General features: G+C 39.6%; 2 protein-coding genes across 2 annotated transcripts; both read right to left on the bottom strand.

Annotated features, from left to right (window-relative positions):
* Positions 1 to 10180: 10180 nt before the first annotated feature.
* Positions 10181 to 39206, bottom strand: LOC118215529. Its single transcript, XM_035396419.1, has 3 exons — positions 39077 to 39206; positions 30660 to 36091; positions 10181 to 10543 (listed from the first exon to the last, which is right to left on the bottom strand). The coding sequence occupies exons 1-2, from the start codon at positions 39204 to 39206 to the stop codon at positions 30669 to 30671; spliced, it is 5553 nt and encodes a 1850-aa protein (XP_035252310.1). The 3' UTR covers positions 10181 to 10543; positions 30660 to 30668.
* On the bottom strand, positions 36162 to 46636 carry LOC118215108. Its single transcript, XM_035395552.1, has 7 exons — positions 46565 to 46636; positions 40832 to 40944; positions 40345 to 40623; positions 40062 to 40204; positions 39712 to 39953; positions 39339 to 39576; positions 36162 to 39227 (listed from the first exon to the last, which is right to left on the bottom strand). The coding sequence occupies exons 2-6, from the start codon at positions 40940 to 40942 to the stop codon at positions 39419 to 39421; spliced, it is 933 nt and encodes a 310-aa protein (XP_035251443.1). The 5' UTR covers positions 40943 to 40944; positions 46565 to 46636; the 3' UTR covers positions 36162 to 39227; positions 39339 to 39418.
* Between the last annotated feature and the right edge of the window lie 25453 nt (positions 46637 to 72089).

Genomic DNA, 72089 nt, shown 5'->3' on the forward strand with positions numbered 1-72089 from the left:
AATCCACACACTGCATTCCCAGATTGGGATCACAACAAAAAAATAAAGGTTGATACTTCCCACAAGAACAGTACAGAATTTAACAACCTGCAAATACACCTCTGAGACAAGTGCAAATCTGACATATTAGAAATCATTAATTAATTAATTAATTAATTCAATCAATCATTCAAAAATCTGGAGCACACATATGTATGTATACCTGCACCTATATATATACTGTGGCAACCGCCCGGAGACAGACAGGGGAGTGGTGATTGAGGGGAGGTACGTGGTGGCGCGCTGGCTCCACCCCAGAGCCTTACTGGGAAGTTCAGGGGCTAACCAGGTGCACCTGCATCCCATTCGACCGGCAGCAATGCAAGCTTTATAAGGAGAACAGTCCTGGCATTCGGGGTGAAGTACCGAGAGGGAAAAACGCTGGAGAGAGTGAGCAGAGATAAAGAATTGTTTTGGACATACAGATTTTACTGGAACGAATGGACAACCCTGCACGTGGAACGACCCCCCTGTTAATTTCCTCCATTTAAAAAAAAACCCAGCCGAAATATTGAAAAAACCTATGTTTTACCTTGTATTTCAGTCAATATTCATCCGTTTAAGATGTGACATGCTGTATGTATCAGTCATAGGTCTTGGCTATAATTAACATGAAATCAATTCATGGTAACAGTTGCTACCAAGGGAAAATATGAGGACATCGGATGGTTTGCAGTCTATCCAAACTTAGTTCAGTAGGGAATAAAATAAAATAAAATAAAAATAAAACAGGCAAAAAAAAAAAAAGTTAATGTAGGCTATTACCGTTATGTAATTAATGTTGTAAAGTAGTAATTCACGTTTCCCTAGCGAACTGCAGTAACGTTAACACAAGAAACACGAACGGAGCATCATTGGAATTTAAGATTATTCCCTTCAACTAAAGGATATGTTTCTATATATCTTTACTGTAAATAGTTTCTATTTCCAATGCAAAACAGATTTATAAAACATTTTTTTCTATTTCTGATTGTTCAATGTACCCCAGTTAAAGGGGTGGGGGGGAGGTGGTGGTGAGGTTCAGACAGTTCATAAAACTTAGTTTAGTTAAAAATAAAAGAGAGAGAGAGAGATGAAAGGTACAGTATGAGGATGTGGAAATATGTTATAATTAATTATATGCCAATATTATATCAATTTGATGCTTTGAAGGCACAACAATTGCATTGCCAATGAATATTAGGTTAGAAAATACAGCATTTGCCTCATTTAATGTGACTTCCGGTATAAACCACGCCCACTTCCTGTCTTCTATCCGAATACAGATACAGATACAGATAATTTTGTTGGTTGAACAGATACAGATACAGATAATGACGTCTCTGCACACCCCTAGTAGCCACCATCGCCTGGTGTTTTACCAGCAGAGAGGGATTTGATAGCCGATTTAATTTCGTTTTCCAGGATAGGTGCCTCCAATGATTCCCATTCTTCTTGACAGAGGGTTGGTGAATGTATATCTCTGAAAAAAATCTTCCATTTTCTTTTCCCTCGTACAATATTCTGATTTATACAATGTGCTATAAAACTTTGTAAACGCATGATTAATTTGAATTTGATCACAAACCAAGGACCCATCTTCATCATTTATGCTCGAAATTGACTGGCAATTTTCTTGTTGTTTCAGCCTTAGGGCAAGCATTTTACTAGCCTTATCGCCAGATTCAAAAAATTTTCTGCATAGCTGAAAAAGAGCAAACACATTTTCCTCATGTAGGATTGTTTGTAATTCTTTTTTATAACCAATACTGAGTTTTTTAGCTGTAGATTATCAGGGTCCAACATATGCCTTGATTCTAGGGTCTTAAGTTCAGTGATCAAGCTGTTTCCTTGACATTTTTTCTTTTTTCTTGGCTGTTCAGTAGTTTATAATCCAGCCCCTACAAGTTGCTTCAAAGGCTTCCCATACAGTCTGCACTGACTGGACTGATTTGAGATTAATGTTGATGTACTCCTGTGTTTTTTCCCCTACCATAGACACAAATTCTTTATCTTTCAATAGAGAATTATTAAATCTCCATTGTTTAGTTGTATTGTTAATTACAGTAGGAGTGAAGAGTACTGACAAGGGAGCATGATCTGAAATAATGATGTTATGAATTTTGCAGTCAATTACATTACCAACCAAGGACTGTGAGAGAAGTAAATAATCGATCCTGGAATATGAATTGTGAGCGTGGGAATAAAAAGTGTATTCACGTATGTCAGGATTAACAACACACCATATATCAGATAATGCAAGTGAATTTTGTATTTCTTTAAGAGTGTTTGACAATGCTCCATCTGATGGGAGGGGGCGTCCAGACCTATCAACTGAGGAATTACTAACCAGCTTTAGGTCCCCACCCATCAGAATGGGGTAATCTGCAAATTCTGCCAGCAACAAGTTCAGTTTTAATAGAAAAGTATTCTGTCTAATGTTAGGAGCATACACATTACCTAAGGTGCATTTTTCATTTTGTAGGAAACCTGATAAAATTATATATCTACCGTCCTTATCAACTATTTGTTTTGATAGTCTAAATGATATTCTCTTTGCCATCAAGATACTAACCCCTCTAGAGGTTCTACTGCCTGGTGCTGAGAAAACTTGACCCACCCATCTTTGTCTCAATTTAAATGATTCTATTTCATTTAGATGGGTTTCTTGGAGCATTGCCAAATCACATGATAGGGATAGGGTGTGTAATAATTTTATATCTTTTCATTTTATTTGAGATCCCTTTTACATTCCAGCTAATCAAATTAATTTTATTTGGTCTCATTAGTTTTATTATAGACCTTCACAATTTCCTCGTTGTTAACTCATGTATGGGTAGACAAGAAAAACAAAACAGAACATATAAGAACATAAAATATGTCACGAGGCAAAAGAAAAATAAACAAAACGGCGATAGACTTAGTGTCCATCCCTTGACAGCGAGCAAAACAGTTAAGGCAATGATTCCCGCACCACTCAGTCCTTAAATTTAATCAACTTGCGGGATAAGCTACAATTTGAAATCCCGCTTGCGTGCACCAGCACTAGTTAACGAGAAATTTTTTTTTAAATGTTAAATTATAGTATATTTTTGTTCAATGTAGGCTACTCGTTCATTGTGTGACATCTGAGACTCCTCCGTTTTCTAGAATCATTACAACAAGAAAAAAGTAATAGTAGCCTAATGAAGAAATAAGGAGGGAAACTTACTTTTTGACATTTACTGTGAGCTCGTCACAATACATACCACAGTCTATGCTGTCACATGACAAAAACCCGTCACAGCCTACGCCACACCCACAAAACGTTCACCACACCTGTCCGTGTGACTGTGAATTCAGTCGGCTTCGGACATCAATCCGAAGAAGGATTTCCGCAGAGAAAATAACGTAAGTTTTGCTGGTTTCTGTCTCTAAATGTCTCTTCTGTCATAGTTTTTTAAAAGAAACTCTCTTTTCACACACAGCCTGATAACTTACAACTGTCACGCTTTGCATTTGCTTTACAGACAATTCTAAGAAGTAACTATTTGCTATTTTCATTGTTTTAATATTTAACACACCTTCGCTTTTCTTAAATTCTATTTGACACAAAACTAACGCTGTCTCCTTGTCTAACTAATAAACTAATCTACTTTACGAAACAACTACCAAACTTTTCTAACATAAGTTCTACTTGTTTTAAACATTTTTAACGCATGTAACCATATTAACGCATTCATTTGCCTTTTCGTGTATTTGGTGGCGATTGGTGTTTCAAAACAATAAAATGTTTTAAGTTGCTAAAGCATTTTTACACAAAACTACCCTTTTCAAACACATTTAAAAAGCACAAAGATAATCAACACTTTCCCTCACACATTCTTTTACTTTTAAAAATGAAATTTTCCATTAAAAAATATATATAAACCAAATCAACACGTGCTACGCTAAAAACCTAAATAAAACCTAAATAATACAATATTAAAAAATGACTATAAAATAAATAAATATTGAATATCCGCAAAAGGGACGGGGGCGGGGTTGCCCTCCAAGTGCCCTCCTCAAAAACCGCAAGGGGCGGGGCAAGGGGCGAGGTAGCAATCAATCAAACTTTTTGACAGAAACCGCATGCCATATATATATCCCGTGGGTATCAATTCTTCATTCAGACGAGATAGGTGCAAGTCTGTCACGCTCCTGTCGACCCTGCCTTGTTTCCCTGTCATCAAAGCATATAATGTGGTAGAAAACATGAAATGTCTCCAGAGACATTGTGGCTGGAAAAATTGCCCTACCAGTGTCAGCATTCCAAAGGCTTGCTGTTGCTTCACCTTTTGACTTGTACACTCCTGCCAAAATAAGCAACGCAATATAGGATTGCTAGTGGGTCACATCCAGCTCTTTCCAATTGTCACCATACACACGCCTCCTCTCTAAGTTTGTCATTTTTGCATTGATAGTGTTATGAAGAGTTCAAATGCAGACTTTATGTCTGCTAGCATATCTGGTGGGGCCTGGAACCATTTTGATGACATTAGCAGCACTAAGTCTACCCTGTCTTTCAACTGGACCATAGTAGTTCTCCATTTTTGGAAGTGAACATGTCAGTTATTGGTGGTTGAGAGATGACAGGGGGGTTTCTTGGGGGTTGAGAGATGACAGGAGGGTTTATTGGTGGTTGAGAGGCGACAGGAAGGTTTCTTGGTGGTTGAGAGATGACGGGGGTTTCTTGGGGGTTGAGAGATGACAGGAGGGTTTCTTGGTGGTTGAGAGATGACAGGAGGGTCTTTTGGTGGTTGAGAGATGACAGGGCGGTTTATTGGTGGTTGAGAAACAAAAGGGTCAGAATGTGGTAAAACCCATAGGCAACGTTAAATATGCGACTAAAAGCGCTTTTGTCAGGTGAATGTCTACGTTGCAACAAGTTACATCTAGCTGAGCATTTTTGTGGTCATTGGTGCAGTATTTAGTAGGTTTAGAAATATGAATGAAGGTGTTGTCTTTTGAACTATAACGGTCAGTAACAAAATCTAATTACGTGGCCTGCGCAACCTGTGCAATATGCCACACATGTATAAATGATCTGGCCCTCCGTGAGTGCCGCACAGAACGGAAACTATGCAGACTACGCAAAGGTATAAAACAGCATTTAGATGGTCTGGCGTGTATGTAGAGCTGCAGCGCTTCCGCGCCGCAGCTAAAATAGGCGTCAGACACATATTCCAATCCATTGCTCATCTTAGCAGAGAATGCACATTTCAGAGCGCCTCAGAGACAGATAGAATAATAACACATAAATACACATTTCAAATAATAAATACGACATGGAGAAAAAACTAAACAAAAGATAAAATATCAACTCGCAACCTGCGTGCTGCGCGCAGAGTAGCCTACTATTATTTATTTAGACATTGGCAGATAAGAACATTTTCAGTTACGCTGACCTATGAAACGTTATTCCAAAAGCAAAATCAGACATGTTATACATCGTTAGAAAGCTTATACTCTCACCTACTGAATAAATGAATTGTCAATCAAGCCATATTGCACTAAAAAGGGCGACAACGCCGTAAGCAACAGGTGTGGTATTACACACAGCTATTATTGAAGATAGCAGACCCAGGCGTCACAGATGCGCGTATATTTCGCAAACGGATTGTCCAAGACAATATATGACCACTCATTCGCAAAAGGGACATCTCTACGCGTAAAACCAACGGTAAGATTGTATATTTATACAATGGTTAGTCCCAGATATTGACTGTAGAATGACATGGTATAATTTTTAAAAAAGTTTATTTCGTTATTCAGTGAGCAGCGTTTTCACTGCTGTATTGGCATATTTTATGGCTAATGTCGGGTTTATCTTGTTGCTACGGAATATTGCATTACATTACATTACAGGCATTTGGCAGACGCTCCTATCCAGAGCGACGTACAACAAAGTGTTTAACCATAAGCAAAAACAAGTGTGTCGAAAACCCTAGAGGGCAGTAGCCTACCGTTCCGAGTGCAGGGAACAACCGCATAGTTCAACTTGGACCCTGTAGATTAAACTGATTAACACTAACACAAACAAGAACAGCAACAACGCAGTCTATGCAAAAATACAAGCAATAGTTAAGACGAGTTAAGTCACCTACGAAACAACTACCTAGTTACAACCCTAAGCTTACAGTCGATTTAGAGATTAAATTGAGAATACGATTTACACCATAAATTGCGTCTTTTGTTTATATTCAATATTAGTAATTGCAGCGAGAAACTGCAGCTGTAGGTCGTTATGTTATGGTAGCAACGGAACGAAGCGGACTATATATGTATTAGGCTACCGTCATTGTTTCATTATACCAGCGTGTTTTCGCGCGTTTGCACAGAAACTCAGAACCTATCAATAAAATGGTTTAGCTATTTCTCAGCATAATGACAGATTCAAAGACTAAACGAACTCACCCGATACTGTCTTCAAATAATGTCTGGCACTGTCTTCCACTGCTTCCCTGACGTTCAGACCCTCCCCTCACTGATGAAAACTAGACCCTACGGTGTCGGATTACTTGCGTCGCCATGGATGTCGCTTGCCGTAAAAAAGTTTACTGTCATGGTTCTGTGTTTTCCTGTCTGTGTTTCCCTTGTTGGGCCGCCAGATGGCGGCACTTCTGTTATGTGTCCTGCTCCCCCCTGTTAATTGTATGATTGTTTCCAATTGTCTCGTTATTCTATCATTGTTCCCACCTGTGTCTTGTTATCCCCTCCTTTTCTGGATTGATTGTTTTTTGAGTTCACCTGTGTCTTGTTACCCCCTGTCTATTTAAGTTCTTTGTTCCCTTGACTCGGGTGCTGGTTCCTTGTGTTTGTTTGACTTACATGTATCTGCCTGCCTGTGTTGTTTCCGACTTGTGTTTCAGACCGTATGTACCTGCCTGTGTTTTTGACCTGTTTGTGTTTTTGACTTTGTTTCCGCCTGTGTGTTTCTGTGCGTTTCTGCCGTTTGTTTTCTGTACTGGTGTAATTCTGTTTTCTTGTATTTTTTTAGTTTTCGTTTTATGCCCCTCGTGGCTCTTTGTTTGTTCTGCTTTTTTTAGTAAAGTCTCAACGAGTACGAGTGTCAACTTTTTTGAGTTTCGTGTTTTTTCCCCACTCTGCGCCTGGGTCCTAGCCCCCGTACCGTGACATTTACTAGATGTCGTAACCGTTTAGATTTGGAGCCACAGCTCTTCCGCACCCCACCTAATAAAAAAGTGCAAATGGCAGGCAAACAATATGGCGGACATATGTAGTCCCAATAGCAAAGTTGTAGAGCACATTCACATGCATCGGTCGATGAAGTTTTGTGTTGATCTGACTTACAGTGTGGGAGTTATGACTTTTTAAACATGACCCTTTGTTATAGCGCCACCATCTGGCCGACATGGGTTATTTGTAGTGCTTGAGTAGTGGGGGGCCATAGGAACCCACCTGCCAAATTTGGTTGCACTAGGACTTATGGTTGCTGACCCTCAGACATTTTAGCGGAGAAAGCTTCCACGCCCCAACTAAAAAGTCAATATGGTGGGCAAACAATATGGCGGACATAGGTGGTCCCAATGGCAAAGTTGTAGAGTACGTTGAGCTGCGTAGGTCCATGAAGTTTTGTGTTGATCTAACTTATGGTGTGGGGGTTATGGCCTTTTACGCAAAACCCTTTGTTATAGCGCCCCCATCTGGCCGACATAGGTGCTTTTTAGTGCCTGAGTAGTGGGGGGCCATAGGAACCCACCTGCCAAATGTGGTTGCTCTAGGACTTATGGTTGCTGAGCCTCAGACACTTTTAGCGGAAAAAAATAAGAATAATTAAAGCCGCAAGCGGCGTTGGGAGGAGTCCAAGCATTGGGCATACATGTTTTTTGGCAGTATTGTGGCTGCTGTGGAGCAATTTGAAAATGGTTTTGTTGTCATGATCATATATGTTCATCCAACATGTGAATATCATGATGATTGTAGGAAATATTGATGACTTACGGGCAATTTTGTGGTAAGAGATGTTTCGTCGATGTTAGAGAAGTGTGTTGGTTGACAGCGGGCATAACGTGTATGTGACTGGGCCCATTTATATTGTGTTTATGTAGGTTGTTCTGCTGAGTTGTGTATGTGATTTGGTGCTGAGTGGGGCAAAATTGAAAAAGCCTTGTAGAAAAACCTGTTTTTCAAAAAAGTAAAAGTGGTGGGCAAAGAATATGGTGGACATAGGTGGATAGAATGGCATGGTTGCAGAGCATGTTGAGATGCATAGGTGAATTAAGTTTTGTGTTGATGTGGATTATGGTGTGGGATTTATGGGCTTTTTAAGCATGACCGTTTGTTATAGTGGCACCATCTGGTCGACATAGGTGATTTGTAGTGCTTGAGTAGTGGGGGCATAGGAAGCCATGTATGAAATGTGGTTGGTGTAGGACGTATGGTTGCTGAGTGTGAGAAACTTTTAGCAAAGAAAAATAAGAATAATCCTAACAGAGACAATAGGGTTTCAGCAGCTTTGCTACTTGGAGCCCTAATAAGAAGTAGATAGTATAGATGGCAGTAATATTGATTCCCTTTGCAGATGAGGTAGCATGACATGGCTGGTATCCAAGATCTGTAGTTTCATATGATCACTACTGTCAGGGTAGCTTAAAAAATGGGCCTGCTTGAGGTAGACTGTAAAATACAAATATGGCTAAGTATAAAATGAAGTCTGTACAGTGTGTTAAGAAAGTTTTCGTAAGACAATGTGAGAATGGTAAAGATGTAGTGATTTTTAGTCCAAGAAGTCCAGTTAATGTCGTTAAGGATAATTGCATATTTAAATGTATTTAATGTAACCAGTAATAGGAGAAAAGTAATTGTTTATTTGAAAGTGTTTTGGAAAATGACACAGAAAGGACTGGGAATCGCAAATAAAATGGCAAGTGATGAGAAAAACACCAAGTAAAAATGTATGCAAATAAAAATGTGAAAAGACAAATAAAAATCATGAACAAAATGGCAAGAGATCAGAAAACACCAAGTGAAAATCTATGGAAATAAAACATGTGAAAAGGAAAATCACAAAGAAAAAAGACAAGAGATCACAAAAAGATTAAGTAAATTTTTTAAATTGTAATATAAATAAAGAGAAAATACAGAGTGAAATCATAAGTAAAATGGCAAGAGCACAAAATGTAATATACAAAATAACGCACATGGGCCATCCAATTATTGGTCATCCCCTGTATGCCCCTCTCCACAGAATGAGATTGTATTTTTAGCGGTAGCTGACGAGGGGGGGGGGGGCACATGCTTTTTAAATGAGTTATGAAATAATACCATATAAGGTGGGGCACTAGAAATATTTGAATTGGAAAGTACTTTGTGAGAAAGAAATAACAGAATATATACAGTTCCATGGGTTCAAGTTGTGTCAAACAAATAAGGAAATATATACAGTGGTCTATAGCTTTAATTTGTGTGAAAGAACTGGAAAACATATACAGTGAGTGCTCAATTGGTAGAGTTTGTGAAATAACGGGAAAATATACAGTGCTCCAGTGAGTGCTGCATTGCTACACTTTAAGTGACTGCTGCACAGCCTACTTGTTGCAAAGTGTGCACTGTTTGTTTCAACATCTTAGTTTACGGGGCTTTGTGCAGAAATATTCCAATGCACTATCATATGGGAAGGCGTCAGGATGGGGTCCATTTATGGAGATGCTGAAGTAGGCAGCCAGGTGTTGTTCCTTGAAGCTGGTTTCGAAAGTCTGTTTTCACCTGAGGATAAAGGAAAGAAAAAAGGAAAACCAGAAAGTACAGTAATATAAAGAAATGCGTAATTATTTGTTGTGCTTTTCAAAGTGATGCTCTTACCCTGTTCATCGTCAATAAATCATGTTGACAGTTCATACTGGAAATGGGGATAAGTAGTGCAATGTATTTACAGAATATAGTGTTGTTTCCAAGATGGTATTTGTTGATATAATTGTGTGCATATTGTTTTCTATTTTCAAAATGTATCCCAAAATGTCTTCATGATTAGAAGAAATTTTGGATATCGCTTTCGATATTGCTTGTGTTGAAAGTGCTGTGACTGAAACAGGGATAGATGTAGTCACTTGCCACATCTGTCCAAAATGTAAACAAGTCAGGCAGTTTTCACAGGAGGGGAAAATTTTACAGCTGCTAACCTTGACAAGCCAGCTGTATTGTAATGTTAAGTTATATCTATCCTTACTAGCTAGGGTCCTTACCTGCTTGCTAATAACTTATTTGAAGAGTTGGGTCTTGGAGATTGACAGTGTTTTGTTAAGAACATAGGTAGAGGAACTTACGAGAGTTAAGTTGAATGCATCAGTTATGGAAAAATGTGTGCAGAGGTGTTAATGAGACTAACCATTTGTGAACTCTGGATTGATTGTATTCAGGAATTTGGCCAGCTGTGTTGTCTGTGGGGAAAAGCCAACAACAAATCTTCCTCCTGTGCATGATCACGTTTTGAGTGTGCACGGAGAGGAGGGCCTATTCACAGATGGGCTGGGACAAATAAATCAATGTATCGGAAAGAGTTCATTGTTTGCTTCAGTTAGCTAATGGCATTGGTCTTGTCATAGGCTGCATGAGAGGCAATAATTTGATTCAGCATTGTTTTCTGGAATTTGTATTGATTTACTGGAAAACATCAATGACAATACAGTTATGGAAACTGAAATATGTTTGCATTATTTGAATATCAATTTTATAAGATGTGTTATCTTTGACATAGATATGGTCGATTAAGGTGCCTTTTCAGTAGTTGCTTGTTTAACAAGTTGGGTGTATCCATGTTGCTGCATGAAATCTTGAACAGTTTGTGTAATGAAGAGATTTTCATTGAAGTCGCCCATTATTATTTTGGTTCCAAGAATGTGTCTAGATCAATCAAATGCAACAGTTTTGTTCTGAAAGTAACCAAACTGTAGATGGTGGTCTGTAGAGGATGGCAACGTTTGCTTGCAGTGACTTTATGTTGAATGTTAAACATTCAATGTTTAGACATGGCAAATGTGTGATGTTGCAGTCTGCATCATTTTTAAAGTAAAGTCCAACACCACCATGCTGCTGTTTCTTCAGTTCCATGAAGATATGTTCAGTGTCATCATATGCAAGGCACCTTGGATTGCTGTGAAATGAAAAGTTGTTGAGATGAGTGTCTTGGGTAGAATGTTCTTGTTTTAGCCATGTTTCTGTCACACAAATGACGTCAGCTGCAAATATCTGTGATCATATCGAATGTCTTGATATGAGCAGAAAGTCCTTGAACATTGTGCAGAAAAATTCTGTAGTTGTATTGAAGGATTGAAGTGGTGGCTCAATGAATGCAGGCATGTTTTGTATTGAAGTGTGAATTGTGTCATTAGCATATAGCAGTGGCTTTAAAATCTTCGATGATGAGTCCTTCAAGAGATGTTACACGACTCAGTGCTACATATGCTTGTCCAGAGCTAAACATTTTCTTGAGAGAGACAACAGCTTTCTCCACTGTTAACCTTGCACTTTGTGAACAGTGCAAGCCCAAGCTAACTTCAGAGCAAACTGACGTCTCACACCACCACTGTTTGTTATTCTGTCCTCTTCAGGCTCAATTGGTGTGGCTTTTTCCAGTCCAGGTTTGGAAGATGGTTTTTATTTCGAGCCATTTTTCCGACTTTTTCATATCAAAGGTGACATATATCCTTGATGGGAAAGTGTCATCATCCTTGTAACATATGTCAGAAACTGTTCCAAAGACTCCATTTGCAAGTCCATCTGAAACATCAATGTTTTTCAGTAACATGACACGTGCATGTATGCCAAGATGCAGTGTATTTACCAAACAAGTACCTTGTAAACTTTGAGATGGTGTGTCATTTTTCTTTTCAGCGACCAGTTTTAGCATCCCTGTCAAAATCTGAGCTTCAATGGAAGTGGTATGAGGGCACATTTTGTGCAACATCTGAAAATTATGAGTGTCAACTTGTTGGTTTGTTGCATAAATGTGAAGATCTTCACTGAATTCTCCTGTCTCACGACTTTTCAGCATGTTGATATCTTGTTGTTGCAGTGGTTGCTTTTTCTTGTGTGTTCTTAAGCGATTTAGCAACAGTGCAAAGTGTGTGTCTTTCTGCCTGAGTATTTCTGTGAGTTCTGTTACAGCAAAATGATTTTGCCATAAGTTAACACCACTTGGTTGTGTATACAAGGGTTTTCCTTTGACTGGTGGCAATTGATATAGGTCTCCTACTGCAATGATAGACACTTTACCAAAAGAGGAATAGTCACCTGTTTGTTTGATCTGTCTTAACTGTCCGTGGATGTAAGATAGATTTATGATCAACCATTGAAATTTCATCAATAATCAGTATTTGGCTTGTTGAGTTTGGCTCTCAAAGTATTAATTTTTTCTTCTGCAAGTGGTTGATATGGTAATGAGACATCTATTCCAATTGAAAAACAATTGTGTATTGTAGCAGCATCAATGTTGTAAGCAGCAACACCAGTTATAGCAGTGAGTAACACATGCGTGTCATCGGGGTTTTCTGATAGCTGTGACAAGATACGAGATGCTTCATAACTGATTGCTTTTATCAGGTGGGACTTGCCTGTGCCAGCTCCTCCAGTGATAAATACATAAAATGGATCTGGGTTTTCGTTGTTGAGTTTTTGTAAACACCACTGCCGAATCTTGTAAAATAATTGCAGCTGTTTTTCATTTAGTGACCGTATGAGACATATTGCAGTGTCCTTTTGCAACCCACAGAACCTAGGTTCGATAGTGAAAGTGTTGCTTTTATCTGGCTGCAGATCGGGAAGGATTTCATCAGTTTCCTCTGTGTTTGTTACATGACTGGTCATTGCTTCCAGACACTGTAACGGTACGGGTGCTGGGACCCAGGCGCAGAGTGGAAAAAAACAAACGAAACTCAAAAAGGGGAAAATTAACAAAGACTTTACTTACAGGGCAAACAAACAGGGAACAGAAAAGGACACGAAGGGCAAAAACACCAACTCAAAAAATTGAAATAAAACAGAAAACAAGAGGAACTCACAAACATGGGCAGGGCAGAACACAGGCAGGTAGAGGACAAGGGCAGGTCAAACAGAGCACAAGGACAGGTCAAACAAAACACAGGCAAGTATATTCGGTCAGAAACAAAACATGAGTCAGAACAAACACAAGCAGGTAAAAATAACGCAGGCAGGTATAAATGGTCTGACCATACATCGGAAACAAACACAAGCAGGGCAGAACACGGGAAGGCAGAGCACAAAGGAAGGTCAAACAAAACAGTCAGGAACAAAATACAGGCAGGTACATATAAGTCATGAAACAAACACAAGCAGGGCAGAACACGGGAAGGCAGAGCACAAAGGAAGGTCAAACAAAACAGTCAGGAACAAAATACAGGCAGGTACATATAAATCATGAAACAAACACAAGCAGGGCAGAACACGGGAAGGCAGAGCACAAAGGAAGGTCAAACAAAACAGTCAGGAACAAAATACAGGCAGGTACATATAAGTCATGAAACAAACACAGGCAGGTACATACGGTCTCAACAAACGCTAGTCGGGAACAAACACAAGCAGGGCAGAACACGGGAAGGCAGAGCACAAAGGAAGGTCAAACAAAACAGTCAGGAACAAAATACAGGCAGGTACATATAAATCATGAAACAAACACAAGCAGGGCAGAACACGGGAAGGCAGAGCACAAAGGAAGGTCAAACAAAACAGTCAGGAACAAAATACAGGCAGGTACATATAAGTCATGAAACAAACACAGGCAGGTACATACGGTCTCAACAAACGCTAGTCGGGAACAAACACAAGCAACCAGCACCCGAGTCAAGGGAACAGAGAACTTAAATAGACAGGGGTAACAAGACACAGGTGAACTCAAAAAACAATCAAACCAGAAGGAGGGGATAAGACAGGTGGGAACAATGATGGGATAACGAGACAATGAAACAATCATACAATTAAAGCCGCAAGCGGCATTGGAAGGGGTCCAAGCAGTGGCAGCATCGCGCCCCCTATAGAGCGATTTTAAAAAGGCTTTGTCCCACGATCATATGCCTTCACCCAACATATCTACTGAATATCATGATGATCGTATGATATATTGATGAGTTATAGCCAATTTTGAGCTAAGAGACGCTGTCGGATGACTTAGTTACGTCGCCATGGATGTGTCCTGGCCGCTTCCCGTCAAGGCCTTTACTATGTCGTAACACTTAGATGGCATGTCGTAACACTTAGATGGTCCGGTGTGCATGCACAGCTGCAGTGTTTCTGCGCCGCAACTAAAAAAGGCGTCACACTAGTGTTGTCACGATACCGAAATTTTGACTTTGATACTGGTACCAGGTTTAGTATTACGATACTCAATACTGAAATGATACTTGAAACTTAAACGGTGCTAATTCGATACTCGGTGCCTAACGATACTGAAATAACCTTAATAGATCAGAAAGGTAATGTCCACAAGGGTTGACCTCATTTTCGAATTCATGGTTTATGAACAACCTGGTTCATTAACAACCTTTAAGTTGAAGCCTCTTCAACATATTAATATGCATAGGCCTATAGTGTTACAACACTGAACAATAGAAAAATGTTAAAAATATTTCAAAAATTAAACAGTTGTAAAGTAAATAATTTTTTAAACAGGTCTTTCACCTTTAAATAGATTTAAAAACAGCATATTTTAATAACAATACAGCATCTATCTATAATAAAATATTTCCAAATTGGAAAACCCTATTGCTACTGAAGTGAAACTGAGTCAAAGCTTGCGCTGATCAGGAAGCTGAATGCACAAGCGCAGGTCACCTCACTTGGCAAACCTTAGTTGCTACTGCCATTCTAGCGAAGATTCTGACAAACTTACACTTTTCATCCTCTCAATCAGTAATGCGGGGAGCCACATTTTCCCGTGGCTTTTACATTTAACTCCAGAAACTACCGCTAACGATCGGAATATTCTAATACCGAAACCGTTTGATTTTTAATTTTTAAATTTTTTGTAAGATACCGAGGAAAGTGCTGAAGTTTTGGTATACCGTGCAACACTAGCCTTCAGACAACATATTCCAATCCATTTGCCTCAGCTTAGCCAGAGAATGCCCATTTCAGAGCGGCCAACGAGACCGCCTAGAATAATAACACATGAATGCACATTTCAAATAATAAAAATACGACATTGATAAAAACGGAAGGAAAGTAACCTGAATATGCAACTCGCGATTGCGTGCTGCTGGCAACAAGAAGCCTACCGTCTTAATATTTATTAGAACATTGGGCACGATGAGAAAATTTTCGTGTAGTAACGCTGACCTATAAACCGCTATATCCAAAAGCATAATCAGACATGTTATACATCGTTAGAAAGCTTATAATCCTCACCTACTGAATAAATGAACTGTCATCAAGCCAATGGAACTAAGAGAAAACGCACAACAGGTTGAATAAGCACACCAGTGAAATCCGACATTTCACAAACGGATTGTCCAAGACAATATGTGACCACTCAGTCGCAAAAGGGACATCTCTACGCGTAAAACCAATGGTAAGATTGTATATTTATTCAATGTTTAGTCCCAGATATTGAATATAAATGACATGGCATAATTTTGAAAAAAAACTTTGTCTCGTTTATGTCGTTATTCAGTGAGCAGCGTTTTCACTGCTGTATTGGCATGTTTTAGGGCTAACGTGGGGTTTATCTTGTTGCTACGGAACATTAAATTACATTACAGGCATTTGGCAGACGCTCTTATCCAGAGCGACGTACAACAAAATGTATAACCATAACCAGGGACAAGTATATCGAAAACCCTAGAGGGCAGCAGCCTACCGTTTTAAGTGCAGGGAACAACCGTATGGTTCAACTTGGACCCTGTAGGTTAAACTGATTAACACTAACACAAACAAGAACAGCAACAACGCAGTCTATGCAATAGTTAAGACGAGTTAAGTCCCCTACGAAACAACTACCTAGTTACAACCCTAAGCTTACAGTCAATTTAGAGATTAAATTGAGAATACGATTTCTCTCAGCATAATGACAGATTTAAAGACTAAAGGAACTCACCCGATATTGTCTTCAAATGGACCGTATTATTTATTTAGACATTGGCAGACTACAGCATTAATTGCGTCTTTTGTTTTTATTCAATATTAGTGATTGCAGCGAGAAACTGCAGCTGTAGGTCGTTATGTTATGGTAGCAACGGAACGAAGCGGACTATATATGTATTAGGCTACCGTCATTGTTTCATTATACCAGCGTGTTTTCGCGCGTTTGCACAGAAACTCAGAACCTAAAAAATTATTTTTAAAAAAATTATAAAAATTAAACGAACTCACGGTCACTCTCTTCCAATGCTTCCCGACGGTCAGACCGTCTCCTCACTGATAAAAACAAGACCCTACGGCAATAGTTAAGACGAGTTAAGTCACCTACGAAACAACTACCTAGTTACAACCCTAAACTTACAGTCGATTTAGAGATTAAATTGAGGATACGATTTACAGCATAAATTGCGTCTTTTGTTTATATTCAATATTAGTAAATGCAGCGAGAAACTGCAGCTGTAGGTCATTATGTTATGATAGCAACGGAACGAAGCGGACAATATATGTATTAGGCTACCGTCATTGTTTCATTAGACCAGCGTGTTTTCGCGCGTTTTCACAGAAACTCACAACCAATAAATAAAATGGTTTAGCTGTTTCTCAGCATAATGACAGATTCAAAGACTAAACGAACTCACCCGATACTGTCTTCAAATGGATCCATGCCAAATAAAAGTAATTATTCATCCTCTCAGAAAGCTTTTACGAAGAAACTTTGGGTAGCCGATCTTAGCATGCACGCTAGGTGGCAGTGTCAGACCGTGCTTTCACTGATAAAAACTAGCGTCGCCATGGTTGTCGCTTGCCGTAAAGAAGTTTACTCGATGTCGTAATCGTTTGGATTTGGAGCTCCAGCTTTTCCGCACCCCACCTAATGAAAAAGTCCAAATGGTGTGCAAACCATATGGCGGACATAGGTGCTCCCAATAGGAAAGTTGTAGAGCATATTCAGATGCATCAGTCGATGAAGTTTTGTGTTGATCTGACTTACGGTGTGGGAGTTATGGCCTTTTAAACTATGATCCTTTGTTATAGCGCCACCATCTGGCCGACATAGGTGATTTTTAGTGCCTGGGTAGTGGGGTGCCATAGGAACCCACCTACCAAATTTGGTTGGTCTACAACTTATGGTTGCTGAGCCTCAGACATTTTTGCAGAGAAAACTGCCACGCCCCAACTAAAAAGTCTAAATGGCAGGCAAACAATATGGCGGACAAAGGTGGTCCCAATGGCAAAAGTATAGAGCACGTTCAGAGGCATAGATCGATGAAGTTTTGTGTTCATCTAACTTATGGTGTGGGAGTTATGGCCTTTTACGCAAAACCCTTTGTTATAGCGCCACCATCTGGCCGACGTACGTGGTTTTTAGTGCCTGAGTAGTGGGGGCCCATAGGAACCCACCTGCCAAATTTGGTTGCTCCAGGACTTATGGTTGCTGAGCCTCAGACACTTTTAGCGGAGAAAAATAAGAATAATTAAAGCCGCAAGCGGCGTTGGAAGGGGTCCAAGCAGTGGCAGCATCGCGCCCCCTATGGAGCGATTTTAAAAAGGCTTTGGCCTCACGATCATATGCCTTCACCCAACATATCTACTGAATATCACGATGATCGTATGATATATTGATGAGTTATGGCCAATTTTGAGCTAAGAGACGCTGTCGGATGACTTAGTTACGTCGCCATGGATGTGTCCTGGCCGCCCTCCCGTCAAGGCCTTTACTATGTCGTAACACTTAGATGGCATGTCATAACACTTAGATGGTCCGGTGTGCATGCACAGCTGCAGTGTTTCTGCGCCGCAACTAAAAAAGGCGTCACACTAGTGTTGTCACGATACCGAAATTTTGACTTTGATACTGATATATATATGTCAAAAAGTTAACAGTTGTAAAGTAAATAATCTTTAAAACAGGTCTTTCACCTTTAAATAGATTTAAAACCAGCATATTTTAATAACAATATAGCATCTATCTATAATAAAATATTTCCAAACTGGAACACCTATTGCTACTGAAGTGAACTGAGTCAAAGCTTGCGCTGTATCAGGGAAGTGAATGTAAAAGCGCAGGTCACCTCACTTGGCAACCTTAGTTGCTACTGCCATCTAGCGAAGATTCTGACAAACTACACTTTTCATCCTCTAAATCAGTAATGCGGGAGACACATTTCCCTGGCTTTTACATTTGAGGCAGAACTACCGAACGTCGGAAAATTCAAATACGAAACCGTTTTTTTTTTTTTTTTTTTAAGTACCGAGAAAGTGCTGAAGTTTTGGTATACCGTGCAACACTACGTCAGACACATATTCCAATCCATTGCTCAGCTTAGCACAGATAATGAAACAGAATGCACATTTCAGAGCGCCACAGAGACAGATAGAATAATAACACATGAATGCACATTTCAAATAATAAATACGACATTGAGAAAAAACGGAAGAAAGACTGAATATCAACTCGCGAATTTTGTGCTGCTCGCAAAGAAGCCAACGTTTTATTTATTTATTTAGACATTGGCAGATGAGAAGAGTTTTAGTAACGCTGACCTATAAAACGCTATTCAAAAAGCAAAATCAGACATGTTATACATCGTTAGAAAGCTTATAATCTCACCTACTGAATAAATGAACTGTCAATCAAGCCAAATTGGACTAAGAAGAACGACAACGCCGTACGCAACAGGTGTGGTATTACGCACAGCTATTTTTGAAAAAATCCGACATTTCACAAACGGATTATCCAAGACAATATATGGCCACTCATTCGCAAAAGGGACATCTCTACGCGTAAAACCAATGGTAATATTGTATATCTATTCAATGTTTAGTCCCAGATATTGACTGTAGAATGACGTGGTAATTTTTTTTAAAAAGTTAGTCTCGCTTATTTCGTCATTCAGTTAGCAGCGTTTTCACTGCTGTATTGGCATATTTTAGGGCTAATGTCGGGTTCATCTTGTTGCTACGGATTATTGCATTACATTACAGGCATTTGGCAGACGCTCTTATCCAGAGCGATGTACAACAAAATGTATAACCATAACCAGGAACAAGTGTGTCGAAAACCCTAGAGGGCAGTAGCCTACCGTTCTAAGTGCAGGGAACAACCGCATTGTTCAACTTAAACCCTGTAGGTTACACTGATTAACACTAACACAGACAAGAACAGCAACAACGCAGTCTATGAAAAAATTCAAGCAATAGTTAAGACGAGTTAAAACTAAGTCACCTACGAAACAACTACCTAGTTACAACCCTAAGCTTACAGTCAATTTAGAGATTAAATTGAGAATACGATTTCTCTCAGCATAATGACGGATTTAAAGACTAAACGAACTCACTCGATATTGTCTTCAAATTGACCGTATTATTTATTTTGACATTGGCAGACTACAGCATAAATTGCGTCTTTTGTTTATATTCAATATTAGTAATTGCAGTGAGAAACTGCAGCTGTAGGTCGTTATGTTATGGTAGCAACGGAACGAAGCGGACTATATATGTATTAGGCTACCGTTATTATTTCATTATACCAGCGTGTTTTCGCGCGTTTGCACAGAAACTCAGAACCCATAAATAAAATGGTTTAGCTGTTTCTCAGCATAATGACGGATTTAAAGAGTAAACGAACTCACCTGTTATTGTCTTCAAATGGATCCATGTCAAAGAAAAGTAATGATTCATCCTCTCAAAGCTTTACCGTAGCGTATTATTTATGTAGACATTGGCAGAGTACAGTATAAATTGCGTCTTTTGTGAATATTCAATGTTAGAAATTGCAGCGAGAAACTGCAGCTGTAGACACAAGATAGTCTGTTATGTTATGGTAGCAACGAAACGAAGCGGACTGTGTATGTATTACCGTCATTGTTTTATTGTACCAGCGTGTTTTCGCGCGTTTGCACAGAAACTCAAAAACTACCATTAAAATTGTTTAGCTTTTTCTCACCATAATGACAGATTTAAAGACTTAACGAACTCACCCGATACTGTCTTCAAATGGATCCATGCCAAAGAAAAGTAATTATTCGTCCTCTCAGAAAAGTTTTACTGAAAAACTTTGGGTAGCCTATCCTAGCATGCACGCTAGGTGGCACTGTCAGACCGTCTTTTCACTGATAAAAACTAGACCTACGATGTCGGATTACTTGCGTCGCCATGGTTGTCGCTTGCCGTAAAGAAGTTTACTCGATGTCGTAACCGTTTAGATTTGGAGCTCCGGCTTTTCCGCACCCCACCTAATGAAAAAGGCCAAATGGTGTGCAAACCATACGGCGGACGTAGGTGCTCCCAATAGGAAAGTTGTAGAGCACATTCAGATGCATCAGTTGATGAAGTTTTGTGTTGATCAGACTTACGGTGTGGGAGTTATGGCCTTTTAAAGTATGATCTTTTGTTATAGCGCCACCATCTGGCCGACATAGGTGATTTTTAGTGCCTGAGTAGTGGGGGGCCATAGGAACCCACCTACCAAAGTTGGTTGGTCTACAACTTATGGTTGCTGAGCCTCAGACATTTTTGCCAAGAAAACTGCCACACCCCAACTAAAAAGTCTAAATGGCGGGCAAATAATATGGCGGACATAGGTGGGGCCAATGGCAAAGTTGTAGAGCACGTTCAGATGCATAGGTCGATGAAGTTTTGTGTTGATCTGACTTATGGTGTGACAGTTATGGCCTTTTATGCAAAACCCTTTGTTATAGCGCCACCATCTGGCCCACGTACGTGGTTTTTAGTGCCTGAGTAGTGGGGGCCCATAGGAACCCACCTGCCAAATTTGGTTGCTCCAGGACTTATGGTCGCTGAGCCTCAGACACTTTTAGCGGAGAAAAATAAGAATAATAATAATAATAATTTTAACAAATACAATAGGGTTCCACCAGCTTCGCTGCTTGGACCCCTAATTAAAGCCGCAAGCGGCGTTGGAAGGGGTCCAAGCAGTGGGAGCATCGCGCCCCCTATGGAGGGATTTTAAAATGGCTTTGTCCTCACGATCATACGCCTTCTCCCAACATATCTACTGAATATCATGATGATCGTATGATATATTGATGACTTATGGCCAATTTTGAGCTAAGAGACGCTGTCGGATGACTTAGTTACGTCGCCATGGATGTGTCCTGGCCGCTTCCCGTCAAGGCCTTTACTATGTCGTAACACTTAGATGGCATGTCATAACACTTAGATGGTCCGGTGTGCATGCACAGCTGCAGCGTTTCTGCGCCGCAACTAAAAAAGGCGTCACACTAGTGTTGTCACGATACCGAAATTTTGACTTTGATACTCGTACCAGGTTTAGTATTACGATACTCAATACTGAAATGATACTTGAAACTTAAACGGTGCTAATTCGATACTCGGTACCTAACGATACTGAAATTACCTTAATAGATCAGAAACGTAATGTCCACAAGGGTTGACCTCATTTTCTAATTCATGGTTTATTAACAACCTGGTTCATTAACAACCTGTAAGTTGAAGTCTCTTCAACATATTAATATGCATAGGCCTATAGTGTTACAACACTGAAAAATAGAAAAATATGTTAAATATATTTCAAAAATTAAACAGTTGTAAAGTAAATACTCTTTAAAACAGGTCTTTCACCTTTAAATAGATTTAAAAACAGCATATTTTAATAACAATAAAGCATCTATCTATAATAAAATATTTCCAAATTGGAACACCTATTGCTACTGAAGTGAACTGAGTCAAAGCTTGCGCTGTATCCAGGGAAGTGAATGCACAAGCGCAGGTCACCTCACTTGCCAACCTTAGTTGCTACTGTCATCTAGCGAAGATTCTGACAAACTACACTTTTCATCCTCTAAATCAGTAATGCGGGAGACACATTTCCCTGGCTTTTACATTTGAGGCAGAACTACCGAACGTTGGAAAATTCAAATACGAAACCGTTTTTTTTTTTTTTTTTTTTTTTAAGTACCGAGAAAGTGCTGAAGTTTTGGTATAGTGTGCAAAACTACGCCAGACACATATTCCAATCCATTGCTCAGTTTAGCAGAGAATGCACATTTCAGAGCGCCTCAGAGACAGATAGAATAACACATAAATACACATTTCAAATAATAAATACGACATTGAGAAAAAACGAAACAAAAGATGAGTTATCGAGTCGCGACCTATGCGCAGAGCAGCCGACCGTTTTATTTATTTATTGGCAGATGAGAAAATGTTCGGTTACGCTGACCTATAAAACGCTATCCCAAAAGCAAAATCAGACATGTTATACATCGTTAGAAAGCTTATACTCTCACCTACGAAATAAATGAGTTGTCAATGAAGCCATGTTGCCCTAAAAAGAGCGACAACGACGTAAGCAACAGGTGTGGTATTACGCACAGCTATTATTGAAGATAGCCGAGCCAGGAGTGACAGATGCGCGTATATTTCGCAAACGGATTGTCCAAGACAATATATGACCACTCAGTCGCAAAAGGGACATCTCTACGCGTGAAACCAGTGGTAAGATTGTATAATTATTCAAAGTTTAGTTCCAGATATTGAATGTAGAATGACATGGCATAGTTTTTTTTTTTAAACTTTGTCTCGTTTATTTCGTTATTCAGTGAGCAGCGTTGTCACTGCTGTATTGGCATATTTTAGGGCTAATGTCGGGTTTATCTTGTTGCTACGAAATATTACATTACATTACAATACAGGCATTTGGCAGACGCTCTTATCCAGAGCGACGTACAACAAAATGTATAACCATAACCAGGAATTAGTGTGCCGAAAACCCTAGAGAGAAATACCGTTCCAAGTGCAGGAAACATCCGCATAGTTCAACTTGGACCCAGTAGGTTAAACTGATTAACGCTAACACAAACAAGAACAGCAACAACGCAGTCTATGAGAACATTCAAGCAATAGTTAAGACGAGTTAAGACTAAGTCACCTACGGAACAACTACCTAGTTACAACCCTAGCTTACAGTCAATTTAGAAATTAAATTGAGAATACGATTTCTCAGCACAATGACGGATTTAAAGACTAAACGAACTCACCCGATGTTGTCTTCAAATGGACCGTATTATTTTAGACATTGGCAGACTACAGCGTAAAATGCGTCTTTTGTTTATATTCAATATTAGTAATTGCAGCGAGAAACTGCAGCTGTAGGTCGTTATGTTATGGTAGCAACGGAACGAAGCGGACCATATATGTATTAGGCTACCGTCATTGTTTCATTATACCAGCGTGTTTTCGCGCGTTTGCACAGAAACTCGGAACCTATCAATGAAATGGTATAGCTATTTCTCAGCATAATGACAGATTTAAAGATTTAACGAACTCACCCGATACTGTCTTCAAATGGATCCATGCCAAAGAAAAGTAATTATTCATCCTCTCAAAGCTTTACCTGAGCGTATTATTTATTTAGACATTGGCAAAGTACAGCATAAATTGCGTCTTTTGTGAATATTCAATGTTTGAAATTGCAGCGAGAAACTGCAGCTGTAGACACAAGATAGTCTGTTATGTTATGGTAGCAACGGAACGAAGCGGACTATATATGTATTAGGCTACCGTCATTGTTTCATTATACCAGCGTGTTTTCGCGCGTGTGCACTGAAACTCAGAACCTATCAATACAATGGTTTAGCTATTTCTCACCATAATGACAGATTTAAAGACTGAACGAACTCATCCGATATTGTCTTCAAATGGATCCATGCCAAAGAAAAGTAATGATTCATCCTCTCAAAGCTTTACCGTAGCGTATTATTTATTTAGACATTGGCAAAGTACAGCATAAATTGCGTCTTTTGTGAATATTCAATGTTTGAAATTGCAGCGAGAACTGCAGCTGTAGACATAAGATAGTCTGTTATGTTATGGTAGCAACGGAACGAAGCGGACTATATATGTATTACCGTCATTGTTTTATTATACCAGCGTGTTTTCGCGCGTGTGCACAGAAACTCAGAACCTATCAATAAAATGGTTTAACTATTTCTCAGCATAATGACAGATTCAAAGACTAAACGAACTCACCCGATACTGTCTTCAAATGGATCCATGCCAAAGAAAAGTAATTATTCATCCTCTCAGAAAGCTTTTACTGAAAAACTTTTGGTCGCCTATCCTAGCATGCACGCTAGGTGGCAGTGTCAGACCGTGCTTTCACTGATAAAAACTAGCGTCGCCATGGTTGTCGCTTGCCGTAAAGAAGTTTACTCGATGTCGTAACCGTTTAGATTTGGAGCTCCAGCTTTTTCCGCACCCCACCTAATGAAAAAGGCCAAATGGTGTGCAAACCATACGGCGGACATAGGTGCTCCCAATAGGAAAGTTGTAGAGCACATTCAGATGCATCAGTCGATTAAGTTTTGTGTTGATCTGACTTACGGTGTGGGAGTTATGACCTTTTAAATTATAATCCTTTGTTATAGCGCCACCATCTGGCCAACATGGGTGATTTTTAGTGCCTGAGTAGTGGGGAGCCACAGGAACGCACCTACCAAATTTGGTTGGTCTACAACATATGGTTGCTGAGCCTCAGACATTTTAGCGGAGAAAGCTGCCACGCCCCAACGATAAAGTTAAAATGGCGGGAAAACAATATGGCGGACACAGGTGGTCCCAATGGCAAAAGTGTAGAGCACGTTCAGAGGCATGGATCTATAAAGTTTTGTGTTTATCTAACTTATGGTGTGGGAGTTATGGCCTTTTACGCAAAACCCTTTGTTGTAGCGCCACCATCTGGCCGACGTACATGGTTTTTAGTGCCTGAGTAGTGGGGGCCCATAGGAACCCACCTGCTAAATTTGGTTGCTCCAGGACTTATGGTTGCTGAGCCTCAGACGCTTTTAGCGGAGAAAAATAAGAATAATAATAATAATTAAAGCCGCAAGCGGCGTTGGAAGGGGTCCAAGCAGTGGCAGCATCGCGCCCCCTATGGAGCGATTTTAAAAAGGCTCTGTCCTCATGATCATATGCCTTCACCCAACATATCTACTGAATATCGTGATGATCGTATGATATATTGATGAGTTATGGCCAATTTTGAGCTAAGAGACGCTGTCGGATGACTTAGTTACGTCGCCATGGATGTGTCCTGGCCGCTTCCCGTCAAGGCCTTGACTGTGTCGTAACATTTAGATGGCATGTCGTAACACTTAGATGGCCGAGCGTGTATGTACAGCTGCAGCGCTTCCCTGCCGCAACTAAAAAAAGCGCCACACTAGTGTTGTCACGATACCAAAATTTTGACTTTGATACCGATACCAGGTTTAGTATCACGATACTCGATACTGATAAAATACTCGGTACCTAACGATACTGAAATTACCTTAATAGATCAGGAACGTAATGTCCACAAGGGCTGACCTCATTTTCAAATTCATGGTTTATGAACAACCTGGTTCATTAACAACCTTTAAGTTGAAGCCTCTGCAACATATGAATATGCATAGGCCTATAGTGTTACAACACTGAACAATGGTGAAATATGTTAAATATATTTCTGAAATTTAACAGTTGTAAACTAAATAATCTTTAAAACAGGTCTTTCACCTTTAAATAGATTTAAAAACAGCATATTGTAATAACAATACAGCATCTATCTATAATAAAATATTTCCAAATTGGAACACCTATTGCTACTGAAGTGAACTGAGTCAAAGCTTGCGCTGTATCAGGGAAGAGAATGCACAAGCGCAGGTCACCTCACTTGGCAACCTTAGTTGCTACTGCCATCTAGCGAAGATTCTGACAAACTACACTTTTCATCCTCTGAATCAGTAATGAGGGAGACACATTTCCCTGGCTTTTACATTTGACGCAGAACTACAGAACGTCGGAAAATTCAAATACGAAACCGTTTTTTTTTTTTTTTTTTTTAAGTACCGAGAAAGTGCTGAAGTTTTGGTATACCGTGCAACACTACCTCAGACACATATTCCAATCCATTGCTCAGCTTAGCAGAGAATGCACATTTCACAGCGCCACAGAGACATAGAATAATAACACATGAATGCACATTTCAAATAATAAATACGACATAAAAAAAAACGGAAGAAAGACTGAACATCAACTCGCGAATTGCGTGCTGCTCGCAAAGAAGCCTACCGTTTAATTTATTTATTTAGACATTGGCAGATGAGATGAGTTTTAGTAACGCTGACCTATAAAACGCTATTCCAAAAGAAAAATCAGACATGTTATACATCGTTAGAAAGTTTATAATCTCACCTACTGAATAAATGAACTGTCAATCAAGCCAAATTGGACTAAGAAGAACGACAACGCCGTACGCAACAGGTGTGGTATTACGCACAGCTATTTTAGAAAAAATCCGACATTTCACAAACGGATTATCCAAGACAATATATGGCCACTCATTCACAAAAGGGACATCTCTACGCGTAAAACCAATGGTAAGATTGTATATTTATTCAATGTGTAGTCCCAGATATTGACTGTAGAATGACATGGTAATTTTTTAAAAAAAGTTAGTCTCGCTTATTTCGTCATTCAGTTAGCAGCGTTTTCACTGCTGTATTGGCATATTTTAGAGATAATGTCGGGTTCATCTTGTTGCTACGGAATATTGCATTACATTACAGGCATTTGGCAGACGCTCTTATCCAGAGCGATGTACAACAAAATGTATAACCATAACCAGGAACAAGTGTGTCGAAAACCCTAGAGGGCAGTAACCTACCGTTCTAAGTGCAGGGAACAACCGCATTGTTCAACTTAAACCCTGTAGGTTACACTGATTAACAGTAACACAGACAAGAACAGCAACAACGCAGTCCATGCACAAATACAAGCAATAGTTAAGACGAGTTAAGTCACCTACGAAACAACTACATAGTTACAACCCTAAGCTTACAGTCAATTTAGAGATTAAATTGAGAATACGATTTCACGCAGCATAATGACGGATTTAAAGACTAAACGAACTCACCCGATATTGTCTTCAAACGGACCGTATTATTTATCTAGACATTGGCAGACTACAGCATAAATTGCGTCTTTTGTTTATATTCAATATTAGTAATTGCAGCGAGAAACTGCAGCTCTAGGTCGTTATGTTATGGTAGCAACGGAACGAAGCGGACTATATATGTATTAGGCTACCGTTATTATTTCATTATACCAGCGTGTTTTCGCGCGTTTGCACAGAAACTCAGAACCCATAAATAAAATGGTTTAGCTGTTTCTCAGCATAATGACGGATTTAAAGAGTAAACGAACTCACCTGTTATTGTCTTCAAATGGATCCATGTCAAAGAAAAGTAATGATTCATCCTCTCAAAGCTTTACCGTAGCGTATTATTTATGTAGACATTGGCAGAGTACAGTATAAATTGCGTCTTTTGTGAATATTCAATGTTAGAAATTGCAGCGAGAAGCTGCAGCTGTAGACACAAGATAGTCTGTTATGTTATGGTAGCAACGGAACGAAGCGGACTATGTATGTATTACCGTCATTGTTTTATTATACCAGCATGTTTTCGCGCATTTGCACAGAAACTCAAAACCTACCAATAAAATTGTTTAGCTTTTTCTCACCATAATGACAGATTTAAAGACTTAACGAACTCACCCGATACTGTCTTCAAATGGATCCATGCCAAAGAAAAGTAATTATTCGTCCTCTCAGAAAGGTTTTACTGAAAAACTTTGGGTAGCCTATCCTAGCATGCACGCTAGGTGGCACTGTCAGACCGTCTTTTCACTGATAAAAACTAGACCTAAGATGTCGGATTACTTGCGTCGCCATGGTTGTCGCTTGCCGTAAAGAAGTTTACTCGATGTCGTAACCGTTTAGATTTGGAGCTCCGGCTTTTCCGCACCCCACCTAATGAAAAAGGCCAAATGGTGTGCAAACCATACGGCGGACGTAGGTGCTCCCAATAGGAAAGTTGTAGTGCACATTCAGATGCATCAGTTGATGAAGTTTTGTGTTGATCAGACTTACGGTGTGGGAGTTATGGCCTTTTAAAATATGATCCTTGGTTATAGCGCCACCATCTGGCCGACATAGGTGATTTTTAGTGCCTGAGTAGTGGGGGGCCATAGGAACCCACCTACCAAATTTGGTTGGTCTACAACTTATGGTTGCTGAGCCTCAGACATATTTGCCGAGAAAACTGCCACACCCCAACTAAAAAGTCTAATTGGCGGGCAAATAATATGGCGGACATAGGTGGGGCCAATGGCAAAGTTGTAGAGCACGTTCAGATGCATAGGTCGATGAAGTTTTGTGTTGATCTGACTTATGGTGTGACAGTTATGGCCTTTTATGCAAAACCCTTTGTTATAGCGCCACCATCTGGCCCACGTACGTGCTTTTTAGTGCCTGAGTAGTGGGGGCCCATAGGAACCCACCTGCCAAATTTGGTTGCTCCAGGACTTATGGTCGCTGAGCCTCAGACACTTTTAGCGGAGAAAAATAAGAATAATTAAAGCCGCAAGCGGCGTTGGAAGGGGTCCAAGCATTGGCAGCATCGCGCCCCCTATGGAGCGATTTTTAAATGGCTTTGTCCTCATGATCATACGCCTTCACCCAACATATCTACTGAATATCGTGATGATCGTATGAAATATTGATGACTCATGGCCAATTTTGAGCTAAGAGACGCTGTCGGATGACTTAGTCACGTCGCCATGGATGTGTCCTGGCCCCTTCCCGTCAAGGCCTTTACTATGTCGTAACACTTAGATGGCATGTCGTAACACTTAGATGGTCCGGCGTGCATGCACAGCTGCAGTGTTTCTGCGCCGCAACTAAAAAAGGCGTCACAGTAGTGTTGTCACGATACCGAAATTTTGACTTTGATACTGATACCAGGTTTAGTATTACGATGCTCAATACTGAAATGATACTTGAAACTTCAACGGTGCTAATTCGATACTCGGTACCTAACAATACAAAAATGACCTTAATAGATCAGAAACGTTATGTCCACAAGGGTTGATCTCATTTTCAAATTCACAATTCATAAAAAACCTAGTTTATTAACAACCTTTAACTTGAAGCCTGTTCAACATATCAATAAGCATAGGACTATAGTGTTACAACAATAAAATGCATATTTAAATGTATTATTTAATGTAACCAGTAATAGGAGAAAAGTAATTGTTTATTTGAAAGTGTTTTGGAAAATGACACAGAAAAGACTGGGAATCGCAAATAAAATGGCATGTGATGAGAAAAAGACCAAGTAAAAATGTATGCAAAAAAAATGTGAAAAGACAAATAAAAATCATGAACAAAATGGCAAGAGATTAGAAAACATCAAGTGAAAATCTATGGAAATGAAACATGTGAAAAGGAAAATCACAAAGAAAAAAGACAAGAGATCACAAAAAGATTAAGTAAATTTCTTTAATTGTAATATAAATAAAGAGAAAAATACAGAGTGAAATCATAAGTAAAATGGCAAGAGCAGAGAAACGCGAAGGGAAGTCTATATAATAGCTTTAATTTGTGTGAAAGAACTGGAAAGCGTATATACAGTGAGTGCCCAATTGGTAGTTTGTGAAATAAATGGGAAAATATACAGTGAGTGCTGCATTGCTACACTTTAAGTGACTGCTGCACAGCCTACCTGTTGCAAAGTGTGCACTGTTTGTTTCAACGTCTTATTTTATGGGGCTTTGTGGGAACATATTCCAATGCACTATCATATGGGAAGGCGTCAAGATGGGGTCCATTTATGGAGATGCTGAAGTAGGCAGCCAGGTGTTGTTCCTTGAAGCTGGTTTCGGAGGTCTGTGTTCACCTGAGGATAAAGGAAAGAAAAAAGGAAAACCAGAAAGTGCAGTAATATAAAGAGAATGCGTAATTATTCGTTGTGCTTTTCAAAGTGATGCTCTTACCCTGTTCATCGTCAAGAAATCATGTTCATACTGGAAATGGGGTCAAGTAGTGCAATGTATTTACAGAATATAGTGTTGTTTGCCCAGAGATGGTATTTGTTGATATAATTGTGGTGCATATTGGTTTTCTATTTTCAAAATGTATCCCAAAATGTCTTCATGATTAGAAGAAATTTTTGGATAGCGCTTTCGATATTGCTTGTGTTGAAAGTGCTGTAACTGAAACATGGATAGGTGTAGTCACTTGCCACATCTGTCCAAAATGTAAACAAGAGGGGAAAATTTTACAGCCTGCTAACCTTGACAAGCCAGCTGTATTGTAATGTTAAGTTATATCTATCCTTACTAGCTAGGGTCTTTACCTGCTTGCTAATAACTTATTTGAAGAGTTGGGTCTTGGAGATTGACAGTGTTTTGTTAAGAACATAGGGAGAGGAACGTATGAGAGTTAAGTTGATCAGTTAGGGAAAAATGTCTGCAGAGGTGTTAATGAGACGAACCATTTGTGAACTGTGGATTGATTGTATTCAGGAATTAGACCAGCTGTGTTGTCTGTGGGGAAAAGCCAAGAACAAATCTTCCTCCTGTGCATGATCACGTTTTGAGTGTGCACGGAGAGGAGGGCCTATTCACAGATGGGCTGGGACAAATAAATCAATGTACCGGATTTACTGGAAAACATCCATAACAATACAGTTATGGAAACTGAAATATGTTTGCATTATTTGAATATCAATTTGATAAGCTGTGTTATTTTTGACATAGATATGGTCGATTAAGGTGGCCTTTTCAGTAGTTGCTTGTTTAACAAGTTGGGTGTATCCATGTTGCTGCATGAAATCTTGAACAGTTTGTGTAATGAAGAGATTTTCATTGAAGTCGCCCATGATTATTTTGGTTCCCAAGAATGTGTCTAGATGATGAATCAAATGCAACAGTTTTGTTCTGAAAGTAACCAAACTGTAAGATGGTGGTCTGTAGAGGATGGCAACGTTTGCTTCTAGTGACTTTATGCTGAATGTTAAACATTCAATGTTTAGACATGGCAAATGGGTGATGTTGCAGTCTGCATCATTTTTAAAGTAAAGTCCAACACCACCATGCTGCTGTTTCTTTAGTTCCATGAAGATATGTTCAGTGTCATCATATGCAAGGCACCTTGGTTTGCTGTGAAATGAAAAGGTGTTGAGATGAGTGTCTTGGGTAGAATGTTGTTGTTGTAGCCATGTTTCTGTCACACAAATGACATCAGCTGCAAAATATCTGTGATCACATCGAATGTCTTCGATATGAGCAGAAAGCCCTTGAACATTGTGCAGAAAGATTCTGTAAGTTGTATTGAAGGATTGAAGTGGTGGCTCAATGAATGCAGGCATGTTTTGTATTGAAGTGTGAATTGTGTCATTAGCATATATAGCAGTGGCTTTAAAATCATCGATGATGAGTCCTTCAAGAGATGTTACACGACTCAGTGCTACATATGCTTGTCCAGAGCTAAACATTTTGTTGAGAGAGACAACAGCTTTCTCCACTGTTAAACCTTGCACTTTGTGAACAGTGCAAGCCCAAGCTAACTTCAGAGCAAACTGACGTCTCACACCACCACTGTTTGTTATTTTGTCCTCTTCAGGCTCAATTGGTGTGGCTTTTTCCAGTCCAGGTTTGGAAGATGGTTTCTTATTTCGAGCCATTTTTCCGACTTTTTCATCATCAAAGGTGACATATATCCTTGATGGGAAAGTGTCATCATCGTTGTAACATATGTAAGAAACTGTTCCAAAGACTCCATTTGCAAGTCCATCTGAAACATCAATGTTTTTCAGTAACATGACACGTGCATGTATGCCGAGATGCAGTGTATTTACCAAACAAGTATTGTAAACTTTGAGATGGTGTGTCATTTTTCTTTTCAGGCGACCAGTTTTAGCATCCCTGTCAAAATCTTGAGCTTCAATTGAAGTGGTATGAGGGCACATTTTGTGCAACATCTGAAAATTATGAGTGTCAACTTGTTGGTTTGTTGCATAAATGTGAAGATCTTCACTGAATTCTCCTTCTCCCGTCTCACGACTTTTCAGCATGTTGATATCTTGTTGTTGCAGTGGTTGCTTTTTCTTGTGTGTTCTTAAGCGATTTAGCAACTGTGCAAAGTGTGTGTCTTTCTGTCTGACTATTTCTGTGAGTTCTGTTACAGCAAAATGATTTTGCCATAAGTTAACACCACTTGGTTGTGTATACAAGGGTTTTCCTTTGACTGGTGGCAATTGATATAGGTCCCCTACTGCAATGATAGACACTTTACCAAAAGAGGAATAGTCACCTGTTTGTTTGATCTGTCTTAACCGTCCGTGGATATACGTAAGAAGTTTATGATCAACCATTGAAATTTCATCAATAATCAGTATTTGGATCTTGTTGAGTTTGGCTCTCAAAGTATTAATTTTTTCTTCTGCAAGTGGTTGATATGGTAATGAGACATCTATTCCAATTGAAAAGCAATTGTGTATTGTAGCCGCATCAATGTTGTAAGCAGCAACACCAGTTGGAGCAGTGAGTAAGACATGCGTGTCATCTGGGTTTTCTGATAGCTGTGACAAGATACGAGATGCTTCATAATTGATGGCTTTTATCAAGTGGGACTTGCCTGTGCCAGCTCCTCCAGTGATAAATACATAAAATGGATCTGGGTTTTCGTTGTTGAGTTTTTGTAAACACCAGTGCCGAATCTTGTAAAATAATTGCAGCTGTTTTTCATTTAGTGACCGTAGGAGACACATTGCAGTGTCTTTTTGCAACCCACAGAACCTAGGTTCGATAGTGAAAGTGTTGCTTTTATCTGGTTGCAGATCGGGAAGGATTTCATCAGTTTCCTCTGTGTTTGTTACATGACTGGTAATTGCTTCCAGACACTGTAGACGTTGTAATTCTGATTCTGGGCAAATTAGCGACCATGCATCTTCTGGTGGTCCATCTCTGTTTAGATGTTCTTGAGCCATGTCAATTTCATCAGCTTCTTTTTCAAAGAGTTTTTGATTGGTGTCAACCAGGAATTTCACAGCCTTAAGTTCACTGTTGATGATTTGGACAAAGCCTGTGTGATAGAAGTCCTCAAATGTGTTGAAGTTTGGTGGTTTTAACTCAGAATCATTGTAATGAGGAAGGAATAACTGTAGAATACTGTGGTAATATTTCTCAGGATTTTTTGTGCGTGAGAAGCGGGCATAACGCACAACAGCAGCGTCTGTGCGTGTCCTCTTCATCACAAATCCTAAGTCCTGATCCAGTTTTATGGAGTTAGGTGATGACTTGTCTGATTTTGACAGAATTCTGTAGTGTGATGCAAAGGTTGCCAAACACATTTCAGGAAATGCTTCTGTTTTTGGTCTTCCTTTGTATTTGTCTGTGATGCTGTTCATCCATATGCTGTTATTTTCAGTGTTGAGTCTTTTCTGAAGAAGATGAAGCGGAAGACTCATTTTGATGGGATGTTGACCAGTTGGAATGAACTGAACCTTTCTTGATCCCTCTTTGAGTCTCATGTTGGTTAGTCGGTATATACTCTCCTGTGCAGATACTTCTCGGTTATGAAGGTAAACACTGCCGAGTTTCCGCAAGGCAAGTTTAGCATCAATGTTATTTGAGGCCTCTTTTTGGGCTTGCTGTAGCAATAATCCCATTTCTCTCTCTTGCTTAGATATGTAAGATATTATATACACAATGCAAGAGTAGGCGTCAACAACATACTGAATGTCCATATTTGCATTCCAGCATCGGAGAAGTTGTGTGTTATACTGATTTACCCAAACATCAGATGGTTTTCTGTGTAAAACAACATTGGTTTTTTTGGTCATCCGTATGTATGCAGCTTCAAACAGGTCCTGGGATATACCAATAGATGAAAAGAGGGAATCTGCAGAATCAAAAGATAGGTCAGTGTTCATGACAACTTGCCGTACCCTCTCCATAATCTGTCCTGCAAGTTCCATTGAAAGCCTTGGATGATTGGTTTGTTGTTGAGGTTGTGTTTGGTTAGGCTCACTAGGCATTTCTTCTTCAGAAATTTTATTCCTTGTGATGAAAGTGTTTTTTGATGGTGGCCGCGGGAAGTTAAAGCGACAGACGGTTTTGTTTTTTCTGCAGCTCTTTGAATGCCTTTTGCTGTGCTGTTGCACAGTAGAGACAATGTCGTGCATTTCCTTATCGTCAAGAGGTGGCATTTCACATGTCACATATTGATCGATAAATGCTACAACATCAGCATCATCGGCTTTATCAACTTGCGGTGCATTTTCAACCCAGAACAGACAATGTGTATGAGGTGAACCTCGTTGTTGAAATTCCACTCTGTAGAAGTAGTCAACAATTTTTCCAATTGGTTGAGCTGGTGACATGATGACATCTTTAAGGAAACAATGAAAGCGATGATCAAACATTCTGGCAGCTGTCACGGGATTCTTTCTCAAGAGATCACATCTCTCTGACCAGTCCAGATCATCAGCATTTATATGTTTGCCTTCTAGCCGGAGGAAAATTTGCAATGTCTCTTTCCATCGCATGTCAGCTGAAGAAAAGGAACAAAACCAGGTTGGGATTCCAAGCTGTCTAACCATAGCAAAAAGATCTTTCTGAACACTTTGCCAGAAAGCAGGTGTGCCTCTGATAGGTTTCATGAATTTGTATCCCTCGTCAAAATGGAGAATTCTTTGAAGTGAATCTTCGTTGATTAGCATGTCTGATGTAATTTTTCTGCCAGAGTCATATCCTTTTCTCAGTGCAATAGATACATTTGAGACCACTTGGTTAATCTCAGATAAATATTGTGCATAAAAAATGTAGTCCAGGTTTTTTGCAAATCTTCCATCTGCATTGAGTATGCGGTTATTGAAATATCTACATACGGTTAACTTTTCTTCTCTGGTGTCGTTAAAAGTACCGGTTCCTTTGGGGAAAAGAACAGGGAAGCATTTTGCTTCATTGCCTTCATTGGTTAGTAATCTGACTGGGTTGTTGTCTTGTGCTGGGGCCAGAGACAAAATTCCATCGAAGTGCTGATCCATCACCTCTTGGACAATATCGACAGGTTGCAAACATGTATCATTGAACATTCCATGTTGCTGTGTATCATGAATTGATTCATCAATGTGTTCATCATCTGGTGTTGTTTCAGAGGATGCTTCATCATTAGTGTTTTCTGGATGAATCTCAACACAGGTTTCATTGTCAAAAGACAGAGGGTTGTTGGGTTGTTGAATTTTGTTGAGTGGATTAATCCATTCGTGGTTGAAGGTAATATCTTTGTACCATGGGTTATGTTGTTTCAAGTACGAGAAAGCTGTATGAATAGCAGCAGTGTTTACATATTGATATTCATAGTGGCCTTTGTATGTTAACTTTCTCTTTAATTTGACACGGATCATCAAATCATCATGCTCTGGTCTTGGAAGTACACTTGCAATCTGAGGGAGATTAGATGGTACACACGTGACAGGTCCATGAACACCATTTTGTCCCCCTTTCGGTAAAGCAAGCATCTTCATAAAAGGAATGTTTATTGCAATCAAATGTTGTTCGAGTGAATTTAAGTTCTTCAGATGTGGTGGAATGGGATCCAAAACCAAATTATTAGCAACACTTTCCGGAGGCATTCTTCCATCAAGAAGTTTTCTGTGACATGTGTAACAAATCCACAGTGTACTATTAGGATCTGTGCAGGTGCTTTCGCATTTGTGAAAGTATGTTTCAGTAATGCATTTACTGGCCAATGAAGCTGTAGCATTCCCTTTTTTTCCATATGTGTCTTTTTTACATTGTATGACTTGATGTTTAAACAACTGTCGATGGCATACAGAGCAGACATATTGGGGACCAGTGCTAACCTTGGCTTTGAATTGCTGAACAATGTAGTCCATTTGTTGTCTTAGTTTCTTTGATTCAATCCTTCTGGTAATATTGCACTGTTTCAGATTTTCCTTGTGTTGTTGATCTGTGGCATATTTGTCTATGCTGTACTGTTTTGTACTTGCACGGTGTTGGTCATGAGTGGCATATTTGTCTATGCTGTATTGTTTTGTAGTTGCACGGTGTTGTTGATTTGTGGCATATTTGTCTATGCTGTATTGTTTAGTACTTGCACGGTGTTGGTCGTCAGTGGCATATTTGTCTATGCTGTACTGTTTAGTACTTGCACGGTGTTGGTCATGAGTGGCATATTTGTCTATGCTGCACTTTTTCTTATTTGCACGATGTTGTTCATCAGTGGCATATTTCTGTGCACTGTATTGTTTCATATTTGCCTGGTGTTGGGCATCAATGGCATATTTCTGTGCACTGTACTGTTTCACATTTGTTTGGTGTTGGGCATCAGTGGCATATTTGTTTATGCTGCGTTCTTTGATAGTTTTCTTGTAGTTTGCATCTTCATGGTATCTTTTAATTCCTGTTTTATTTTTTGCATCTCGGAATTGTTTGTTCACTTCATATTGCTTGTTTTTTCTGTCAAGCTCACGTCGACTTGAAGAACTGCTTATCTGATGTGACTGTGGACAGTCATTGGATTTCTTGCAGAGTTTAGTGCACAGGTCAGAATTGTGTTGCTTAACGCATGTAACTACTTCATAATGAGATGCGTTGCAGTGTTTTAGGTATATGGCTGTGTCAATTGTCTTTTCATTTGTTGTGGAATACTTGAGCCACTTGTTGTGACTGTATGTGAAAACATCAACTCCGAAGAGATCTGCAGCTGCTTGTATTTCCACCTCAGTTGCCCAAGTGTGAACATATTTCATCCGTGATGCTTTTACATAGTTTTCAACAGAAAAATATCCATGTCGGAGAATAGGAGCATACTGTAGTGCGTTTGTTTCCATATGTTTAACCACAGCTAGTCGGATTTTTCTGTGATGACTTTCAGTTGCACTAATGGAAAATGACAAAGCTCTGAAAAAGCAGTTCCCATCACCTACAATAGCCTTTGTCTCACAAGGATCACTCATTGGGACATTCCTTGGAACTGGTTCTTGTGTATGAATGTATTCAGGGTTGTGGATGATGTGAATTTTTGAACAAAGTGATTTTTTTTGCTGCATAGTGAAAGGAGAGAATGTGAGACATGGGATTTCCATTTCATTGACAAGAACAACTTCATCTGCACTTGGATTAGGCATTCTTGGGTTGCTGTCAGACATGTTGTAATGTAACTGACATTGTACTGACCTGCTCAAATGTAGCATCAGCCTTTGAAATGGCTTTTGACAGCCCTTGCATACATCTAGGGAAGTCATTATTATGGTATTACTGGTATTATTGGCTTCGTGTAGATTGTGGGATTTAGGACCTATATTTTGAATCTGGAGAAGATCCGTCCTTCTTGTTCCTGTGACTTCTACAGGATTACCCTGCAACTGTCTCTTCCTTGTAACTTTCATCTTTATTGCACTGGCTTCAATTGGAGTGGCCTCTTTCGCTTTCTGACATGGTAGAGGTTGTTGTTGAACATGGTTTAGGCCTACATTGACCTCAGTTCGGTTATGTTTTTGCAGTTTTTGACGTTTGGGACCTTGCCATAGAGGTTGTTGGTCTGCGTGTTTCACAATTACTTCTTGATGCAAAGATTGGAAGTTGTAATGTAATTGACATTGTTTTGATCTGCGCAAATGTACCAGCAGCGTTTGAAATGGCTTTTGACAACTGTTGCATACATCTGGCAAAGTTATGGCTACGGTATCGCTGGTATTATTGCCTTCATCTAAATTGTGGGATTTTGGAGCATAATTTTGAATGTGCACATTACTGGTTGTAGGTGCAAGCTTTGTTCTTTTCTGGTTTTCTGTGGCCTGTGTACATATGGTTTTTTTTGTTGTGGGAGAATCTGTTTCTGTGTTGTGTAAATCATTTCCACTGAGCTGAAACATTTGTGCTAAAGACCTAGGAGTCGTATACGTGCCAGTCTTATACGCATCCACCAAAACAATTGTTTTGTTAACATCAACATGAGAAACAGGAATGAGGCTTTCAAAATGATGGCCATTGTATGCCAACACCAATGGAACATCAGTATCTCTTGCATTTGCTGGATCTATTGCATCTGCAGATATTACATATATTGGACTATGAGGTTGAGCAGTTGTTGTTTTCCAAGGTGTGTTGAAAACAAGGATGTCTTTCTTTGTAGTATGAGCACAACTAAGGATAGCCATATCACCAAAATAGTCAAGGTCATACTGGTTAGTTGTCTGCAAAGTTTGCCATGCTTCTCTCCACTGCTGTTCTGTATATATGTTTGGATAGTATGGAGATGCCTTAATTTTCTGTTCACCTACAGTATTCCAGACCTTTCTATAGTGCTCAGGCCTTTCTGGCAAATGTTCTGCAAAACATTGTCTTGCATTTATGTTATCAATAATAGATTCATACAAGCAATTACCATTGGCCTTGTTTGGATTGCCACTTCTAAGTTGGATACCATGCTGCTCTGCTATGCTAATTGCCGTCTCAAATATTGAGTTGCCTCCACCTACACCTCCTCTTATGTGGTTCTTATATGTCTTGTTATGGTCTGAATCTCCCCCACTTGTGTCATGCACAGAAGGCATCCCCCCTTTGTTGTACAGTGTATTTGATGTCTTGCTTGGCAATGATTTCACCCAATTTGGCTTACAAGTTACTGGCAATGTGTTGTCATCACACAGTTCTGCAATACTAAACTTATTGGGACATTCAAAAATGTGCTGGAAGGGAACACACAAATTACTTACCATCACCCAGCTATATACTCCATTTATGTTTTGTGTATCCTGAAGCCCTTTGCCTACTTCTGAAGGTATGTGACCCCCTTCCCCCTGACCAACAACACTTCCTTCATCTGTACCAAACTTCTGTTTCTGTACTAGCTGACTAGCCAACTCCTGTTTCAGTACTCTCTCAGTAGGCAACTCCTGCTTCTGTTCTGTCTGTGTAACACTGGTGTGTATCTTTCTCCTCCTTACTACCTTGTCCCTAACAGCTTCCTGTTCTACAACTTCTCTGACCCTGTCAACTACAACCAGAGGCCTACGACCCACATGACGTGAAGCAGCACCACTTAGCTTTTTGATGTGCAGAGATTTCTTCTCAGCCACAGACTTGGGTGCTGGGTCATGGACAGGCTTGGCGTTCTGGCGGTAGCCCGAAGGGTAACATACGACGTATGTGTCAAAGATGCGTTCCATCGTACACCCACTGAGAATTCGCTGTAAAGACAAGTTGAGGTTAGGAGTTAATTATGTTGAATAGTGACGGCCTACTTTTTAGAAAATGTCATTGAACAGTTCTACAAAGTGTATACATCAACACAAACGTACTTGCTGTATGTCAACAAACAGTCCTTTGGCAGCATGCTGACGTATACAATGCCGCCGGTCCCGAACCTGCATCCTTACATCTACAAACAAGGACATATAACATGAGTTAAATGAAATATGGGTCTCCAACTTAACAGTAACACATTGGGACACAGACACATTGGCATGCAAGAATTACCTGGAACAGTAGGCAGCAGGTGTGTCCATTGGCCATGGTCGACATACTTCATTTTAACAGCTGCACACAAGAACATACAGACGTATGGGTTTAGAAAAAAAAAAAGAAAAGAAAACAGCAGAGACAGAACATTGTTCAAATATTGGACACCACTAGCACTGGACAATTTTATGTAACACACAGAGCAGTTATTACCTGGAAAGGGCCGATAGGATGTTGCTGAGCGCTGAGATGGAGCAACACACTGTGGCTGTGATGAAGTACCATGCTTCTTCTTGTTTTTGTGGAAGCATCGTTTGAGTGTAGGATGCACTCTAAGTGGCACAGGATTGACAGGGATGTGCAGGATGCTGTATGAAGTGTTCCAAATGAAGTCCGCAAGGAGAGGCATACCTTTGTCATCACTTAGGTGTACCAAATCCTGACACCAGAGATGCCTTAAATAAAAAGTAATGACAATAATAAAGTTCCAGACAAACATGAATAAGAATGTACTATGTACTCCAAGAACAGTGATGTTGTATGCACAACTTCTTGGAACATACCTTTTGGATGGCTGGAAAACATCATTGGTTGAGAAATACCGCACCCCCATCTTTGCTGCAACTCGGTGATATTCCTGCTTTAGCAGAAGCTGGTATTCCAGTGTTGCATGTACATGCCGTATGGGGAAATCCACCACAAACACCTACAAAGAACAAATTGCTATTAGCATTAAAACAAAACCTACTTAATTTCTGTGACTATTACTAGTCCCTTTGTGAACACATAACATTTTACTGAAGGACAGTATTGCCTTTGTCTGAGTGTTTATGATTTCACACATACCTTGTTTGGCCAGTGTTGCAATGCAACACTGAGGAGAGTCCCAAAGGCCCTGGCAGCCTCCTCAATAGTGCGACTTGAGGTCATGTTGTTCCCCGGAGCAAGCAGGCACACTGCATCTGGAGTACGTGGAGTATCACCAAGATGGGAGATCTCCAAACGCAACGCTCTTGCATCTCCTCCAGGTGTGGCCATAAAACCAAAGGACAGCCGACCCTCTGGCATGTTCACAACTCCATCAGCAAAAGATCTGAGATGTGAATCGCCAACAACGAACACAAACTGCATAAAGAAAACACAAATCAAACATGTTACTACATAAGGGAAAACACAAATCAAACATGTTAATAAATACGCCAATGAATGTTGTTACAACACCAAGTGATGTAACAACCTTGCATGTATCCAATTATGTTGTATGACATGCTATACAGTACATAACATAGTATTATATGATATAGACTACATAAGGAACTTTTGTATACATCACCTCTTTCGCATTGGCGTGACAATTGTCAGGAAACACAGTCTTGTGTTGATGCCCAGTGATGTCTGACACAGGCCATCGGCGGACTTTATGACGTGAGCCACACCCTGCCATAGCTTAACAGGAAGAACTATATTAAATTGATGCCACATAAAAACATAGCATTACTGCTGCTACCTGTTGTTTGCACATCAAAGTCATGCACACATGTGTTTGCCATGAACATGAAGGCCACTTAGTCCTTACATTCATCTGATAATGTGCATTACAGCTTTTTTTTAAAATACAGAGCAAACAACAACTTTCACCATTTAGCGCACATGCCAAATCTGGCCAATGCTTGGCCATTTAGGGGGTACCCTATTTAAAGCTTTGTAACCCCAGATGTGAACATCCCAGACACTTGAAAAATGGCTTAAATGAAGGAAGACATTTGTACCATTTACAATACTAGCTTAGATTACTTTATATTCATAATTTTGAACGAAATAAAGTGCCACGAATGCAACTGTCTAGGCAAAAAAGCAAAAATGAGTTTGCTGTTTTTTTAGTCTGCAAATAAATACTGGGAGATTGCATATATGCAGCAGGTTAAAGTATACCAAAAACTTCTTGATCACAAGTTCATAAAATGTAAGGATATATGTAGAATTACTACAGGGTTGGGTCCGTTTTGGCCGTCCTGTCCAATGTACGAGCTTAAACCGGTTTGATTTTATGCAAACCGACTGAACTGGCCGAGGCCGGCAACAAGGAGATCAAGTTTCATTATACAACGGCTTGGCTGAATACTCGATTCTGATTGGTCTAAGGGTGGGCATTATTTATCAGTAAAGGGACACCTCGGCCTTTTAACAGAAAATCAATGCGATACAAAATCCAGCATTCTAAATGTTTAGAACAGCAACATCATTCTTTCGCTTTTTAATTGTAACTGATTGCAACGTTGAATCACATTTGTAGTTACTGTTGCTAGCTTTACAAATCGGAATCGTCCCTTATTTGGGCAGTAGAATAGGCATACCGCATTTAACTCATGGCTACAGATGCATTGTCATCTGTATATTTGTGAACGATTGCGTTTATAGTAACCGCTGGTTTGAATACAATTCAATAGTTGGCTAGCTAGCTAGCCGGGATAACAAGCATGCCGTGAGACCATTCTGACGTAAAACCAAGAATTTTAATATTGGCTATGTGACGCGAACCTATCATAAAGCAAGCTGGCATTCAAAGTCCATTTCAGAGGGTCTTAGAAAAACGCTATGTCCACACTGCACGACCACACCATTAAAAAAGCAAGACGGTGCTAGGGAGATTAATTTGATTGACTTGTGGTTTCATGCAGTTTTATTAAATAATGTAATTACAAAAATGACTAAAATTGGTGCTGAATGTATGGTATAAAACGAGATGGAACTATTTTTTTTTGATAGAATCATTGTTCTCAGAATTAACGACCAGAGGTTTTTGATTAACAACGGTGGAAATAGAAACCGGCCAGAGTTTTTTTATAGCAGCGGTCCAAAAAGAAATACCAACCAGAGATTTGTATCTGAACAGATTTGGCCTGACAAGAACAACAAACATGATATAACAAACCAATGTATTGTTTTATATATACTCTCAAACACATTCATTATGTTTTTATGCGAACATTCACCTTGATGTCTTGACATCCGAGACGACTGAATGCATTCACATTCCACAAATAACTGTTAACAACATTTATAGCACTTTTTGGTAATTTGTATTTGTTCTAATACTGTATCTTATTCTTCTGCCTAGTTGGCTTTACAGAGGTCAGAATAGTGTTCACTGTGTGAAATAAACTGTGTTCTTGGCTAGAAATAGCTGTATTCTATCTTATGGAACCTGTGTTTTGTAGTTGTACATGACCATGAAATGCACTTTTTTCAGCGTCCGCCAAATAAATGTAATTCAATGTAATATAGCAGAAAACATGCACACGTCATAAAGATTTTGTTGCTGAATTGATTATTTCGACTATCATCGTTATTTCCATATAATCGCAAAATGACAAAAATAAATACAATGAAAACTCGGACTCGGAATTTTTAACTAATATTGCAGTGGTACATCCACCGTTTGCTTTTATCTATTTTAGATTCCTTCAAACTTACTTCTAGCGGAGCAGCTAAATACTTGAGGCTAAATACTTGACTGCAATAAAATTAAGGCATTTTGCAAAAGCAAAAGGGACAATTGCTAGAATTAACCTGTTATTTTACCCTGACAAAAAGTGCGGAAGGCGATTTTTCCCCGTTTGATTTTACCTCACATAACTGTGTCAAACGTTTTGAGTCCGTTATAAGGGGCTAAGAAACAAAATCCGAATTAGATTCAGCAACCGAATTAAAGCGTTTGCACATTTTGCTACATAATATGCTGTCCGAGCAGGAATGCTTAATAGTTTCTAAAAACAGACTTGATACTAAAGCAAGAAAAGAACAGAAGAGCATACGTTATAATCCTCAATCTTAATTTATTATCTGTTCCAAGAAGTTGGCAGGCTATAACCAAAAGTAGGTTACTGCGCAACATAACAGTTTGAATTGAAATGTATTTATTTTATTTTTTTTAAGTACCGAGGAAGTGCTGAAGTTTTGGTATACCGTGCAACACTACGTCAGACACATATTCCAATCCATTGCTCAGTTTAGCAGAGAATGCACATTTCAGAGCGCCTCAGAGACAGATAGAATAATAACACATAAATACACATTTCAAATAATAAATACGACATTGAGAAATTTAACTAAAAAGGGCGACAAAGCAACAGGTGTGGTATTACGCACAGCTATTTTTGCCTAGTTGGCTTTGTAGAGGTTAGGTCAGAATAGTGTTCACTGTGTGAACTAAACTGTGTTCTTGGCTAGAAATAGCTGTGCAAAATAAGTATTCTATTTTATTGAGCCTGTGTTTTGTAGTTGTCCATGACCATGAAAAGCACATTTTGCAGCGTCCGCCAAATAAATGCAATGCACTGTAATATAGCAGAACACATGCACACATCATAAAAATTGTGTTGTTGAATTGATTAATTTGACTCTCATCGTCATTTCCATATAATCGCAAAATGACAAGAATAAATACAATGAAAACGCGGACTTGCGTGAAATTTTTTTTTAACGGATATTGCAGTGGTACACTCACCGTTTGCTTTCATGTATTTTAGACTCCTTCAAACATACTGCTAGCGGAGCAGCTAAGTACTTGAGGCTAAATACTTGACTGCAATAAAATTAAGGCATTTTGCAAAAGCAAAAGGGACGATTGCTAGAATTAACCTGTTATTTTACCCTGACAAAAAGTGCGGAAGGCGATTTTTCCCCGTTTGATTTTACTGTATATGCAAAGTAAATTACGCAGAACTACCACATACCTCACATAACTGTGTCAAACGTTTTGAGTCCGTTATAAGGGGCTAAGAAACAAAATCCGAATTAGATTCAGCAACCGAATTAAAGCGTTTGCATGTTTTGCTACATAATATGCTGTCCGAGCAGGAATGCTTAATAGTTTCTAAAAACAGACTTGATACTAAAGCAAGAAAAGAACAGAAGAGCATACGTTATAATCCTCAATCTTAATTTATTATCTGTTCCAAGAAGTTGGCAGGCTATAACCAAAAGTAGGTTACTGCGCAACATAACAGTTTGAATTGAAATGTATTTATTTTATTTTTTTTAAGTACCGAGGAAGTGCTGAAGTTTTGGTATACCGTGCAACACTACGTCAGACACATATTCCAATCCATTGCTCAGTTTAGCAGAGAATGCACATTTCAGAGCGCCTCAGAGACAGATAGAATAATAACACATAAATACACATTTCAAATAATAAATACGACATTGAGAAATTTAACTAAAAAGGGCGACAAAGCAACAGGTGTGGTATTACGCACAGCTATTTTTGAAAATAGCCGACATTTCACAAACGGATTATCCAAGACAAGATATGACCACTCAGTCGCAAAAGGGACATCTATACGCGTAAAACCAGTGGTATTACGCTCTTATATGAATATATATATATATATATATATATATATATCCTCCAGAACTACCGAACGTCGGAATATTCTAATACCGAACCGTTTCTTGTTATTTATTTATTTATTTTTTTTAAGTACCGAGGAAGTGCTGAAGTTTTGGTATACCGTGCAACACTACGTCAGACACATATTCCAATCCATTGCTCAGTTTAGCAGAGAATGCACATTTCAGAGCGCCTCAGAGACAGATAGAATAATAACACATAAATACACATTTCAAATAATAAATACGACATTGAGAAATTGAACTAAAAAGGGCGACAAAGCAACAGGTGTGGTATTACGCACAGCTATTTTTGCCTAGTTGGCTTTGTAGAGGTTAGGTCAGAATAGTGTTCACTGTGTGAACTAAACTGTGTTCTTGGCTAGAAATAGCTGTGCAAAATAAGTATTCTATTTTATTGAGCCTGTGTTTTGTAGTTGTCCATGACCATGAAAAGCACATTTTGCAGCGTCCGCCAAATAAATGCAATGCACTGTAATATAGCAGAACACATGCACACATCATAAAAATTGTGTTGTTGAATTGATTAATTTGACTCTCATCGTCATTTCCATATAATCGCAAAATGACAAGAATAAATACAATGAAAACGCGGACTTGCGTGAAATTTTTTTTTAACGGATATTGCAGTGGTACACTCACCGTTTGCTTTCATGTATTTTAGACTCCTTCAAACATACTGCTAGCGGAGCAGCTAAGTACTTGAGGCTAAATACTTGACTGCAATAAAATTAAGGCATTTTGCAAAAGCAAAAGGGACGATTGCTAGAATTAACCTGTTATTTTACCCTGACAAAAAGTGCGGAAGGCGATTTTTCCCCGTTTGATTTTACTGTATATGCAAAGTAAATTACGCAGAACTACCACATACCTCACATAACTGTGTCAAACGTTTTGAGTCCGTTATAAGGGGCTAAGAAACAAAATCCGAATTAGATTCAGCAACCGAATTAAAGCGTTTGCATGTTTTGCTACATAATATGCTGTCCGAGCAGGAATGCTTAATAGTTTCTAAAAACAGACTTGATACTAAAGCAAGAAAAGAACAGAAGAGCATACGTTATAATCCTCAATCTTAATTTATTATCTGTTCCAAGAAGTTGGCAGGCTATAACCAAAAGTAGGCTACTGCGCGACATAACATAAAAGTTTGAATTGAAGTAAATATTATGAAAATAATAAATCACAGGGGCAGATTTTTACTTGACCAATGAGAAATGTTCAGCGCTGCTATGCCCACTGCCAAAGTTCCTATACTTTTGGAAAGTACTACCCGCCGAGCAGGGACATTTTTGGGGGTAAAATAATTTAGACCCTGGTCCTGCGGTGGAAATGCACTGAGATCCTAAAAAGGTTCGTGGTTTCTGCGGCAGAAACGGCAGCACTTTGAACCGCGTACTGAAAGGTGGATTACACAGTTGGGCGCAGTATATTTATTCGCCTCCGGGCGGCGGTGTAATGATACGTGTGGACGGGGCCTAGCAGCCCAAGTTAACATTCACCGAGTATTTTTTATGATCTGAAAGGGTACATTAGCAAACGATGCAAAAGTAGCTGCATAAACAGTTGATTCCATGAGTTTTAGCACATTCGTTGCAAAACACGTAGCCAAGCTAGGAAGCTATTCGCCAAAGAATGAAAACGAGAAACTTACCCCAGGTCTGTTTGTCAACGCTGGTCTTCAAGTAAAACTGTGGCCGTTCGTTAACGTGTCGATTCCAATTTCCTTAATAAACAAACGTTTTAATATAAAATTGACTACCAATGGTTATTATTTGCTTGTTAATTCAACGATGAGAGATATAATGGTTTCACAAGGAAAACTACCTCAAACGAAGGCGCTTGCTAAGTAGCTACCCAAAAGTGAAATGGCCGGCAGGAAGCCTTTGGGGTTTTATCGACGCTGAGAATGATGGGATTTTTTTTCCAGACGCCACTGACTAGCAAACAAGGAAAAGGTAGAATCTGATTGTAGAAATAATCTTCTCATCTTAATCGTCACATTGTTGTTATTATAAGTGGGCGCTTTTAATGCAAAGTGGTCGTCATTGCATGTGAATGCATGAACGTGGCAGATCTCCGCTCCAGAAGACAGCCATTCACACGTCTGGCCTCTCCGGAGGCCAGGCATTCACACGTCTGGGTACTACCGCTCAGTGCGCGCTACCTATTGTATAGTCTATGCTGCTGCATACCATCTTTTCTTCAACATCATTCCGATACTTTTATCTGTAGGATTGATAGGGAAGGCATAAGTTTGTAGAAGGCAATGCACAAGCATTTATTGAGACATCCCACAGATATGAGACGCTGTTTGTGCGTCATCCAAAAACGGTTTGAGTAATACAAACGTTTGCATTGATGTTAAACTTTTTAGTGACAGTTTCTCAGAGTGACCACGCATTTGCCACGCATAGCGCACGGCGGTACTCCTGCGGGGCGCCGTGGGATATATACATATATACTACCTTTTCTTCAACATCATTTCCATACGTTTATTTGTTTCATTCATAGGGATGGCATAAGTTTGTGGAAAGCAATGCGCCCGCATTTCCGCCGATACCCGCCGTTGCCTTTCCCTTTATTTTACTTCTACCAGTATGCTTTCGCTATACTTTTCTGAGTAGCAGCTGTCTTTATCTCGGGTTTTCCCCGCATTTCATTTGCTTACAACTTAGCAGAGCATGCACATTCATAGACAGATATCATGTCCAAAATCTCTCCAGAAAGTAATATAATGCTATAATGTAAATATAATGCATTTAAAGCTCATGAAGGCTTAAGATAGGACATTGCTATCAGATTTAAAAATAATTCAAAAACATTGTCACACAATGCTCTACAGTACCTACATGTGTAATCATTCAGTCTTGTATGTATTTGTGTACTCTGTACTCTGGTATGTTTTTTGGTATGGGGATGGGACTATATGAAAACTATTTTCAACCGTCCACCACGTTTTGCCAATGTTCCAACACACTCCTCATCACTGTTGTACGCGTCACAAAAACTATTACATTACTAATAACTAACGCTTACCTTGTCTGAAATACTAACGCTTACAGTGTGAAATATCCATATTATGCAATACCACTAACCTATTTAAAGACACTCAAGTGAATGCAATGACAAGCAAATTTTCGGTTACGCTCACATATAAAACGCTAGTCCAAAAGCAAAATCAGACATGTTATACATCGTTCGATATATATATATATATATATATATATATATATATATATATATATATATATATATATATATATATATATATATATATGCTGCGTTTCGTTGTCGCAGTTTAATGTAATGTCATGTAATGTGAGGAAACCCGAGATATAGACAGCTGCTGCTCAGAAAATTATTAGGAAAGCATACTGGTAGATGTAAAATAAAGTGAAAGGTATCTGCGTAAATGCGCGTGCATTGCTTTCCACAAACTGATGCGTTCCATATAAAAGAAACGGATCTTGAAGAAAAGATAGTATGCAACAGCATAGACTATATAATAGCTTTATAGTTGCTTCACCGTTTTTGGATGACGCGCAAACAGCGTTTCATATCTGTTATCCTCAGTCAAACAGGAGAGCACAATGGCCAGCATCATTACATGGCATTATATTAAACTTTATTGTCATTGCAAAGTTAGCATGTCACCTGAAGTGCAAAAGAAGCAGTAAAGTCCAATGCAGCGTATGGACATATGTATTGTAACGGTTAGGACATCTAGTAAAGTTCTTTACGGCAAGCAGCTAGAAGACATCCATGGCGACGCAACTAAGTAATCCAACACCGTCGGGCCTAGTTTTTAGACCGTGGGGTCTAGACGGTCTGAACTTCTTAAGGGACAATATTGGGCATTCATAAAAGTATTCTTTCACCACTGAAAAATCTTTTTTCGTCATAGCAACAAGGTAAACCCGACAATAGCACTAAGATATGCCAATACGGCAGTGAAACGCTGCTGAGTGAATAACGAAATAAACGAGACAAAGTTTTTTTTTTTTTTTAAAACGCTGCTGAGTGAATAACGAAATAAACGAGACAAAGTTTTAAAAAATGATACCGTGTAATTCTACAGTTAATATGTGGTACTAAATATTGAATAAATATAAAACTTTACCGTTGGTTTTAAGTGTAGAGGTGTCCCTTTTGAAACTGAGTGTTCATATATTGTCTCGGACGTTGTGTTACTCATAAAGTGTTTTATTTAACCGTTTTTGGATGACGCACGAACAGCGTTTTATATCTGTCATCCTCAGTCAGACAGGACAGCATCATTACATTACATTAGATTCAGCTTTATTGTCATTGCAAAGAGTACAAGTTCTGGGAGAATGAAATGCAGTTAGCATGTCACCTGAAGTTCAAAAGAAGCAGTAAAGTCCAATGCAGCGTATGGACATATGTATTATATATACCCTATATAGAAAATGAAAGGTATGAAAAGAAAAGGTATATACAGTATGAAGAAAATTGAGAGGACGTACAGTATAAACAGAGTGAGTATAAGCGGTCTAACAGAATTACAGCCACTGGGTAAAGTGAAAGTCATAATTTAGAATGTGAAAGAATGGTCGCACGAATATGGAGCAAAAACATTTCTGAAAGTATGATAGATATAGCCTGGCTAATATCAGTGAGGAGATTGCCAGTGAGAGCTGTTGTAAAATGGAGTTGCTTTGTTACAACGAAATCCTGCCCAATGCCTGATTGTGATGCAGATGAAACATTTGGAGCGTCTGTTCATTGAATGCAGTAGATCTGAAAAATATGGGAACAAATTAAATCTATTGGTGTTAATATTTCAATTACACCAGAAACTGTATTTAATGGAATAATATATAACATTGATGATAAACTTAAAGATTTATACTGGTTAATAATATGCCTAGTGAACCAGCACATATGGGAAACGCGAAGTAAAATGACGATTGATCACATCTACGTGTCAAGTGAATCTGTATGCAAGAACATTTTAACAGAACTGAAACGTCGAAGGACAATTGACATCAAGCACGGCAATGCAAATCTTTGGCAAACTCTGGACTTTTAATATAGAAGATGCTTTACCTAATGTATTTAGATTTTCTTGTTTATGTAATTGTTTGTAATGATTTGTATAATTGAAACAAAGTTTATTTATAAAAATTAAAAAAGTAAAGTGAAAGGCAATGCGCGCAACTGGGCGGTAGTACCTAGACGTGTGAATGCCTGGCCTCGGGAGAGGCCAGACGTGTGAATGGCTGTCCTGTGGAGCGGAGATCTGGCGCGTTCATGCATTCACATGCAATGATGACCACTTTGCATGAAAAGCGCCTACTTATATTGACAATAGTGTGATGATGAAGATGAGGGCAATGGCTGCATTCATATGTCTTTAAAACAACAGGGCCAATATACATAGGACGCAGGATGAACAGTCCAATGCTTGTCCTCACATTATTCTCAGAGACAAGCAGCCACACTTACTACGCAACAACAAATAGGCTGAAAATGTTCAGACATCAAGAGACTGTAGTTCTCATGCGCACAATGTCGGAGGATACAAGCGTATCTAACGCTTCGGTGTTATCTGCACGAATTATATGTGGGGGGAAAACCGAGATATAGACAGCTACTACTCAGAAAAGTATAACCAAAGCATACTGGTAGATGTAAAATACTGTGAAAGGCAACGGCGGGTATCTGTGTAAATGCGCGTGCATTGCTTTCCACAAACGTATGCCTCCCCCAAGAAATAAAAGTATCGGAATTATGTTGAAGAAAAGATACTATGCAGCAGCATAGACTATATAATGGCTTCATAGTTAGGCTATAGGTTTTGCCGTCGCCTAGCGTTTTTAATTGCTAGCGCGTCTCAAAAGTAGGGGAGAAATGGGAGTAGGGGAGTAAATACATCTGGCCGGCAGTTATGTAAAGTCGATACCCTCAGAAAACGCAGCAGACATTTACACAGTTTGGAGGAGAGACCGACACGATTCAAAATAAATGTGGGACAAATGCAATTTTATTGCCATTAACACAATGTGCACAAAATTAGTGCTGTTGCTTCATCAAACGGAGCAAGGGCTGGGGGCACACATGAATAAAGTCCGTATTTGTTTTTTCTGCCCTCCCTCAGTCTGGCAGGTGGTCGTAAGTTGGCTCGCTGTCTGCGCTTGCATCAGCTCCTTCTTCCACATCTGTACGAGCTGTGGTCGCCATTCTCCGATCTAAAGGAATACATGGATCGAACAATCATTTATTGTCAGGCAATCTGTGTTTTCTTTAACATTACAAATACGTAATTTCTCCTTCAGAGTAGCAACGTACCGTCAAACTGCAAAGCCACGGTCGCTTGAAGCTTTGTGACTTCCAACTCAGAGGCCTCTAGTTTGTGCTGCGCATTGAGCAGTCGCTCGTGCAGATGGCGACTTCGCTGGTTGGCGGCGCGGTTCTGCCGCTCCAACCTGCCTATAGTGGCCAGTGCCCATGTGGCCGTCTTCAAGGCCTCTGCTGCCAGTTCGTCCCGACTGGCAGACTCGTCTCGGCAGGCATACTGTAATATGACATCAAAATATAAACCGTCACTGTACGTCCTGATTGAAGTATTGGTTCATGTTATTTGTACCGCCACATATAAGCCATTCAACAGTTGTATACTCATAATGTAGACTACTGCTGATTTTAGTATATAGGCTTGCACTTACAACAAGTAGCTGGAATTTTTCCCGCAGCTGTTTACCGTCTTCATTGTGTACCGTTGGTAACTTGGATGGCGACGCGTGTTGAGGTGTTCCTTCAGCCATTGTATTATTTGTGTGGCCGAGCTCTTCGCGCTCATTATTAAATACTCTGCGACCCTTTGCTATTCGTAACGTCATCAGGTAGTCTCGTCCCCTTAGAACCATTTCTGACATCTACACCCACTGGCGCCGGATTCTACCACATAGTTGGGGGACACGAAGGGAAAAAAAAAAACAGGCTTTTACGACGTGAAACTGTATATAATTTTTGAAACATCAAACCAAAACGTTTGTATTACTCATAAAATGTTCAGTTATTTAACCGGTTTTGGATGACGCGCAAACAGCGTTTTATATCTGCTACCTTTTCTTCAACATCATTTCCATACGTTTATTTGTTTCATTCATAGGGATGGCATAAGTTTGTGGAAAGCAATGCGCCCGCATTTCCGCCGATACCCGCCGTTGCCTTTCCCTTTATTTTACTTCTACCAGTATGCTTTCGCTATACTTTTCTGAGTAGCAGCTGTCTATATCTCGGGTTTTCCCCACATTTCATTCGCGTACAACTCAGCAGAGCATCCACATTCACAAACAGATATCATGTCCAAAATCTCTCCTGAAAGTAATATAATGCTATAATGTAAATATAATGCATTTAAATGACCCCCTCATGAAGGCTTAAGATGGAACATTGCTATCAGATTTGAAAATAATTCACAAATATTGTCACACAATGCTCTACAGAACCTAAATGTCTAATCATTCAGTCTTGTATGTATTTTTGTACTCTGTACTCTCGTATGTTTTCTTGTATTGGTATGGGACTATATGAAAACTGTTTTCAACCGTCCACCACGTTTTGGCTACAGCATAAATTGCGTCTTTTGTTTATATTCAATATTAGTAATTGCAGCGAGAAACTGCAGCTGTGGGTCGTTATGTTATGGTAGCAACGGAACGAAGCGGACTATATATATATGTATTAGGCTACCGTCATTGTTTCATTATACCAGCGTGTTTTCCCGCGTTTGCACAGAAACTCAGAACCTGTCAATAAAATGGTTTAGCTATTTCTCAGCATAATGACAAATTTAAAGACTTAACGAACTCACTCGATACTGTCTTCAAATGGATCCATGCCAAATAAAATTATTCATCCTCTCAAAGCTTTACCGTAGCGTATTATTTATTTAGACATTCGCAGAGTACAGCATAAATTGCGTTTTTTGTGAATATTCAATGTTAGAAATTGCAGCGAGAACTGCAGCTGTACACACAAGATAGTCTGTTATGTTATGGTAGCAACGGAACGAAGCGGACTGTATGTATTACCGTCATTGTTTTATTATACCAGCGTGTTTCCGAGCGTGTGCACAGAAACCTATCAATAAAATGGTTTAACTATTTCTCAACATAATGACAGATTTAAAGACTTAGCGAACTCACCCGATGCTGTCTTCAAATGGATCCATGCCAAAGAAAAGTAATTATTCATCCTCCCAGAAAGCTTTTACTTTGGGTAGCCTATCCTAGCATGCACGCTAGGTGGCACTGTCAGACCGTCTTTTCACTGATAAAAACTAGACCTACGATGTCGGATTACTTGCGTCGCCATGGTTGTCGCTTGCCGTAAAGAAGTTTACTCGATGTCGTAACCGTTTAGATTTGGAGCTCCGGCTTTTCCGCACCCCACCTAATGAAAAAGGCCAAATGGTGTGCAAACCATACGGCGGACGTAGGTGCTCCCAATAGAAAAGTTGTAGAGCACATTCAGATGCATCAGTCGATGAAGTTTTGTGTTGATCTGACTTACGGTGTGGGAGTTATGACCTTTTAAACTATGACCCTTTGTTATAGCGCCACCATCTGGCCGACATAGGTGTTTTTTAGTGCCTGGGTAGCGGGGTGCCATAGGAACCCACCTACCAAAGTTGGTTGGTCTACAACTTATGGTTGCTGAGCCTCAGACATTTTAGCGGAGAAAACTGCCACGCCCCAACTAAAAAGTCTAAATGGCGGGCAAACAATATGGCAGACATAGGTGGTGCCAATGGCAAAGTTGTACAGCACGTTCAGATGCATAGGTCCATGAAGTTTTGTGTTCATCTAACTTATGGTGTGGGAGTTATGGCCTTTTACGCGAAACCCTTTGTTATAGCGCCACCATCTGGCCGACGTACGTGATTTTTAGTGCCTGAGTAGTGGGGGCCCATAGGAACCCACCTGCCAAATTTGGTTGCTCCAGGTCTTATGGTTGCTGAGCCTCAGACACTTTTACCGGAGAAAAATAATAAGAATAATAATAATAATAATCCTAACAGATACAATAGGGTTCCACCAGCTTCGCTGCTTGGACCCCTAATAATAATAATAATCCTAACAAATACAATAGGGTTCCACCAGCTTCGCTGCTTGGACCCCTAATAATAATCCTAACAGATACAATAGGGTTCCACCAGCTTCGCTGCTTGGACCCCTAATAATCCTAACAGATACAATAGGGTTCCACCAGCTTCGCTGCTTGGACCCCTAATTAAAGCCGCAAGCGGCGTTGGGAGGGGTCCAAGCATAGGCAGCATCGCGCCCCCTATGGAGCGATTTTAAAATGGCTTTGTCCTCATGATCATATGCCTTCACCCAACTTATCTACTGAATGTCATGATGATCGTATGAAATATTGATGACTTATGGCCAATTTTGAGCTAAGAGACGCTGTTGGATGACTTAGTTACGTCGCCATGGATGTGTCCTGGCCGCTTCCCGTCAAGGCCTTTACTATGTCGTAACACTTAGATGTCATGTCATAACACTTAGATGGTCCAGTGTGCATGCACAGCTGCAGTGTTTCTGCGCCGCAACTAAAAAAGGCGTCACACTAGTGCTGTTACGATACCAAAATTTTGACTTTGATACTGATACCAGGTTTAGTATTACGATACTCAATACTGAAATGATACTTGAAACTTAAACGGTGCTAATTCGATACTCGGTACCTAACGATACTGAAATTACCTTAATAGATCAGAAACGTAATGTCCACAAGGGTTGACCTCATTTTCTAATCCATGGTTTATTTACAACCTGGTTCATTAACAACCTGTAAGTTGAAGCCTCTTCAACATATTAATGTGCATAGGCCTATAGTGTTACAACACTGAACAATAGAAAAATATGTTAAATATATTTCAAAAATTAAACAGTTGTAAAGTAAATAATCTTTAAAACTGGTCTTTCACCTTTAAATAGATTTAAAAACAGCATATTTTAATAACAATAAAGCATCTATCTATAATAAAATATTTCCAAATTGGAACACCTATTGCTACTGAAGTGAACTGAGTCAAAGCTTGCGCTGTATCCGGGAAGTGAATGCACAAGTGCAGGTCACCTCACTTGGCAACCTTAGTTGCTACTGCCATCTAGCGAAGATTCTGACAAACTACACTTTTCATCCTCTAAATCAGTAATGCGGGAGACACATTTCCCTGGCTTTTACATTTGACGCAGAACTACCGAACGTCAGAAAATTCAAATACGAAACCGTTTTTTTAATTTTTAAGTACCGAGAAAGTGCTGAAGTTTTGGTAGGCCTATACCGTGCAACACTACGTCAGACACATATTCCAATCCATTGCTCAGTTTAGCAGAGAATGCACATTTCAGAGCACCTCAGAGACAGATAGGATAATAATACATATTTCATATAGCCTAATAAATACGACATTAAAAAAAACGAAACGAAAAATCAACGGGACATTCCTGCTAACATGCGTGCTGCGCGAAGTATCACTTATTATTTATGTAGACATTGACAGACTACAGCATTTGCGTCTTTTGTTTATATTCAATAGTAATTGCAGCGAGAAACTGCAGCTGTAGACACAAGAAAGTTTGTTATATTATGGTAACAACGGAATGAGGCGGACTACATATATAGGCTATATTTACCGTCATTGTTTTATTATACCAGCGTGTTTTCGCGCGTTTGCAGAGAAACTCAATTACTATCAATAAAAATGGTTTAGCTATTTCTCAGCATAGCCTAATGACGGATGGAGATGGGACGAAAATAATTTTCAACCGTACACCACATTTTAGCAACGTTCCAACACTCTCGTCATCACTGTTCCATGGGTCACAAAAACTATTACACTAACGCTTACATTGCAGTGTGAAAATCCACATTATATAATACCACTAACCTATTTAAAGACGCCCAATTTCAAAAAGAACATATATAACGAAAAGAACGTATATAACCGAAATATTTTGAGCAGTAATACTTACATAGCAACATGACATTTTATCTGTGTTTAGTAGTCTAGTATAGAGACAGAAAATCAATGACAAAGTCCTATCCGCTTCTGTTTTGCGTCAGAAAACGATTTCAGATAGGTCTATCAGCAAAGAAATGGCTTAGCTAAGCCCTGAAGTCCTCAATAATAATAGTAGGCTACTCTACAAGAAATTATGAAAATCGTTGACAACGTTTAGTTAGGTGAATCGTCTTTTATGCTACGCCACAGTGAATCCGCAAGTGAATGCGATAAGGAAATATTCCGTTGCGCTGAACTATAAAATGCTATTCGAAATGCAAAATCATACATGTTATACATCGTTAGAAAGCTTATACTCTCACCTACTGAATAAATGAACTGTCAATGAAGCCAAATCGTACGAAAAACGGCGACAACGCCGTAAGCAACAGGAATCACAAACGGATTGTCCAAGACAATATATGACCACTCAGTCGCAAAAGGGACATCTCTACGCGTAAAACCAATGGTAAGATTGTATATTCATTCAATGTTTAGTCCCAGATATTGACTGTAGAATGACATGGTATAATTAAAAAAAATTGTCTTGTTTATTTCGTTATTGAGTCAGCAGCGTTTTCACTGCTGTATTGGCATATTTTAGGGCTAATGTCGGGTTTATCTTGTTGCTACGGAATATTGCATTACATTACATTACAGGCATTTGGCAGACGCTCTTATCCAGAGCGACGTACAACAAAATGTATAACCATAACCAGGAATTAGTGTGCCGAAAACCCTAGAGAGAAATACCGTTCCAAGTGCAGGAAACATCCGCATAGTTCAACTTGGACCCAGTTGGTTAAACTGATTAACGCTAACACAAACAAGAACAGCAACAACGCAGTCTAAGAGAACATTCAAGTAATAGTTAAGACGAGTTAAGACTAAGTCACCTACGGAACAACTACCTAGTTACAACCCTAAGCTTACAGTCAATTTAGAAATTAAATTGAGAATACGATTTCTCAGCACAATGACGGATTTAAAGACTAAACGAATTCACCCGATGTTGTCTTCAAATGGACCGTATTATTTTAGACATTGGCAGACTACAGCGTAAAATGCGTCTTTTGTTTATATTCAATATTAGTAATTGCAGCGAGAAACTGCAGCTGTAGGTCGTTATGTTATGGTAGCAACGGAACGAAGCGGACCATATATGTATTAGGCTACCGTCATTGTTTCATTATACCAGCGTGTTTTCGCGCGTTTGCACAGAAACTCAGAACCTATCAATAAAATGGTTTAACAATTTCTCAGCATAATGACAGATTCAAAGACTAAACGAACTCACCCGATACTGTCTTCAAATGGATCCATGCCAAAGAAAAGTAATTATTCATCCTCTCAAAGCTTTACCGGAGCGTATTATTTATTTAGACATTGGCAAAGTACAGCATAAATTGCGTCTTTTGTGAATATTCAATGTTTGAAATTGCAGCGAGAAACTGCAGCTGTAGACACAAGATAGTCTGTTATGTTATGGTAGCAACGGAACGAAGCGGACTATATATGTATTAGGCTACCGTCATTGTTTCATTATACCAGCGTGTTTTCGCGCGTGTGCACTGAAACTCAGAACCTATCAATAGAATGGTTTAGCTATTTCTCACCATAATGACAGATTTAAAGACTGAACGAACTCATCCGATATTGTCTTCAAATGGATCCATGCCAAAGAAAAGTAATGATTCATCCTCTCAAAGCTTTACCGTAGCGTATTATTTATTTAGACATTGGCAAAGTACAGCATAAATTGCGTCTTTTGTGAATATTCAATGTTTGAAATTACAGCGAGAACTGCAGCTGTAGACATAAGATAGTCTGTTATGTTATGGTAGCAACGGAACGAAGCGGACAATATATGTATTACCGTCATTGTTTTATTATACCAGCGTGTTTTCGCGCGTGTGCACAGAAACTCAGAACCTATCAATAAAATGGTTTAACTATTTCTCAGCATAATGACAGATTCAAAGACTAAACGAACTCACCCGATACTGTCTTCAAATGGATCCATGCCAAAGAAAAGTAATTATTCATCCTCTCAGAAAGCTTTTACTGAAAAACTTTTGGTCGCCTATCCTAGCATGCACGCTAGGTGGCAGTGTCAGACCGTGCTTTCACTGATAAAAACTAGCGTCGCCATGGTTGTCGCTTGCCGTAAAGAAGTTTACTCGATGTCGTAACCGTTTAGATTTGGAGCTCCAGCTTTTTCCGCACCCCACCTAATGAAAAAGGCCAAATGGTGTGCAAACCATATGGCGGACATAGGTGCTCCCAATAGGAAAGTTGTAGAGCACATTCAGATGCATCAGTCGATGAAGTTTTGTGTTGATCTGACTTACGGTGTGGGAGTTATGACATTTTAAATTATAATCCTTTGTTATAGCGCCACCATCTGGCCGACATGGGTGATTTTTAGTGCCTGAGTAGTGGGGGGCCACAGGAACGCACCTACCAAATTTGGTTAGTCTACAACTTATGGTTGCTGAGCCTCAGACATTTTAGCAGAGAAAACTGCCACGCCCCAACTAAAAAGTCAAAATGGCGGGCAAACAATATGGCGGACATAGGTGGGGCCAATGGCAAAGGTATAGAGCACGTTCAGATGCATATGTTGAGGAAGTTTTGTGTTCATCTAACTTATGGTGTGGGTGTTATGGGCTTTTACGCGTTACCCTTTGTTATAGCGCCACCATCTGGCTGACGTACGTGGTTTTTAGTGCCTGAGTAGTGGGGGCCCATAGGAACCCACCTGCCAAATTTGGTTGCTCCAGGACTTATGGGTGCTGAGCCTCAGACACTTTTAGCGGAGAAAAATAATAATAATAATTAAAGCCGCAAGCGGCGTTGGAAGGGGTCCAAGCATTGGCAGCATCGCGCCCCCTATGGAGCGATTTTAAAATGGCTTTGTCCTCATGATCATATGCCTTCACCCAACATATCTACTGAATATCGTGATGATCGTATGAAATATTGATGACTTATGGCCAATTTTGTGCTAAGAGACGCTGTCGGATGACTTAGTTACGTTGCCATGGATGTGTCCTGGCCGCTTCCCGTCAAGGCCTTTACTATGTCGTAACACTTAGATGGCATGTCGTAACACTTCGATGGTCCGGCGTGTGTGCGTAGCTGCAGTGTTTCTGCGCCGCAACTATAAAAAGCGTCATACTAGTGTTGTCACGATACCGAAATTGTTACTTTGATACTGATACCAGGTTTAGTATTACGATGCTCAATACTGAAATGATACTTGAAATTTAAACGATGCTAAAGCGATACTCGGTACCTAACGATACTGAAATTACCTTAATAGATCAGAAACGTAATGTCCACAAGGGTTGACCTCATTTTCAAATTCATGGTTTATTAACAACCTGGTTCATTAACAACCTTTAAGTTGAAGAGTCTTCAACATATTAATATGCATAGGCCTATAGTGTTACGACACTGAACAATGGAGAAATATGTTAAATATATTTCTGAAATTGAACAGTTGTAAACGAAATAATCTTTAAAACAGGTCTTTCACCTTTAAATAGATTTAAAAACAGCATATTGTAATAACAATACAGCATCTATCTATAATGAAATATTTCCAAATTGGAACACCTATTGCTACTGAAGTGAACTGAATCAAAGCTTGCGCTGTATCAGGGAAGAGAATGCACAAGCGCAGGTCACCTCACTTGGCAACCTTAGTTGCTACTGCCATCTAGCGAAGATTCTGACAAACTACACTTTTCATCCTCTAAATCAGTAATGCGGGAGACACATTTCCCTGGCTTTTACATTTGACTCAGAACTACCGAACGTCGGAAAATTCAAATACGAAACCGTTTTTTTTTTTTTTTTTTTTTTTTTTTTTTTTTAGTACCGAGAAAGTGCTGAAGTTTTGGTATACCGTGCAACACTACGTCAGACACATATTCCAATCCATTGCTCAGCTTAGCAGAGAATGGACATTTCAGAGCGCCACAGAGACAGACAGAATAATAACACATAAATACACATTTCAAATAATAAATACTACACTGAGAAAAAACGAAAAAAAAGAAGACAAATATCAACTCGCGATCTGCGTATTGGGCGCAAAGTAGCCTACCGTTTTATTTATTTAGACATTGGCAGATAAGAAAAAATTCGGTTATGCTGACCTATAAAACGCTATCCCAAAAGCAAAATCAGACATGTTATACATCGTTAGAAAGCTTATACTCTCACCTACTGAATAAATGAATTGTCAAATAGCCAAATCGCACTGGCCCTAAGCAACAGGTGTGGTATTACGCACAGCTGTTTTTGAAGATAGTCGACCCAGTCGTCACATATGCGCATATTTTTCACAAACGGATTGTGCAAGACAATATATGACCACTCAGTCGCAAAAGGGACATCTCTACGCGTAAAACCAATGGTAAGATTCTATATATATTCAATGTTTAGTCCCAGATATTGACTGTAGAATGACGTGGTATTTTTTTTTTTAAACTTTGTCTCGTTTATTTCGTTATTCAGTGAGCAGCGTTTTTACTGCTGTATTGGCATATTTTAGGGCTAATGTCGGGTTTATCTTGTTGCTACGGAATATTGCATTACATGACATTACATTACAGGCATTTGGCAGACGCTCTTATCCAGAGCGACGTAAATGTATAACCATAACCAGGAATAAGTGTGCCGAAAACCCTAGAGAGAAATAGCGTTCCAAGTGCAGGAAACAACCGCATAGTTCAACTTGGACCCAGTAGGTTAAACTGATTAACGCTAACACAAACAAGAACAGCAACAACGCAGTCGAGAACATTCAAGCAATAGTTAAGACGAGTTAAGACTAAGTCACCTACGGAACAACTACCTAGTTACAACCCTAAGCTTACAGTCAATTTAGAGATTAAATTGAGAATACGATTTCTCAGCACAATGACGGATTTAAAGACTAAACGAACTCACCCGATGTTGTCTTCAAATGGACCGTATTATTTATTTAGACATTGGCAGGCTACAGCGTAAAATGCGTCTTTTGTTTATATTCAATATTAGTAATTGCAGCGAGAAACTGCAGCTGTAGGTCGTTATGTTATGGTAGCAACGGAACGAAGCGGACTATATATGTATTAGGCTACCGTCATTGTTTCATAATACCAGCGTGTTTTCGCGCGTTTGCACAGAAACTCAGAACCTATCAATAAAATGGTTTAGCTGTTTCTCAGCATAATGACAGATTCAAAGACTAAACGAACTCACCCGGTACTGTCTTCCAATGCTTCCCGACGGTCAGACCGTCCCCTCACTGATAAAAACTAGACCCTATGGCAATAGTTAAGACGAGTTAAATCACCTACGAAACAACTACCTAGTTACAACCCTAAATTTACAGTCGATTTAGAGATTAAATTGAGGATACGATTTACAGCATAAATTGCGTCTTTTGTTTATATTCAATATTAGTAAATGCAGCGAGAAACTGCAGCTGTAGGTCATTATGTTATGATAGCAACGGAACGAAGCGGACAATATATGTATTAGGCTACCGTCATTGTTTCATTAGACCAGCGTGTTTTCGCGCGTTTTCACAGAAACTCACAACCAATAAATAAAATGGTTTAGCTGTTTCTCAGCATAATGACAGATTCAAAGACTAAACGAACTCACCCGATACTGTCTTCAAATGGATCCATGCCAAATAAAAGTAATTATTCATCCTCTCAGAAAGCTTTTACTAAGAAACTTTGGGTAGCCGATCTTAGCATGCACGCTAGGTGGCAGTGTCAGACCGTGCTTTCACTGATAAAAACTAGCGTCGCCATGGTTGTCGCTTGCCGTAAAGAAGTTTACTCGATGTCGTAGTCGTTTGGATTTGGAGCTCCAGCTTTTCCGCACCCCACCTAATGAAAAAGTCCAAATGGTGTGCAAACCATATGGCGGACATAGGCGCTCCCAATAGGAAAGTTGTAGAGCACATTCAGATGCATCAGTCGATTAAGTTTTGTGTTGATCTGACTTACGGTGTGGGAGTTATGACCTTTTAAACTATGATCCTTTGTTATAGCGCCACCATCTGGCCGACATAGGTGATTTTTAGTGCCTGGGTAGTGGGGTGCCATAGGAACCCACCTACCAAATTTGGTTGGTCTACAGCTTATGGTTGCTGAGCCTCAGACATTTTTGAGGAGAAAACTGCCACGCCCCAACTAAAAAGTCTAAATGGCGGGCAAACAATATGGCGGACATAGGTGGGGCCAATGGCAAAGTTGTAGAGCACGTTCAGATGCATAGGTCGATGAAGTTTTGTGTTCATCTAACTTATGGTGTGGGCGTTATGGGCTTTTACGCGTTACCCTTTGTTATAGCGCCACCATCTGGCTGACTTGCGTGCTTTTTAGTGCCTGAGTAGTGGGGGGCCATAGGAACCCACCTGCCAAATTTGGTTGCTCCAGGACTTATGGGTGCTGAGCCTCAGACACTTTTAGCGGAGAAAAATAAGAATAATAATCCTAACAGATACAATAGGGTTCCACCAGCTTCGCTGCTTGGACCCCTAATTAAAGCCGCAAGCGGCGTTGGAAGGGGTCCAAGCAGTGGCAGCATCGCGCCCCCTATTGAGCAATTTTAAAATGGCTTTGTCCTCACGATCATACGCCTTCACCCACCATATCTACTGAATATCATGATGATCGGAGGATATATTGATGACTTATGGCCAATTTTGAGCTAAGAGACGCTGTCGGATGACTTAGTTACGTCGCCATGGATGTGTCCTGGCCGCTTCCCGTCAAGGCCTTTACTATGTCGTAACACTTAGATGGCATGTCGTAACACTTAGATGGTCCGGCGTGCATGCACAGCTGCAGTGTTTCTGCGCCGCAACTGAAAAAGGCGTCACACTAGAGTTGTCACGATACCGAAATTTTGATTTTGATACTGATACCAGGTTTAGTATTACGATACTCAATACTGAAATGATACTTGAAACTTAAACGGTGCTAATTCGATACTCGGTACCTAACGATACTGAAATTACCTTAATAGATCAGAAACGTAATGTCCACAAGGGTTGACCTCATTTTCTAATTCATGGTTTATTAACAACCTGGTTCATTAACAACCTGTAAGTTGAAGTCTCTTCAACATATTAATATGCATAGGCCTATAGTGTTACAACACTGAACAATAGAAAAATATGTTAAATATATTTCAAAAATTAAACAGTTGTAAAGTAAATACTCTTTAAAACAGGTCTTTCACCTTTAAATAGATTTAAAAACAGAATATTTTAATAACAATAAAGCATCTATCTATAATAAAATATTTCCAAATTGGAACACCTATTGCTACTGAAGTGAACTGAGTCAAAGCTTGCCCTGTATCCAGGAAGTGAATGCACAAGCGCAGGTCACCTCACTTGGCAACCTTAGTTGCTACTGCCATCTAGCGAAGATTCTGACAAACTACACTTTTCATCCTCTAAATCAGTAATGCGGGAGACACATTTCCCTGGCTTTTACATTTGACGCAGAACTACCGTCGGAAAATTCAAATACGAAACCGTTTTTTTTTTGTTTTTTTTTAAATTACCTAAAAAGTGCTGAAGTTTTGGTATACCGTGCAACACTACGTCAGACACATATACCAATCCATTGCTCAGTTTAGCAGAGAATGCACATTTCAGAGCGCCTCAGAGACAGATAGAATAATAACACATAAATACACATTTCAAATAATAAATACGACATTGAGAAAAAACGACACAATAAACGAAACAAAAGACGAGTTATCAAGTCGCGACCTACGCGCAGAGCAGCCGACCGTTTTATTTATTTATTGACAGATGAGAAGCAAAAGGAATCACAAACGGATTGTCCAAGACAATATATGACCACTCAGTCGCAATAGGGACATCTCTACGCGTGAAACCAGTGGTAAGATTGTATAATTATTCAAAGTTTAGTCCCAGATATTGAATGTAGAATGACATGGCATAATTAAAAAAAAAAACTTTGTCTCGTTTATTTCGTTATTCAGTGAGCAGCGTTTTCACTGCTGTATTGGCATATTTCAGGGCTAACGCCGGGTTTATCTTGTTGCTACAGAATATTACATTAGCCTACATTACAGGCATTTGGCAGACGCTCTTATCCAGAGCGACGTACAACAAAGTGTGTAACCATAACCAGGAATAAGCGTGCCGAAAACCATAGAGAGAAATACCGTTCCAAGTGCAGGGAACAACCGCATAGTTCACCTTGGACCCTGTAGTTTAAACTGATTAACGCTAACACAAACAAGAACAGCAACAACGCAGTCTATGAGAACATTCAAGCAATAGTTAAGACGAGTTAAGACTAAGTCACCTACGGAACAACTACCTAGTTACAACACTAAGCTTACAGTCAATTTAAAAATTAAATTGAGAATACGATTTCTCTCAGCATAATGACGGATTTAAAGACTAAACGAACTCACCCGATATTGTCTTCAAATGGACCGTATTATTTATTTAGACATTGGAAGACTACAGCATAAATTGCGTCTTTTGTTTATATTCAATATGAGTAATTGCAGCGAGAAACTGCAGCTGTAGTTCGTTATGTTATGGTAGCAACGGAACGAAGCGGACTATATATGTATTGGACTACCGTCATTGTTTCATTATACCAGCGTGTTTTCGCGCGTTTACACAGAAACTCAGAACCTATCAATAAAATGGTTTAGCTATTTCTCAGCATAATGACTGATTTAAAAATTAAACGAACTCACCCGGCACTGTCTTCCAATGCTTCCCGTCTGACCGTCCCCTCACTGATATAAACTAGACCCTACGGCAATAGTTAAGAAGAGTTAAGTCACCTACGAAACAACTACCTAGTTACAACCCTGACCTTACAGTCGATTTAGAGATTAAATTGAGGATATGATTTACAGCATAAATTGCGTATTTTGTTTATATTCAATATTATTAAATGCAGCGAGAAACTGCAGCTGTATGTCGTTATGTTATGGTAGCAACGGAACGAAGCGGACTATATATGTATTACCGTCATTGTTTTATTATTCCAGCATGTTTTCGCGCGTTTGCACAGAAACTCAAAACATACCAATAAAATTGTTTAGCTTTTTCTCAGCATAATGACAGATTTAAAGACTTAACGAACTCACCCGATACTGTCTTCAAATGGATCCATGCCAAAGAAAAGTAATTATTCATCCTCTCAGAAAGCTTTTACTAAGAAACTTTGGGTAGCCGATCTTAGCATGCACGCTAGGTGGCAGTGTCAGACCGTGCTTTCACTGATAAAAACTAGCGTCGCCATGGTTGTCGCTTGCCGTAAAGAAGTTTACTCGATGTCGTAATCGTTTGGATTTGGAGCTCCAGCTTTTCCGCACCCCACCTAATGAAAAAGTCCAAATGGTGTGCAAACCATATGGCGGACATAGGTGCTCCCAATAGGAAAGTTGTAGAGCACATTCAGATGCATCAGTCGATGAAGTTTTGTGTTGATCTGACTTACGGTGTGGGAGTTATGGCCTTTTAAACTATGATCCTTTGTTATAGCGCCACCATCTGGCCGACATAGGTGATTTTTAGTGCCTGGTTAGTGGGGTGCCATAGGAACCCACCTACCAAATTTGGTTGGTCTACAACTTATGGTTGCTGAGCCTCAGACATTTTTGCGGAGAAAACTGCCACGCCTCAACTAAAAAGTCTAAATGGCAGGCAAACAATATGGCGGACAAAAGTGGGGCCAATGGCAAAGTTGTAGAGCACGTTCAGATGCATATGTCGATGAAGTTTTGTGTTGATCTGACTTATGGTGTGGGAGTTATGGCCTTTTACGCAAAACCCTTTGTTATAGCGCCACCATCTGGCCGACGTACGTGGTTTTTTGTGCCTGAGTAGTGGGGGGCCATAGGAACCCACCTGCCAAATTTGGTTGCTCCAGGACTTATGGTTGCTGAGCCTCAGACACTTTTAGCGGAAAAAAATAAGAATAATTAAAGCCGCAAGCGGCGTTGGGAGGGGTCCAAGCATTGGCAGCATCGCGCCCCCTATGGAGCGATTTTAAAATGGCTGTGTCCTCATGGTCATACGCCTTCACCCAACATATGTACTGAATATTGTGATGATCGTATAAAAAATTGATGACTTGTGGCCAATTTTGTGCTGAGACGCTGGCTGATGACTTAGTTGCGTCGCCATGGATGTGTCCTGACAGCTTCACGTCAAGGCCTTGACTATGTCGTAACATTTAGATGGCATGGCGTAACACTTAGATGGCCGAGCGTGTATGTACAGCTGCAGCGCTTCCCTGCCGCAACTAAAAAAAGCGCCACACTAGTGTTGTCATGATAGAATAGAATAATAATTAGAAAAACAAATTCATGGTTTATGAACAACCTGGTTCATGAACAACCTTTAAGTTGAAGCCTCTGCAACATATGAATATGCAGAGGCCTATAGTGTTACAACACTGAACAATGGAGAAATATGTTAAATATATTTCTGAAATTGAACAGTTGTAAAGTAAATAATCTTTAAAACAGGTCTTTCACCTTTAAATAGATTTAAAAACAGCATATTGTAATAACAATACAGCATCTATCTATAATAAAATATTTCCAAATTGGAACACCTATTGCTACTGAAGTGAACTGAGTCAAAGCTTGCGCTGAATCAAAGAGCTGAGTGCACAAGCACAAGTCACCTCACTTGCCAACCTTAGTTGCTACTGCCTTCTAGCGAAGATTCTGACAAACTACACTTTTCATCCTCTAAATCAGTAATGCGGGAGACAATTTTCCCTGGCTTTTATATTTGACTCAAAACTACCGAACGTCGGAATATTCTAATACCGAACCGTTAATTTTTTTTCTTTTCTTTTTTTTTAAGTGCCGAGAAAGTGCTGAAGTTTTGGTATACTGTGCAACACTACGTCAGACACATATTCCAATCCATTGCTCAGTTTAGCAGAGAATGCACATTTCAGAGCGCCACAGAGACAGATAGAATAATAACACATGAATGCACATTTCAAATAATAACTACGACATTGAGAAAAAACGGAAAAAAGACCTTATATCAACTCGCGAATTGCGTGGTCCGCGCGAAGTAGACTACCGTTTTATTTATTTAGACATTGGCAAATAAGAAACGTTTTAGTTGCGTTGACCTATAAAACGCTATTCCAAAAGCAAAGTCAGACATGTTATACATCGTTAGAAAGCTTATAATCTCACCTACTGAATACATGAATTGTCAATCAAGCCAAATTGGACTAAGAAGAACGACAACGCCGTACGCAACAGGTGTGGTATTACGCACAGCTATTTTTGAAAAAATCCGACATTTCACAAACGGATTATCCAAGACAATATATGGCCACTCATTCGCAAAAGGGACATCTCTACGCGTAAAACCAATGGTATGATTGTATATTTATTCAATGTGTAGTCCCAGATATTGACTGTAGAATGACGTGGTAATTTTTTTAAAAAAAGTTAGTCTCGCTTATTTCGTCATTCAGTTAGCAGCGTTTTCACTGCTGTATTGGCATATTTTAGGGCTAATGTCGGGTTCATCTTGTTGCTACGGAATATTGCATTACATTACAGGCATTTGGCAGACGCTCTTATCCAGAGCGATGTACAACAAAATGTATAACCATAACCAGGAACAAGTGTGTCGAAAACCCTAGAGGGCAGTAGCCTACCGTTCTAAGTGCAGGGAACAACCGCATTGTTCAATTTAAACCCTGTAGGTTACACTGATTAACACTAACACAGACAAGAACAGCAACAACGCAGTCTATGAAAAAATTCAAGCAATAGTTAAGACGAGTTAAAACTAAGTCACCTACGAAACAACTACCTAGTTACAACCCTAAGCTTACAGTCAATTTAGAGATTAAATTGAGAATACGATTTCTCTCAGCATAATGACGGATTTAAAGACTAAACGAACTCACTCGATATTGTCTTCAAATTGACCGTATTATTTATTTTGACATTGGCAGACTACAGCATAAATTGCGTCTTTTGTTTATATTCAATATTAGTAATTGCAGCGAGAAACTGCAACTCTAGGTCGTTATGTGATGGTAGCAACGGAACGAAGCGGACTATATATGTATTAGGCTACCGTTATTATTTCATTATACCAGCGTGTTTTCGCGCGTTTGCACAGAAACTCAGAACCCATAAATAAAATGGTTTAGCTGTTTCTCAGCATAATGACGGATTTAAAGAGTAAACGAACTCACCTGTTATTGTCTTCAAATGGATCCATGTCAAAGAAAAGTAATGATTCATTCTCTCAAAGCTTTACCGTAGCGTATTATTTATGTAGACATTGGCAGAGTACAGTATAAACTGCGTCAGTTGTGAATATTCAATGTTAGAAATTGCAGCGAGAAACTGCAGCTGTAGACACAAGATAGTCTGTTATGTTATGGTAGCAACGGAACGAAGCGGACTATGTATGTATTACCGTCATTGTTTTATTATACCAGCGTGTTTTCGCGCGTGTGCACAGAAACTCAGAACCTATCAATAAAATGGTTTAACTATTTCTCAGCATAATGACAGATTCAAAGACTAAACGAACTCACCCGATACTGTCTTCAAATGGATCCATGCCAAAGAAAAGTAATTATTCATCCTCTCAGAAAGCTTTTACTGAAAAACTTTTGGTCGCCTATCCTAGCATGCACGCTAGGTGGCAGTGTCAGACCGTGCTTTCACTGATAAAAACTAGCGTCGCCATGGTTGTCGCTTGCCGTAAAGAAGTTTACTCGATGTCGTAATCGTTTGGATTTGGAGCTCCAGCTTTTCCGCACCCCACCTACTGAAAAAGTCCAAATGGTGTGCAAACCATATGGCGGACATAGGTGCTCCCAATAGGAAAGTTGTAGAGCACATTCAGATGCATCAGTCGATGAAGTTTTGTGTTGATCTGACTTACGGTGTGGGAGTTATGACCTTTTAAACTATGATCCTTTGTCATAGCGCCACCATCTGGCCGACATAGGTGATTTTTAGTGCCTGAGTAGTGGGGGGCCATAGGAACCCACCTACCAAAGTTGGTTGGTCTACAACTTATGGCTGCTGAGCCTCAGACATTTTAGCTGAGAAAACTGCCACGCCCCAACTAAAAAGTCTAAATGGCGGGCAAACAATATGGCGGACATAGGTGGGGCCAATGGCAAAGTTGTAGAGCACGTTCAGATGCATAGGTCGATGAAGTTTTGTGTTGATCTGACTTATGGTGTGGGAGTTATGGCCTTTTACGCAAAACCCTTTGTTATAGCGCCACCATCTGGCCGACGTACGTGGTTTTTAGTGCCTGAGTAGTGGGGGGCCATAGGAACCCACCTGCCAAATTTGGTTGCTCCAGGACTTATGGTTGCTGAGCCTCAGACACTTTTAGCGGAGAAAAATAAGAATAATAATCCTAACAGATACAATAGGGTTCCACCAGCTTCGCTGCTTGGACCCCTAATAATCCTAACAGATACAATAGGGTTCCACCAGCTTCGCTGCTTGGACCCCTAATAATCCTAACAGATACAATAGGGTTCCACCAGCTTCGCTGCTTGGACCCCTAATAATAACACTATTAGCAGAAAACTATTAGACTGATGTATTAAGGATTTTACAGTCTCCGTTGTGTATACTGATTCACGTTTCATTAAAAGGCTATATATCTCCGGTTTTGGAAAACCCGTGACCCCAGACTAAGCGTCAAGTACCATTTGCGTTTTATCGAAATGTCACAAATCACCTATGGTACTTTGCTTGGTCAAACTCCAACTCAAATCGTTGCCAGCCGTTCTAAGTTTCGCAAATCAACTGATTGGAAGCACCATAGTTTAAACGTAGCCTGTATTTGATTCACTCTGCGTCACCTCTTCCCTTTTAAATGAATGACCTTTTAGAACGCAACGTGTTATTATTGTTTCTAAACAGCCGGATTCCGGAATTAGTTTTTAACACCATATTTAGGAACTGTCGCTAAGTAACAATATCTCTTCATAACAACCAAATTCGTACGGATCAATAAATCCCCTTCAGTCTATCCAGTTGTATATGTTTATGTTCGGTTTTATGTGTTTTGTTAATACTTCTTTCTTACTCGGAGGCTGGATGTAGTAAATTCGCTGCAGTGCAGAGTCGGAGGCTGAAAATTACCCACTGCCGTCGATGACATGCGGCACAGTGACCCACAGAAGTAGATCCGCCTTGGATTTCTGTAGGGATGCCCCGACCAGTAAGGAGGCCAGTAGCTCCCGAGCTCCCGTGAATTCGAACCATGCAGGCGCGCATTTAACGGTATTAAATATGTCGCGAGCGTGTAGGCTGCTTTAATGCTGTCGAGATGTCAAGAACAATGTCCTTCAAATGTAAATTTGAGTTTGAACACAATTTTATTTGGTTACAATAAAATGCTGGTCATAGCACCTATGGGGTCGAAACGTACAAGCTAGTAGTAATTCGGTAACTAAGTTTATTAACGAAACTTGTTTGTTTACACACTAGTTACCTAAGGTATCGAACATTTCTAGGCTACACAATGCAAAAATAACCGACGTCACAGTGAAACAAGAATCACTGTAAATTCTCTCTTTTATCTTCACAATGATGTCACAGACGTACATGTACGCTGGAAATTTGCAACCAATTCATCATTGATCACTATTACTTCAGCTGACTGAAAAAGACGAAACACTGCAAACAATTAACAAAATGAGCTTCAAGTATTCATTTTTATGTTGTTGTCCGGTAAGTACTTAATCTTCATATTTAATTGTCGATGTTATCGCCTTTTTGTATCAATTGGTTTCATTTCACAAGTCAATTCTTGCACAAAACAGACCTGGGATTAATATAATATATAATGGAGTAACTATTTTAAAAAGTAATCAAATGCAAAGATATTTTCTCTAAATAGCATTTTTCAATTTAGAGTATTTTGTTAGTTACGTTTTATCGTAGAATTATTTAGGATATAGTTTGACATAAACAGAAGTCAATAACCTATAATCATGGAGTGAAATTCATTATAAAATATGATCTTACATAATTGATGAACTGAGGTTTAAACTGGCATTAAAACAATATTCTTTATTCAAATGACAAGAACAATGTACCATACCATCAGGTATCCATATGATTAATAATTTTTAAAACACGTTGGCCCAGGTTAAGGATGATGAGAAGAAGAAGAAGACTAAGAAGAAATGTAAAAAAGGGAGGAAAGGAAGAAAGGCACAGTCAGCATCTGCAGACCAGCTGGTCCTAAATAACAACTGCCCCGAGAAGACAGTGGTTACCATCGGCTGTGGGGAGGGGCCGGCTGTTATTATTGTCTGCACGGAAGAAACATCTATTGTCATTGACTGCGCTAACGAGACAGCTCTCACTATTGCCTGCGCTGTGGAAACAGCTGCTACTGTCGCCTGCGTGAAAGAGCCAGCTCTGACTATTACCTGTGCAGGGGAGACATCTCTTTCTATCAACTGCACAGACGAGCCAGCAGGTACCGTCAGCTGTGCTGAGCCAACTCTTAATATCGGATGCACAAAAGTGGCACTTCTTACCATCGACCGTGCAGAGGAGCTAACTCCTAACATCGACTGCACTGAGCAAGATCTTACCATTGGACTGTGTGAAAAAGCCAACTCTTACCATTGACTACACAAAGGTACCCACTCCTGTCATCGGCTGCGCAGAGGAGCGAGCTGTTAACATTGACTACGCAGAGGTGCCAGTTCTTAACATCAACGGCACAGAGAAAACTCTTACCGCCGACTCCGTGGAGGGGTCTGATATTACCGTCAACTGCGTAGAGCAAGCTCTGACCATTGAATGGATGAAAGAGGCAGATATTACCATTGACTGCGTCGAGCAGCCAACGCCCACCATCAACTGCGTCGAGCAGCCAACACCTACCAACAACTGCGCTGAAGAGCTGACACCCATCATCAACTGCGCTGAAGAGCTAACTCCTACCATTGACTGCACAAATGAGCTAGCTCGCACTATTGACTGCATTGAGGAGCGAACTCCTACTCTCCCCTGTGCAGAGGAGCTAGCTCGCACTATTGACTGCGCCGAGGAGCTAACT

The sequence above is a fragment of the Anguilla anguilla genome, chromosome 16 (assembly GCF_013347855.1).
Source record: "Anguilla anguilla isolate fAngAng1 chromosome 16, fAngAng1.pri, whole genome shotgun sequence".
NCBI classification, from domain to species: domain Eukaryota; kingdom Metazoa; phylum Chordata; class Actinopteri; order Anguilliformes; family Anguillidae; genus Anguilla; species Anguilla anguilla.

Bases quoted from the DNA above. Each gene is read 5' to 3' on its own strand.
- LOC118215529 (XM_035396419.1), bottom strand. From the start codon at position 39,206: ATGGAACGCATCTTTGACACATACGTCGTATGTTACCCTTCGGGCTAC. The intron at 36,092-39,076 runs GTGCTGCTTCAC...AATATGCCACAA, and splicing joins GCACATCAAAAAGCTAAGTG to ATCAACAACACCGTGCAACT.
- LOC118215108 (XM_035395552.1), bottom strand. From the start codon at position 40,942: ATGGCAGGGTGTGGCTCACGTCATAAAGTCCGCCGATGGCCTGTGTCA. The intron at 40,205-40,344 runs GTATGTGTGAAA...TGTTCTTTGTAG, and splicing joins TGCAACACTGGCCAAACAAG to GTGTTTGTGGTGGATTTCCC. The intron at 39,954-40,061 runs GTATGTTCCAAG...TTTTTATTTAAG, and splicing joins GTTTTCCAGCCATCCAAAAG to GCATCTCTGGTGTCAGGATT.